The sequence below is a fragment of the Thalia democratica genome, chromosome 2 (assembly GCF_965202585.1).
Source record: "Thalia democratica chromosome 2, ktThaDemo2.hap1.1, whole genome shotgun sequence".
NCBI lineage: Eukaryota > Metazoa > Chordata > Thaliacea > Salpida > Salpidae > Thalia > Thalia democratica.
In genome coordinates this window covers 73,815,133-73,887,221 of record NC_139166.1, presented here as the reverse complement: position 1 = coordinate 73,887,221, position 72,089 = coordinate 73,815,133, and the positions used below count along the sequence as shown (strand labels likewise).

Here is a 72,089-nt window from a genome sequence, read left to right as displayed (position 1 = left end):
GGATTTTTAAACAACTGTAATTGTTATTCAAAGAGAATGTTTAAATTCGTGATTTTTTTTTTTGCAATATATTAGTTCTAGTAAATCATCAAATAAAAAAACGCTTAATGTTATAAAAGTCTTTCTTTGTGCGCTGAATCAAATTCCATTTTTTTTGCCAGAGTTTTTGTGAAACAAAAAGAAAACTTGTTTGTTTAATAAGATCAAAATATTAGTTTCAACGTATGTATAGAACAAAGTTAATTCTATTTACTAAAGTTAAAAAAAATGAGTAAAGTCGAATGATACAAAGATGTTTGTGCCACAGTACAAAATAATGCAGTAAAAGATCAATAAAGTTCATTTGTGCTAAAACAAAAAAAGTAAATTTTGTAAATATTTTTGTTAATTTATAGGAAAAGCACCCAACAAAAATAGTTTTTTAAATTTTGGTTAAAAAAATTCCAAATTGATTTTATAATGTTGTACAAATGATAATGTTAAGTTTTTATTTAAAATGTAAACCACACAGAAAACAAAAACGTTTTAAATAGTTGTTAATCACAATCACTTTTAACTAAAGACTTAACGATAACATAAACAAACTAACAAAAAATATGTTTGATTTTCTTGATGGAAACTTATTGTAGGCACAGAAAAAACCTAAGAAAAAGTACTTTTTATATATTTAGTTTATAGTTTTATAGTTAGTTTTATCAATTTAACTTCTATTAACTATTAATTCAATGAAAATACTTACCTTATTCAAATCTAAGTTTTATCAAAGTAATGACAATAAAAATGTAGCTGCATATCTTAATTTGCAAGGTTAGTTATTAGTTGTTAAAAAATATGAGATTGTTATATAAAAGTTTGAAATCAACTTTTAAAGTATAGATTTACTGCTTTCTCAATAATAAGTTAACTTTTTAAGAAAACTATACTTAAGTTGTAGCAGTAAAAATAAACAGATGTAATAAGCTTAATTGCAAAATGTATTTTACCTATCTATAAATAGTGCTTTGAAGTAAAAGCAACCTTTATTTTACTAGTACAGATTTTACTAGTTTGCTAAAAAGTTTAAAAACTAAATACTAAAGGTAACTTTTTTAAATGAATTAATGAAGTAAAGTATATGATGGTACATATTGTTCAAACTATTTGTGCAGCTAGTTTACCCAGTTTAATGTTGTCCTTTTAACCTAAAAAAACCCGATCAATTTATTAAGTTTAAGTAAATAAAGGCTAAAACTTTGATTTATTTGATAAAGATATTTATTCAATATCTAAAACAGAACTATAGGTATAAACAAGTACAACGATTTAAAACAGAACTTTATCGTACGATGTTTCACCTTCTTTTCACTTATTTTTCCCTTTATTACGCAAGTTATGTATATAAAGTTTTGTAAGCAACCTTGAAAAGAAACTAGGCTTTATATGAACTTGTATTTATTGAAATTTTCTGAAAAAATGTTGAGATCATTATATAGTTACTAACCGTAGAAAGTGCACAAACAGCCTGTAATCAACATAGCGATGAGTAGTACTTTAGAATGTGTGTCGTTCATTAGAAATTCGTGTATTGATGAGGCGAATACCGCCCAGAAGTAAAATCCAACATTCAACACTCCTATTACCTGATAATAAAAACTAATCAAAAAAAATTATAAATATCATAAACAACTTAGTCTAATTATTCTAAAAGTAGTCATTTTATTAATTGCGTTTTGTATAATTTGAACTTTTTATTACCCGATTTACTCCGTAAACTGTTTTTACTTAAGTTACATTGTGAAAAAACTAAAATAATGCACATGAATTGAAAAAAATTAAACAATCAATGTTAAATATGTACAATAGTAATTTTATAATTAATTTTTTTATTAGTAGTATTTAACTAACGACCTTTTGAATTTTAAAACCTAGTGTAGTATTGAAAATTTGCATTTTGGAAACTTAAAACCGCTTAACAAAACAATCGAAGCAAAAGAAAACTTTAAATAATTTTTAGTGCTTTTATAACTATTGTATTCAAGAAAAAGTAGTTTTTTGGTTTTGAAATTATTTGAAATTAAACATTGGTTCGAAACTACATAAAACTTAATTAAGAAATTTTTAGTAATAAATAAAAACCTATCTAGATTACAGTTGAAAAAAGTGTAATTCAAGTAACAAATAGAAACTTACAGATACAAGTATGCAGAATAATATGTAGAAATATCTGAAGCAGGGTGACATGTTAGTTTAAATACGAAAAAAAAAAAAATTGTTCTACGATTAAAAATTTTAACTTTTTGATGTTCTTAAAAAATATAATCTATGTAAACACATTTTCTTATCAGACATCTTATCGATATTTTTCGATAACTTCATAAATGCTTGTATGTTTAATTTTTGATAAAACAAAAAAGTTTCAGTAAAAAAAATATAAATTAAAATGTGGTTGTTGTTATAAGGTTGTTCTTAATTATATCAACTAAAAAAGTTTTAGGACAACAAATTTAAAATGATACAGAGTATATTACAGACTACTAAAACATATAATTTGTTTTTATAACATAAATATTTTGATGAAAAACAAATCTATATATTAATCAATAAATCTAAAAATTTTACTAAAAAATATCTCTTCTTTTCTAGATATCAAAAAAACAAATCATTATTCAACTTTGAATTATTTTTTCGTTAAAATATTGTTTACAAATAAATAAAAAACACGGTTTCTTTGTTCTATGTCAAGTTTCAAATGTGTAGCAAATGTAATTATTCTTCTATAAAACGATTCAAACTTTTATCTCTATATATAAATGCATTATGACTCATTCGAGCAACTGATTGTAACTATGTTATACAATGAGACTTTATTCATTTACAAAACATTAAATATTATTAAGTATTAAATTGTTATATCAACTATAATTTAAGCTTTAATAATTTTTTGATAGGATTTTTTTTTAAATGCTTAATTTTTAAAAACATTCAATTTGAGTTTTTTTTTTTAATTTGTAAAATAAAATCATTTAACTACGCCTACGAAGGTTATAGCTTGTTGTTATAGCATAAACAAAATTATAAAGTTTAAGTTTAAACGCAAATGTTACTTAAATTATTTAAATGTTTAGGTTCAAATTAAAAAGAATACTTTTTATTTTTAAATAAATGGAAACTAAACTTTAGATCGAGTAAATTTTACAATAATTTTTTTTAATGAAACTTCTCAATAAACTTTAATTTAGTTTCGATTGCAAAAGATTTCTAGACAATTTCAAAGTTAGTCAAATACTAATTTTAAAATAAACTTCTAACTATTAAAGCTGTTTTAATGTTAACAACTTTATTTTTTGTAACCAAATAATACAACAAGTTTCAGGTTTTATAACAAAAATTTTCTGCTTTCTAACGATGCTACTACTTACAAAAATTACTACACAAAAATGATTTTAATACTTTAATTTAAAACTATTGATTTGTCTTCAAAGTTGAACTAAGTTATCTGAGAAAAATTAATAAACAATATTTCCAATGAAAATAATTAAAGAATATTTGATAATTTATTTTAACATCTACTGTTTCTATCAAATAAGCTGTAAATATAAATGCACAGAGCGTTTGAAACTAACTGACTATAACTAATAGATTCTAATTAATGATTAAGATAATCAATTTTAACATATTTATTAACAGAATGGTCAATAGATTTTCAAAACAACTAATTTTGAGTTTTATTTACATTATAATTGTTTTAATACTTAATTTTTCCTTCTAATACACTTAATAACAAAACTATCAAAAACTGTTACATCATCATAAAACTTAATTTCTGCCTAGACTAGCTACAATGCATAAACTGAAGGTTCAAAAACTAAGCTAATATTGCATTGTAAAAAAATTACTGTGTTTAACTTTCATAACAAAAATATACAAATACTTATTCTCATATTTTATGTATAACTTTACGAAAAAACAACCAACTGAAAGTAGTTATTTAAACTTTTTAATAATTTTTAAAATTGTTATAACTTACGTTTTGGTCAATTAGATAATAAAACCGTTTATTTAATAACATAAATATTTAGTTTTCTAACTATTTTGAATTTGATTTATTTACAACAATTTAGTTTTAACTTATTTGCAAACATTTATAATTTATTACCGAATAACTAAGTAATAATAATCTTACTTGTGTATAAAACACAGCAAAACAACCAACAGGGAAATAAAATAATGTTTGTATAAGTTTAAACTATCTAAAAGTTTATCTTTTAATTGAGTATTGATTAACTGTATAACTAACTCAAATTATCACTAGTTTGACTTTAGAAACTACTTGAAAAGTTTACTTAGCTTTATTCATTGAAATTTGTTATGTTAAATAAAATTCTTAAGTTTTTTTTACAATTAAATTTTAACTTACTGAAAAATACTTTGGAAATAAATTAAACTTTTAAATTTTAAAACAACATTTGTAACTTTTTTTACTAAACTTATTTGCAAACAACTACGAAATACTTTAATATTAATAAGGCATCAAATACATAAGCTATACAACAAAATTTTTTATTTTTATTTTGAAATTGAACAGCTAAAATGCTGGTGCATAAATTTATAATCTTAAGAATTTAAAGTGATGAATAATACATTCTGTTTTATCTGTGAAGCACTCCTTTTGTCTAGTTTTATAATTTAATGTTGAATACAAAAAAAATCTTATAAAAATAGATTTAAATAAACGAATTTTTTAATCAGCAAATGTTAAATTTTATTAAAGTATTTTCTCCATACGTTTGTTTATAGTATTTTGCATAACTTTTCTCACAAAGCTGTTTCCGTTAAACTTAATAACAATACATCAAACTTGAATAATTGTAAATACTAAGCAGCTACTATATCAATCAAATAAAATACTTTTGTCTTTAAAGCTTGAAAACAACTACATTTTATTCTTTTACGTAAATACCAACAGACATTACAAATTATTAACAAAACACTTGTTTCACTTTAAAACTTGATATTATAGTTTTTTTAAAAACAAGTATATAACTATTGAAACAACTACAAAACAAAGTTATTCACTGCAAAATTTTAAGTACAACTTTCATAATAATGCACTATAAATTCATACAATCTTCAAAAATTCAACTGATGATTAATACACACAGTATTGTTTCAGCTGTTAAGTGGATTTTCAAGTGGCGAAAAATCATAAAGTTTTTAATACGTAATTACGTTTGATTTGAACTTCCTTATTAAGTTTGGTAATTGTTGCAAATTTATTACTTTATTAATAATATAATTAAGCAATTATAAACCCTAAAATTACATTATTAATGCATCTTGTTTTGAATCTGTTTTAACTTTCAAAACATATTTTACACATTTGTATGAAAACTATATACAAAGTAAAACATGTTTTTTTTATATGCAGTTCAATATTAGTTTATTAGTTCTATGTTAGCTTCAGAACAACTTAATAATCAAAACTGTTTTTTTCCAAAAATAAGATATTTTTAAGTATTACGTACAAGTTAAGCAAGTAAAAAATATCTTTTTTTACCAAGAATCTAGCAACGGCCCATATTAACATTTGAAAACGATGACAGTTTAAAAAAAAAACTTTATAACTTGTAAAATTGTTATGGTATCTAAAAGCTGTGGTTTTATAGAAACTGGAAGTTTGTTATGACAAGTAATTTGATTAGAAGCGTAAAAAAATACTATATTCAAAACAATAATGGATGCACAATAATTGGAAGTTTGTGTTGTTAATCATTATAAATACGGTCAAGTTAAAAAAATTTGATTAACTACAATAAAACTGGTTTATCCATTTCTAAGTTTACAGTTGTTTTAGAATAAAAATAAATGTACACCTTTTTTTATAAAAAAAACCCTTAACGTAAACTTAACTTGTGTTAAGTTTTAAAGAACGTCCTTTAGTTTCATAAAAAATGTTAGCTTAATTTATTTCTTACCAAAACAATTACCTTTACCTATTTTTAACTTGTTATAGTCTTTTACTTGTTTAACTAACACTGTACTAGCATGTTTTTTTAGTAAGTAAAATATGTTTTTTGTTCAATACTTTTTAAATTACCTTTAAACTAATTAAATGCTTTATACCATGAGCTAGAGACGTAGTATACTAAATAAATAAAAACATGCAAAATAACTCATAAACATAATTAAAGTTAGCATTTAAAATGATAAAAAGATGCATAATTTAATTAGACAGAACTTTATAGCTAATTTTAAATTATAAAAACTTAACATTATTATAAATCATCTTCAAAATTTAGCGACAATTACTTTTATTATAGTAAACAACTTGGATGTATAAGCAAAAAAAGACAAAAAGCAAAAAAAGACAAAAAGCAAAAATACAGTTTGATTTTTTTCATCGTATCTAAAAACTAATGTTGGGATTCTTGTTAAACTTTTTAAACTTTTAGCATGTTGAGCCAGTTTAGGTTCTCAAAAGGTACAAGTATTTTACTTTATGAAAAATTTCATTAAAAAACTACAACAACTTAATTGAAAAATAAATCAAAAATTAGATACTGTCCTATCAAAACTAATCTTTTACTACTTCAGTTTGAAAAATATAAAAAATTAAGCATAAGAACAGATTTTTTTTATAAAGAATCAAACTTGTTTTTAAATGTTATAAATTGTTTAAATGAAGTATTATTAAATTAAACAAAAAGATAAAGATATCAATAACTAAAAAAAATAGTACTAAATTTTTCAATAATACTAACTAATCATTAGAAATAATTAATAGAAGTCTATTAAACGATACATTATTGATTTTTAAACTATAAGACTTTATTGAAAAAGTACAACCATTGGTTTGATAATTATTAAAATAATTTACTTATTAAGCAAATATTAAAAAAAAATAAACAAAAAAATTAAATATATAAAGCTAACTTGTTTTTACAACAACATTGAATTTTTTTGAACAAAGTACAAAATTCAAATAGAATATGTAAAGTTTAAGTTTTTTTTAATCTTTATGTTAAAATTTTAAATCATAAAGCAAAGAAAGTATTCAAAAAAGTTATCTTGGAAAACTTGTAAACATTCATTTATACTTCATAAGGCAAATACGTAACAAAATTGTAATACAGAGACAAGCTTATTTTGGTAAATTTATTTTTTTGATAAAAAAAAAAACCTTGGGAATAGTTTAGTTGCTTTTTGTTTATTGTCGTTAGTTCAAAACCTGATCTTTTTTTGTATCAACCCTAAACACTTAAATTAGTCGAATTGACTTAAGTTGGATATACTTAATAAAACTTATTTCTAATTAATTTATTTATTTCTCTGTCGTGTTTGGTAGTTTATGTTTCAATACACTATATTGAAATCTTATTTAACAAAATTGAAAATGCATATTTAAGTTAAGTAAAGAAGGTAATTTTCTATTATCAAATATTACATGTTATATTATTAATTATCATACAAATAAGCTAATTTGATGTTATCATATTAAAACATTAAATGTTGGGACTATCTTTTTCTTAAAAAATTGATTCAAAACACTTTGTATACATTTTAAAATTTTTACAACAACGTTTTCAAAAGGTTCATTTGCTAATTTGTTATATAAACTAATCAAGTAGTTAACCATAACTGTAGTGTTAACTAGTTAAGTTTGTAGTTTGTTATTCGTGTTAAGTCTCATACTTGTGAAGTGCTAAGGTAAATGGAAAAAACTTTAATGTGATTAAGTTAATAAAGCACGGATTCAGGAATAAGTTTTATTTGTAAGGATCGCATCTTGTTAGGAGCTGCACCATTAAAATGTATACTTGGATTACGAACGATGCTTCATTTTTGTTTTAAATTCATATTTGCTCGAAGTCACAGCAAGTCAAAAATCGTTGCTATAATACAATATTGGATTATTTTCAAGTTAATTAAACGTTAATCAAGGATGCAGTGGTCATTGCAACTATAAATATAATCTTCATTTTTTTCTTAAACAATAAAATACATCAACAATTTTTCAAACTTATGTAATGATATAATAATAACACATTTTTGAGAAACAAAACAGTTTATTGATACAGAAATACAAAAAAAATCAACTAGCAAACGCAACTGACAACACCCGTTCACAATACACGTCGTTCCAAAACACAAATATTCTTTACTCCTTCAACGGAGGCCCGTTGTACACGCAACACAATTGAGTCCCGTTCTGAACTCCGCCGTGAAACACGTTCAGGTCGTCAGCCAACGCGGGGATGCGGACGTCGTGGGTCAGTTGAAATTTGTCAACTTGCATGTGTCCCTGCAGCTGGGCGGAAATCCGGCCTTTCAGCTGGGCGACCGTCGTGAACCTGTGACAGTTGAACTTTGCGACCACTTGCTCGCCGTCAGCGCACGGGTAGCTGACGTAGAAGTACGTCCAGGAAGGTACTTTCCCTATCGTGAGCACGAAACTGACCCGCGCGATGGTCGTAACTGCCTCGCGCGAAAAGACGTGGTTGTCCGCGTACAAGCGCAACCCGGGTCCCTGGTCCGGAACGTCGGGGTACTCGAAGAGGTTCTGGTCTTGGACGGGTATTCCGCTCCTCCGGCAGACCTCCTGCTTGATTTCGAGAACGTTCGCGGGGTAGTGTTCAACTCCGAACGCGTGCTGCACACCGTCCGTGTCTATGACTACTTGCATGCTAATAAACCTTCGAAAACTGCGAAAATTATGACGTGTAAAATTATTAAGTATTAAATTGTTATATAAACTATAATTTAAGCTTTAATAAAGTTTTGATAAGATTTTTTTAGATAACTTAGTTTATGAAAAATTTCAATTTGAGTTAAAAAAAAGTTTTTAAATAAAATCATTCCACTACGCCTACGAAGGTTATAGCTTGTTGTTATAACATAAACAAGCTTATAAAGTTTAAGTTTAAACGCGAATGTTACTTAAATTATTCAAATGTTTAGGTTCAAATTAAAAAGAATACTTTTTAGTTTTAAAAAAATGGAAACTAAACTTATAGAACGAGTAAATTTTACAATAATAAAAAAATTTTTAATGAAACTTCTCAATAAACTTTAATTTAGTTTCTATTGCAAAAGATTTCTAGAAAATTTCAAAATTAGTCAAATACTAATTTTAAAATAAACTTCTAATAAACTGTTTTAATGTTAACAACTTTATTTTTTGTAACCAAATAATACAACAAGTTTCAGGTTTTATAACAAAAGTTTTCTGCTTTCTAACGATGCTACTACTTACAAAAATTACTGCACAAAAACGATTTGAATACTTTAATTTAAAACTAATTATTTGTCTTCAAAGTTGAACTAAGTTATCTGAGAAAAGTTCATAAATAATATTTCAATTGAAAATAAGTAAAGAATATTTGATAATTTATTTTAACACCTACTGTTTCTATCAAATAAGCTGTAAATATAAATGTCAGAGCGTTTGAAACTAACTGACTATAACTAATAGCGTAATCATAGCTTTATTTGTTTCAATTTTAACATATTTATTAACAAAATGGTCAATAAACTTTCAAAACAACTAATTTTGAGTTTTATTTACATAATAATTCTTTTAATACTTAATTTTTCCTTCTAATACACTAAATAACAAAACTACCAAAAACTGTTACATCATCATAAAACTTAATTTCTGCTTAGACTAGCTACAATGCATAAACTAAAGATTCAAAAACTAAGCTAATATTGCATTGTAAAAAAATTACTGTGTTAAACTTTCATAACAAAAATATTTAGTTTTCTAACTATTTTGAATTTGATTTATTTACAACAAGTTAGTTTTCACTTATTTGCAAACATTTATAGTTTATTACCGATTAACTAAGTAATAATAACCTTACTTTTGTATAAAACACAGCAAATCAAGCAACAGGGAAATAAAATTACGTTTGTATAACTTTAAACTATCTAAAAGTTTATCTTGTAATTGAGTATTGATTAACTGTATAACTAACTTAAGTTATCACTAGTTTAACTTTAGAAACTACTTGAAAAGTTTACTTAGCTTTATTCATTAAAATTTGTTATGTTTAATAAAAATCTTAAGTTTGTTTTTACAATTAAATTTTAACTAACTGAAAAATACTTTTGAAACAAATTAAAATTTTAAAACGTCATTTGTTACTTTTAAACTAAACTTATTTGCAAACAACTACGGAATATTTTAATATTAATAAGGCATCCATTACATAAGCTATAAAACAAAAGCTTTTACTTTTATTTTGAAATTAAACAGCTAAAATGCTAGTGCATAAATTTATAATATAATCTTAAGAATTTTAAGTGATGATTAATACATTCTGTTTTATCTCTGAACTACTCCTTTTGGCCTAGTTTTCTAGTTTTATCTTAAATATAAAATAAAACTTTAAAAAACAGATTTAGACAAAAAGATTTTCTAAACAGCAAATATTAATTTTTATTAAAGTATTTTCTCCATATATTTGTTTACAGTACTTTTCATAACTTTTCTCACAAAATTGTTTCCGTCAAACTAAATAACAATACATCAAACTTGAATAGTTGTAAATATTAAGCAGCTATTATATCAAGCTAATAAAATACTTTTGTCTTTAAAGCTTAAAGACAACTACATTTTATTCTTTTACGTAAATACCAACAAACAGTACAAATTATTAACAAAACACTTGTTACACTTTAAAACTTGATATTATATTTCTTTTTTATAAACAAACGTACAACTATACAAACAATTACAAAACAAAGTTATTCACTGCAAAATTTTAAGTACAACTTTCATAATAATGCACCATAAATTCATACAATCTTTAAAAGTTCAACTGATGATTTTACATACACACAGTATTGTTTCAGCTGTTAAGTGGATTTTCAAGTGGCGAAAAATCATAAAGTTTTTAATACGTAATTACGTTTGATTTAAACTTCCTTATTAAGTTTTCAAATTATTGTTACTTCTTATTTTTTAATAATTCTCTAATTTAGTACTTACATATAAATCCTTAAATGTTATTATTCATAATCATAATTTGAACCCGTTTTAATTTTATCATGCAAATAAGTACTTTTATTTACGTTTTTTGTTATATGCACTTTAAATATAATGCACTTTAAATAATGCACTTTAAAAAAGTATATAATATGCACTTTAATATTAGTTTATTAGATCTTTGTTAGCTTCATAACTACCTACAACTACCTATTAATTTTCCAAAAAATGCAACACTTTTTAACAGTTTGTAAATTAATTTTTTTTTTATTAACGAAGTATCGAACAACGGCACATTTCTCATTTAAAACAAAAACGGTTTAACAATATATATATATTTTTTAAATTGACATAGTAATTGAAAACTATGGTTTTAAGGATGTTGTAAAATATTTTTTAAGTCACTTAAATTAAAATTCTAAAAACTACTAATTTAATTTCAAAACAAAAGAATATGTAATTTTTATTTCTTAAAAAGAATCAAACTTGTTTTAATCAAATAAATGTATTAGAATTTTTTTCAACTGTTTAAACTTAGTTTTTACTTTGTTTAACAAAAATATAAAGAAATCAATAACGAAAGATAACTACTAATTTTTTCAATTATACTGACTAATCATTAGTAATAATTAAAAGAAGTCCATTAAAGAATCCTTAATTGCTTTTAAACTATAAGACTTTATTAAAAAAGCAAAACCATTAGTTTGATAAATTGATAAATAATTTTATTTGTAATGCAAATATTAAAAAAAAAATTTAACAAAAATTGCTTCAATAACTTGAATTAGTCAAGTTGACTTGGATTTACCAAATTAAGCAGGATTTCTATTTAATTATAAACTGACAAGTGAAGCTAAAACTTCATACTTAAATATATTACATTTAAAGTCTTACTAAATTATTAAATCAAAAATGTTTCTAGTAAAATTGTGTAACGGACCAAATTATTTTCTTTTGTCAGATATTAACAAAAATACTATAAATTTATTATTTTAAACATTAAACAAATTAATTTTTATTGCAAGATGAAGTTAAAACACTCTGAACACATTTAAAACTTATTTAAGAAAGCTTAAAATTTCTTATTAAGTTGATTAAAAGAAATAGTTCGGTAGTTATGCTTAATTGTAGCATATAAAAGTTCACAGATAAAGTTGTCTTATAGTGAAGTCTCGTACCTATGAGATACAACGGTTGATAGAGGGAAAAATAGTAGGTAATAAAACTTATAAGAAACTGAGTCAGGAATATTACTTATTAGAAGGATTGCAACTTGCTAGGAGCTGCATCACTCTAGTGTAAAATTTGGTTTAAAATGTTAGAGTCGTGTGCTTCTTTTTGAATACAGGTTTGCACGCAACCAATGCAAGACAAAATTAAGTGCTGTAGATAGTATTATATATCAAGCTTGATTTTTATAAAGTTTAATACATTTCAGGGTGTTGTGGTTGTTGCAACTATAAATATAATCTTTATTTTTTCTTAAATAATAAAATACATCAACAATTTTTCTAACTTATGTAATGATAACGCATTTATGAGAAACAAAATAGTTTATTGATACAGAAATACAAAAACTTCAACTAGCAAATGCAACTGACAACAACCGTTCACGAAACACGTCGTTCCAAAACACAACAATTATTTACTCCTTCAACGGAGGCCCGTTGTACACGCAACACAACTGAGTCCCGTTCTGAACTCCGCCGTGAAACACGTTCAGATCGTCAGCCAACGCGGGGATGCGGATGTCGTGGGTCAGTTGAAATTTGTCAACTTGCATGTGTCCCTGCAGCTGGGCGGAAATCCGGCCCTTGAGTTGGGCGACCGTCGTGAACCTGTGACAATTGAACTTTGCGACCACTTGCTCGCCGTCAGCGCACGGGTAGCTGACGTAGAAGTACGCCCAGGAAGGTACTTTCCCTATGGTGAGCACGAAACTGACCCGCGCGATGGTCGTAACTGCCTCGCGCGAAAAGACGTGGTTGTCCGCGTACAAGCGCAACCCGGGTCCCTGGTCCGGAACGTCGGGATACTCGAAGAGGTTCTGGTCTCGGACGGGTATTCCGCTCCTCCGGCAGACCTCCTGCTTGATTTCGAGAACGTTCGCGGGGTAGTGTTCAACTCCGAACGCGTGCTGCACACCGTCCGTGTCTATGACTACTTGCATGCTAATAAACCTTGGAAAACTGCGAAAATTATGACGTGTAAGATTCTAATTCTACTTGAATAAGGCTTTTTATTGGAGTACTGACGAGGTCTTTGACCAAAACTTAGCTTGAAAATCTTAAAAATTATAAGTACACTATTTCTCCAGTTGGGTAGTTGGGGTCTCTCTTTTGTTTTTTGAAAAACCAAAACATTTACAATAATAGATATATAACTATACATTACTATAATACATGTAAGATTTGCAACAAGTATCGTAAATATTAAGAAAAAAAGAATCATTACATCTTGTTTTATCTGACCAGAATAACACTGAAGAAAAGTTTTTGATACTAAGAAAACTGCTAAAATTTATATTTCTATTTTTTTTAAATTTACTAAAAAATTCTTTAAAACAGACAGTACAAAAAACGTATCAGACTTCTTTTATTTATAAAAGATAAGTTTCGATTGAAAACATAATTAATTATGTACATTATACTATATTGTTATTTCTCACAATATTTTTTTTTAAATTTGAGCTATAGTTTAAAAGCTAAATATGTTTTTGAACTTTTAATACATTGCATAAACAACCATTTACATTATACTTTATTTAGTTGATAATTTTTTAAACTGAAGATTTATTATTAGATTATGAAAAGATGAACTAATTCTTTTCTTAAAGTAAAAACATAATGTTTCTGTATATATTTTTTTAATCTGTATGATAGAGCAGAATTTCTTTAAAAATATTTCTTTCAGTTTACATTCACACGTATATATTGATTTTTCTAAATTTAATGCTTTTAACTGCACTATGATTATTATCTTAAATGATAAAGTACTTAAAATTATTTGATCAGTTATTACGTTGTAATAGTTTGTTGAAAACCTAGTAAAACGAAAGTGTCGTTTATCAAAATTGATTTTAATGCTGTTTGCAATGTTTAAGCTGTTTATACAAAAAATATTATCACATATAAATATTACTAGGTACGAATTATAAACAAGATTAAAAAAAAACAAAGGATCAATCTCAGCTATACTAATGCGAATATTTTTAAAACAGTAGCAGTAAAATTAATATTCTTAATTTGCATTAAATTTAAGTAAAAACTGATAAATTTAATGAGACAGAATGTTAAAGTTAACTTTAAAATATAAAATTTAGAGTTAGTTTAAAATCATATTTAAGTTATGGGTAGAATTTCAATTTTATATCAAACACCTTGGTTTTTTCAATTTTTAAGTACAGGGTAAAAACAATGCAATAATGTATATACTTTGATTTTTTTCTTGGTATGTAAAAAACAATGTTGAGATTATGATTTCAAACTAACTTTTAAAATTTTGGCATGTTGAGGTTCACAAAAATTAAAAGTATTTTACCTTTATGAAAAACTTCGTTAAAAAACTACAACAAAATAAATAAAAAAAAAACAAAAAGTAGATACTGTCCTAATAGTTATAAAAACTAAAAAAATTGACTCTAACAAAACAAATTTATTTTTTAAAGAAGAATCAAACTTGTTGTTATTAAAAGTTGTTTCAAAATTTATCTATAATTGTTCAAAATAAAAGTTATTATTTTATTAAAAGAATAAAAAATAAAGAAATCGATACTTAAAAAACAATATTAACTTATTCTTAAATTACAAGTAAAATCATTAGAAATAATCAAAAGAAGTTCATTAAAGAATATATTATTACTTTTGAAACTACAAGGTTTTATTAAAACATCATAACAATTTGTTTGATAAATTAGTAAATAATTATACTTATTACGCGAATATTTCTAAAAAAATACACAAAAAATTAAACATATAAAACTATTAGTTTTCACAACAACATTGACTTCGTATTTAAAAAAGGACAAGATTAATAGTAGTTTTCAAAATAGTATTCCTAATCCTTAATTAATATTTTGACATTTATATTACAATTTACAGTAATAATCTAAGTTTTAACATGCTTAGTAGATCTTGAAAACCTAAACTAAAGTTTTTACAAAAACTTTGAGTCTAGTCATATTTTAGTTATATTTCCTGGTAGCCTGGGTGCAATTCATAAAAGCTTAAGTGTATAGAAAAAACAATCTCAAATTCGACGTAATGAAAAATAATTTTTAAAATAAAAACTAAATTTTTAAAAATCAAAGCTATACAAAAGTTGCTCGCGGTTAAAGTTATTTAAAACATTTGTAGTAACCAACAAATACTTTAGACGTCGGTTGCATTTTGCCGACGCTTGCTCTAATATTTATTGTACTTATGTTTCTTGTTAACTTTGATTTAGTTTTAACAAATTAAATTCTTACAGAAACTAAAGTACTTGTACTTACTATTTTCTAAAGTTTGTCTTAATTTTATACATATGTTTATAACAGAATTTAAAACAGTGTTCTAAAATTTACTGTAGTTGGTTCATCTTGAAGCCTAAATTAAGGTTTTCCACATTTATAGCTTTCAAAACAAAAGCTTTCGTACTTTGTTTCTAAATAGCGTGGCTGCATCACTTGCAAGCTAATATATATATAAGAACTTACAATAATAAAAACTCTTGGACAAGACTTTAAGCTGTATCCGTAGAGCATGACACGACAACCGAAAGTTGTTTTTGTACACCTGTATCAGGTACCTAGATCAAACTTTTTAAGCGCGTTTTTGTCTTTCAACAAAAATGATAACATAGTTTAAGGTTTACCAGAAGTGTTACAATGGAAACTGATCTTTAAATAAATTAAAACTTTACTAAACAGAAAAAATCATAACTGCTTTACTTTTTCTGTATTTACATCCACGTTTAAATATAGAACAGATTTCTTAATAATACGTAACGTAGTTAGTATGTATTACAAACCTAAAGTAGAATTGTAACAAGTTGAACTTTACAAAACATTTTTTTTTGTTTTCCTATATCATTGCTAGATTAACATACACATTAGTTTTCATAATCGAATTTATAAAATAACTCTAAGATTTGTATTAGTCTTTATGGAAACTTAAGTTAAACCTGTAACTAATTTTTAACTTCACATAACAAAAATTTGTATTTTTGTTTAGTTGTTTTTATTTAGAAACGCTAATACTTATAGTAGAACTAAAAACAACACGTTTAGATTTACATTTGTCAGTAGATCTCGCAAACCTAAATGAATGTTTTATCAACAAGTTCTACAAAAAAGTATGTATATATCTTTATTTACTTATACATTTATACTTATCACAAACGGTTCAATAATATGCTTTGATTTACTTAGTCTAAAAATTTTGAGCCTAAATAAAACTTTAAGAAAAGAAAATTTCTTGTATACACATTTCAAACATATATTAAAAAAAAACTTTTTATTCGTTGTACTATTATATATTATATGTAGTTCTTAACATATTCAAAAGTTTTACTAAACCATTTAATCATTTCATTAAAAAGAAAACCTTATATTTACATTAACATGTTCAACACTAGCTGATTTTTTTTCTTTCTTAACTTTATCTTGTCTTTATGCCAATCCGTTTAGGGAACATAAAAAAAATTTTAAGCAAAATCTTTATAACCTTTTCTTCTTATTTACTGTCCTCAGCTAAAATGAACAAACACATTTAGTTCAAACCAGTGCTGCTCATGCCAAGAAGCGTAACTATAATCAAACAAAAATATATTTATTCTTTCAAGACTTTCTTATGCAAATTAAGTTTTGTAATAATAGATATGTTATCTCTCCTCTATTAGATGAGATCTCTTTATTTTTTCTTAAAATCTAAACATGTAATATCAACCAAAAATGTAAAAAAAAAACAACTACGACACTATATTTTTCCAGAATTTTTATTTTGCAAGAATGAGAATTTTCGCACCTTGTTTTAAGTTCTTTTGTTGATGTGACATTGTTTGCTGAGTCAGCATAAAAAAACATAAAAAATTATGTTTTAATTAGTTTTTAATATGTTTGAGTAAGGTGGGTTAGGGTTAAGGGTATAAATAAAATTATTGTAGGTAATGTGGGTATAAATATAAAAAAAAATAAAAAAAAAACTTTTTAATTGATGATTCAGCAAAAAATAGGAAACAACTTTGCTTTAAAATCGGACACCCTTATTTATCTAAGTTGTGTTTAGTATGTTTAACAGTTTCTATTTTGATATATTTACAAGTTAAAATAAATTTTTTAAAGCATTTGAAGTGAGAACTTTTTAAGAAGCTGTTATATTTGTAAAGTGAGCAGTTTATTTTACAAAATTACTTTGATGTGTGTAAGCCACCGGTAATGGGTTATCGAATTAAGTTATATGTTTAAACGTTATTAAAAAAACAGAAATAGCTAATGTTTGTTGTATTTAATAAAATTTGCGTAAATTTACTTATAAGTCTTTGATTTGAGTTGTTTAGATAAAACTTTTAAAAACTGTTTCATTTTTTATGCATAAAGTTACTAGTAAGCCCTGGAATTGTAACTGTTTGAAGTTTTTCAACTGTAAAGACATTTTAGTCTAACATTGAATTTTTTATACAAATTGTTAAAATTTAACTAAAATAAAATTAATAAAAACAACCAATAATGAAAATATACAAGAAAAATAAATTTAAGTTTTTTTAAACAATACAAGTTTATTCAATCTAGTTTCAAAGATTTGAAAATTATATATAAGTTTATGCCTCTATCTATGCAGGTTACCATATAATTAGATTACTGTTGTAATTTTTGTCACCGCTGTGAAAATTTGTTTTTGATTTGAGCTTTATGCTTAGCAATTTTAATTGTTCAGGTTTGAGCCTTGTGAGTGCTTTTCAAATGGCTTATCACCATAGGTTTTTGTTTTTTTAAAATAGAGTTATTACTTGTTTTATTTTTGGGTAATTGGAAGTTAGATATTAATGGGACAGCAGGGTTGGAAAGACCTGGTCTCCAGGGAAAACTGCAATTTAACAATTAAGACTAAAAAAACTGAAAAAACTTGGAGTTTTGGAAATTTTGAAAAAAACCTGGAATTTTGGACAAAAATTACTAAAAAAACTAGAATTTTTTTTTAAACAACTTTTACCTGTTAGGTAGTGAAATTTTAATTTGACACCAATAATCTACATGTAACAGGGTTGCAAAAAAACCTTGAAATCTGGAAAACCTAAAATAACCTGAAAAAACCTGGAATTTGACAATTTAGGCTAAAAAAACTGGAAAAACCTGGATTTTTTAACAATTTTAACATGTCAAGTAGTAAAGTATTGATTTGAGCCAAAAAATATATTATAAAGTTAATTTTTTTATCAAAAACCACATTTAAAGTATCATTCAAGGATCTTTTCAATGTTTTAATGTTATGTACCACAGTTTCTTACATTAAAATTAACTTTAAACTAAAAATAGACTTAAAAATAGCAAAATAAATGATGTAACACACTTGCTATTGCCCAGAAAACATTTATTGTTGCAAAGGGTAGAGAGTGATTAATATTTTTTTACCATTAAAAAAATTAAATTATAATATTGAATACTGTTTTTAGTGGAAATAAATCAGTGTTCACGCTTCCTCCAACATTGATAATCATTTAAAAAAGGTCAAGCAAAAAAGGTATAACATATGTAATTTCCCAATTTATCATTAACACTTAGCTGTCCAATAAAAAGAAAATATTTGCAAATGTTTGATTGATTGCCAACTAAATCCATTTTTGGTTAATCATTAGTAAAATTTCCATACCATCAGGTACTCAGACCAACTCAGACTAGTTTAAATTTTTTTAACTTTTTTCAAAACTCAGACTGACATTTTGAGTCAAAAGAAGTGTGGCCTTATGGTGTAGGGGACCTAATTATGGCCTTAAAAGTCTTTGACTTGAGTCAAGATCAAAATGCAGTTGTCTAATACACAATACAAAAAAATCAGTACTTAATTTTCCCTATTCAGCAACAAAATGAGCAAAAGTCGAGAAAGCAAGTTACATTATATAAATTTTTGCCCCAAAAAAATTATTAAAATTTTGGTATACAAAAATTAATAGAAACATGCTATCTTTCTAAATGAAAAAGAAACCCATAGTCTTTTGTCATTTGAAATACACTTCCTAGGTTAAAATCTTTGTATTAAAAGATACAGAGTGTGGGAAAATCTTTAAGCTCAAATCTCCAAGCAAGCATTGAATAAAAGCAGTGAATAAATAAAAATTCAGGTATGTTTTTGAAGACTTTAAAAAATTAGAATTGTTAAGATTAAAAAGAAGAGTATTTTTGGTCATAGTTTTATTGTGTAAAGTATTTTATTATACAAAGAATTAAAATATTGAATTTAAAATAGAAAATGATAAAAGGATACTTGAGGAAATCACTTTTTTGTGTCATATTTCATATGAATTATTAAGCTACCAGTTACTTTAAACTGTTTGATAAACTATAAAACAATATAAGAAATAAATATTTGAGAGTTTCATTAGTACCTTATGGCGAGTACAAACTTTACAGCTGAAAGTATGACTGTTTCATTACGAGTATATCTTTAACAGCTTTTGAGTAGTCTTTAATTTATTTTTTCTGTTTATATTGTTACAATTTATTTTTTACTAGATTTATTTATACTAGATTTAAAAAAATTAAATTTAAATTTTTAAGCAAGAAAAAAAGTTGTTCCAACAAAGTTTGAAAGTTAAAACAAAAAGTAAAATTTTATAGGGAACATTTCCCTCAAATTTTAAGTCTCTAGCTCAAATAATAGCATAATATTTTTTAAATATTTTTGTTGAGTTTTTATTTTTAAGTTTCTCATAAAATTGACAAAGAATAAATGACCCATAAAAAAGTACTTTTAAAACCCTTAAAGTAATTTATCAAAAACCAGTGGCAACCCTGCTCAAAAATATTTTAAATTATAAAAATCTAAAAAATCAGACTTAAAACCTTGATGTTTTAAGCTTAAGCCAATGATAATTTTTGTAAAAAGTGTTGGTCCCATTATGGTCTTAACAACAAAACAGGTAGAAAGTCAAAACATTGAAATAACATAAAATCTTGTGGTTTTGTCTTCCTTAGATTTTTTTTTTCATTAGTGCTGGATCAATTCGATCATATGTACAACCGTTTAAAATTTATTTTAATGAATTTTGAGTGACTAAAAACAGTAGTTGTCCAAGAAATCACAAGACTTTTGATATATTATCTAGTTATCAGGGTTGTCAAAAATCTTTGAAGCCTTGAAAAACCTGGAATCATATGGAGTTTGAAAGTTTAGGAAAAAAAACCTGGAAAATTTGGAGTTAAAGAATTAACTTAGAAAACCTGGATTTTTGATTTTTGGGTAAGCCATGTTTTTAGAAGTTAATCTTATTTATAGAGTTTATTTAAGCTTCAAGATGCTTTTTATTGTTTTAAAAAATTCAAATAATTTTTTGAGATATGACCAGTCAAAGTTGAACTGCCTAATAGGTTCCCTACGAGAAGAGAAAACTAAAACAGCAAAAAATGACTATTTTATTTAAAATCTATTTAAAAAAACTTTTGCAGTCTTATCTTTATACAAAAGCAAAAAAAAACTTTACCTTGGACTTAAAATTTTTTTAGTAATTTCTTTTTTGAAGTCCAAAGTAAAGTTTTTTTTTGTTTTTGTATAAAGAAAGACTGCGAAAGTTTGAAGAAGATTGCTTGAAAAATGTAGGAAAAGATAGATTTTAAATAAAATAGTCTTTTTTTCCTGTTTTAGTTTAAAAGTTTGTGGTCCATACGTTTATATTGGAAACTTTTTACAAAAAATAAACTATCTCAAAAGTTGAATGATATTTTTGAATTCTCTTAAAACTGGCTTGTGTTTGTACTTAAAGCTTTCATATAAAAGCCAAAGTTAATTTCTGTAAAAAAAAGTTTTGGACCCCCCTATGGACTTAATTTGTATAAGATTTAAGAAATTAATTCTTTTTAAAGGATTTAAAAAAACTGAAAATAACTCAAGACAGTTTTTTGACTCAAAAAGTGCCAACCCTGTTGTTATGGTATTTTTAGGTATTAAGCATAGTTAAAAGTAATTATATCAGTTTTTGGCTCAACATTTCTCATATATATTTAGCTTAACTCAGGCTAGCTTGATGTAACCTAAGCTAGTTTTTAGTCACTTAAGCTAGCTTTTTTGCCCCAAAAAATTGCAAGCCTTTAAGAATTCCAAAATTTGAAATCACACAATTTGAGATAATGGTGAAGCTCAAATTCCCAAGCAAGTATATATTAACGCTGTTACAAAAAACAATCAACAGTTCAATTGAGTGATTAGTGCCACTAAAGCAGGGTTGCCACTCGGTCAGGAAAAGTCAGGAAATCAGGAAAAGTCAGGAAAAATTTTAAAAAATGACAAAAGTCAGGAAAAGTCAGGAAATTTGATAAAATAAAAAAAAGTCAGATTTTGTCAGTTTAAATTTACAAAATTCCTTGTTTCCAAAGCCTTTAAATGGTAAAAATTAATAAAAAGTCCTTTAAAGTCAGAAAAAAATTCCAAAATTTTCCTAGAAAATTACAAAAGTATTTAATTTTATTTCCAATGCCTTCGTCTGGTATAAATTAGTAAAATATCCATTAAAAAACTGCAAAGATTTTCTATTAACATATTGAACAAGCAGATTTTCTGAGCTTTTTAGTATTGATGATCTGTAGCAAGGACACCTCCATAGTGAAACTGCGATATATACAAAAAGTTTATCTAGCATAATTTTAGATTCAAAAAGTTTTTTTTTAAAGTAAATAATTGAGTTCTTTATAACTAAGCAGTTAGTTTAGTTTTTTATGTAACATGTTTATGTGTATACTTTACCTCTTTATAATTTTTTCAAAGTTGTTTAAATTTATAAAATAAATTATAAGAGAGGTATATGCCAAGATTAAGTTTACTTGTATTTTTTGTAGAGTAACTTAAGTTTTTAAAGTAAATAAGAGTATATTTATTTGTTACAAATTTTATACTAAATGATAAGAGGAAATATTTTATAAATGAAAGTAAAAATAAATGAGTGCTAAAAGAAAAGAAATGAAGCTTACAAGTTGTGGCTTGAATAGAGAAAAGATTCTTTTCAACAAGTGTAGGGCAGCAGATGAGAGCGATTTAAATAAAAAGAGGCAAATGATTTTAACTGCCAAGAAAATGAAGCGGAATGCAGTTCAGATAAAGGAAACCATATCTTCATTAGATGAAGAGGTTGAAGTGCTAATAAAAAATGGAAAAAATAAATTTTAGTTCATACATTTAAAAAAACTGTATTTGATTAAGTTGTTTATTGTTTTAATGTTTTAACTGTAAAAGTTCGTAATTGTTTTAAGGTTTGAGTTGTGAAAGTTCCTTATTGATTTAAGGTTTTAATTGTTAAAGTTCCTTATATGCTGTTTCGTTTATTTAGATACATTTATGCTAGGAAATTCTAAAAAGTTGTGTTCTTTATTGTTTTAATGTTTTAACTGTAAAAATTTGTTATTGTTTTAAGATTTTAGTTGTAAAAGATCGTTATTAATTCAAGGTTTTAATTGTAGAAGCTCCTTATATATCGTTTGTTTATCTAGATATGTTTATGCTAGGAATGCTAAAAATTTGTGCCTTTTTTCAGACAAGCTGTGTTTTAAGCTAATAATACAACTATTTTGCTTATAGAGCTGTTTATTACAAACATCAATCATTCACAGATGGTTTAAGTGATGTACTGGAAGTTTGATGATAGAATTCAGCAAAAACACTGTTGTTTTTAACCTGTATTAAAATTAGATTGGAAGCTTTATATAGTTTCAAGTGTTAGATTATGTATTTTAGAATAAGTTTTATTTAACAGTTTGATTTAGAAAAGTCAGGAAAATTTTTGTAAAAAGTCAGGAAAAAGTCAGGAAAAGTCAGGAAATTTTTCTCAGCTTGATCAGTGGCAACCATGCTAAAGTGAATTCTCAACCAGCTTCTGCAATTTTAAATGAACAAATATTGAACAAAAAACAAAGTACTATAACAACAATTAGAAAGCAAAACTACTAAGAAAAAGTATGTAAAAAAAGTTATCAATAAAATTTAAAGAATTGTAAACCATTATTTATATTAAATAAAAGTTATTTAATTCTCTTCTTAGCACAACACATTTATCACTGTAGTTTGATTTCAAATCCAAAAACTTTAAGTATGTTTCAAGTAAAGTTTACATGTGTTTTATGTTGTATCTGTTAGATTTTGATAAAAGTGTGATTTTGATTGCTGTATCTTTGTCTCGTATATGATACAAAGGCTTAGGGGGTTTAATATATTTTCATTTACAATTAGTATTGGCTTTTATAAAAGCTTACAGTATAAGCTACAAGATACTATTTATTAAAAAACCCATTAATAATTGGTTTATTACCAATTTAACAAAAAAACAAATCATATGAAACATAAATTTCTCATAGCAAATTTTTACAGAATTTTGAAAAATTTGCTAAATCTCTAACTCCTCTTTCAGTTTGAAAGCAATTTTTGCTTCAAATTCTAAGAAAATTTTTTTTTAAATATTATGAATAACATGTGGGAATTAAATTTTTAAATAAATAATTAATATTATGTAATGACTAAAGTATCAAAAGCATTCACCTTTTTTGTTTTTTGTTGTTAAAAAAAAGTAAGAATTTTTTTTTTCTTACAAGAGTTTGTTATTTACTTAAGATTAGTTTGAGAAAATTTTTAATGCCCAAAAACAAAAAGATAAGATACAATTTAGTAAAAGCTCAATTAAAAAAAAAAACAGGCTTACTCAGTTTTGTTTAAACTGCTTTTGCAAAACTTGGGCTAGTTTGGAATTTTTCTGAAATATTAGGCTAGTTTTTGTCTAGATTTTTTTATGTGTTCATATCAAGTCCTTTTCTAAATACTTTAGCTTTATAGGTTTTAAGCTAGACTAACTTAAATTTTTGAGTGTCTAGTTCAAATTGTTTTTGTTTTAATTTGTTTTAAACTCAAGCTAATTCATGCTAGCCTGATATATTTCAAGACAGTTTTTAGTCACTTAAGCAGACATCACTTGGCAACCATGTGATAATCACACATGTGAATTTATTTTCACAGCTGTTGTAGAATAGAGTATCTTAAATTTTATAATTGAATCTGAAGTAGTTAGAATATATTTTTTCACTCCATTTAATTAAGCTTATCTTTAAGTATTTATGACACATTTTGTTATTTAAACAAATATTTTATGTAGTAAATTGCAATAGTTCCTTCCTCAGGAAAAATTAAACAAGCTTGTTTGTTATCATAATTAGTACTTACTTCAAAATTTTGTAAACTTAAAGTATATGCATGCATTTAAAATTCCCATAGACTTTGTGTATAGTACATATAAAATGAACAACAATTTTAAAGAAATAAAAACCAGCAAACATTATTCAACCAGACACTATATGTAGTTTAGTTTTAACACTTGATAATTGTTGATTTTATTTATACAGACATTGTATGTATTGTAATGTCACAAGTGATTGCCAGGGCCATTTATGATAATTTTGCTGAAGAAAGTGATGAATTGGAATTTAGCAAAGGTAAAGAAAAGTATTTGTAACTTTTTTAGAAATACACGTTGTATAAGTAAATTAAAAACCTTAAAAAAATATATATAAAAAAAAAGTTATATTTTATTTTCAAGAAGACAGTATCAGAATTGTTGAAAAAGACTTTTAAAGTATTTTATTTTAGGTGATTAAATAAGTATATTGCTGCTATAAGGAAAATAAATCATTGATATAAAATTTAATATGTTCATGCAGGAGACATAGTAAATGTTATTGAAAAAGATCATGACGGTTGCGAAGGATGGTGGATGTGCGAGTTTGAAGGAAGGAGAGGAATCGCACCTGGAAACAGACTAGAAATTATTGAAGTTGAAGAAGAAGATAACTTTGATACTTACGATGTTCCCAGGTTTTTTGTACATCAATCTATATATTCTATTAAATAATTTATTAAATATTTTCTCAAACTGCTTGTAGTAATTAATTATATCTCTTAAAGTTTAACGGCTTGTTTTCATACTTGTGATATTCCAAGTTTCTGGTTTTAATTATAAAGATTACTTTATGTAATGCACACATATAACAACGTACACTATATTATTAATTTGAATTTTATGAATTAGTTTCCTTTATGTGCTTTTGTTCTAAAATCTAGAAAGTTGAGTTATAGATATTTTACTATAATTATGTGCTTACTTGATACTTCTGTAACTAAGTATGAACTTTGAGTTTTCTGTCATTGTTGATAAACATTGAATAAATTGAAAAAATGATTAATTATTAATTATTGGTTATTTAAATTATTAAGATTCTAACGTAGAAAATTTGGTATGTTAAGTATAATTATTTTTTACGTTTTATTCATTTAACATCATTGGTACTAATCATTTAACACTTGTATTATTCAAAACCGTTCTGTAGATATTTTTGACAAGATAGATAATTAAGATATGATCTAACATATATTTTATGTTCATGACATCATTCTATATTTGCATTTTATCAGATCCCGCCAGAAGCTTCTAGCAAAGATAATGGGCGAAGAGGAGGAATACGACGTTCCGAGGAGCATCCCTGGCACCTCAACAAACAATCTCACCATGGGTAGTTACCCTTCTGATATAAGGAGTGTGCACGATCTCAGCTCAGAGATGGACACCTACGACATTCCAAGGTAAGTTTTGTATAAAAAAGCTTTGAATTACTTGATTTTTTATTAGTTTATATTGTTGTGCTACTTTTGGATATACTTATGATGAAAGCATTTAATTTTTATAGAGTAATAGCACTCCAAGGTTGTATGAAAGTATTATAAGTGTGATTAAGTTTAGAATGTATTGATTTTACAGATTTATACTTATGGTAAAGATTTGTTTAGTTTTTGACTTTTTTGTAGTGAAATTTCGAGGTACATTAATTATATTTAATTTTTTTAGAACTCTAGATATATAACAGCAATCTAACTAACTGAATGCTGAATTCTTATTTAAATGTCATACATTTTAAGTTTTTTCTTCAACACTCGTTTTTTCACTTACCAGCAAACTATACTGCATATCTACGTTTTGTCACCTCATCAGCTGTAGACCTGAGGTGAAACTTTGGTGTGAAAATATTCAAAATGATTTTTACTATACAAGCTTTATTTTAATTAATTACAGTTGATAATATGTGCTGACCGTCTTTATGTATTGTAGCAAAACCTCTTATATGCATATATTTTATAAAACTATTCAAAACATAAATTTAAATGTTTGTTAACAAAAGATCTTAGTGCAACAAGTTTATTGTAATATATAATAAAAACAAATTATACAGTACTTATTTTATTATACCGACATATGTTTCTGTGTTTTAACGGACAAACCCACTTCAACTGGGTTATGAATGAAAGAACTCAAGTTGTTTTTATTTTAATTTACAAAGTTATTCTCAACAGGGCGAGCAACTTCAGCCTGCTGAAGGAGGAGGACGTGTACGACACTCCCCGCTCCTTCGCCGGTTCCAAGACGGACTGCTTGGAGGAGGAGCAGGTATACAACACGCCCAAGAGCTTGCTGCAGAGCTACGACCCGATACGGGTGGACGATGTTGACGCCGTGTACGACGTGCCCATGAACAGGTCCAATGCGGATCAGGAAGCTCTCTACGACGTCCCCGCCAACAGGAAGGTTAATATAAAGTTTTGATTAACATGCATAACTTACTATTGTAATATTTATTGCTGTAGTTTTTATAAAGTTTTTCATAGATCCAGTTATGCATTAGTCTTCTGCTTTAAATATAACTTAAAATATAATTATATTATAAAATGTAAGAGTTTAGTGTTCTACATATTACATTTCAGCAAACAGAAAAGTTTATTAAGTTTAAAATTAGTTAAGTTGTGCATACCAATTTTCCTCATAGTTACGTTATTTTTTTGTTTCAAAATTTAACAGCTGGATAGAGAGTATTAAATAAAATTCATATTATGCAATAATTATGAATGTTATACTATCAAAATCCACCCAGTCAAAATCAACCCGCGTTCAAAATCCACCCGAATTTTTTTACATTTTCTTTATTATTAATTTATTTAATATATTTTTTGCATTTTTTTGTTTATTTTTTATTTATTTTTTATTTATTTTTCACTATCGCTGTTACCCCTAACCCTTACTCTCGATCAGTTAGAGGTTCTCAAATTTGACTGGATGGATTTTGATCGATTGGATTTTTAACGTGTCACATTATAATAACTTAAGTAATTTCATAAAATTTTTTTTATTCAGGTGTTTTTTTTTTTGAAGTTTAACAACATCTTAAACTGAAATTAAACTTTTGAGGTTGCAATAACACACGTTGTTCTTAAGGTATAAACTATCGTTTAATTTAATATTGAAGGTCAAATCGACGGACATGCTTGATATGAGCCAGGACATATACGACGTGCCTAGGTCCCTGCTAAACAACAACAGCATCGCCAACTCCTCGCCCCAACTGGACGAGGCTGAAGACGTTGTATACGATGTTCCAATGTCATCAAGAATGCAGAATTACAACACTACTTCAAGGTTAATGTTGCGGATAATAAGTTTAATTAAAAATATTCGTAAATAATTTATAGTAACTACTTTTTCATAACTGCACATTTGAGTAACGCTTTGTAATACTTATTATGATACGGATTTTCAAATTTTCTTATTATGATACGGATTAAACTAAACGGAATTTAAAAATTTTAGAACTTTCAAAACTTATTTTTAGCAAGGTACACAGCGGATTTAAAAAACACTTGGTAATAATGGTTACTTTAAAAATTAGAAATAATTATTTTTTATAATTTTTTTTGCTTTTAAATGTAAAAATTATTAACCTTAATTTCATTAAAGGTACACACATGATCGTAGCGGCTTGCACAGCCTCAGAAGAATGAAGAAACAGTTCAACGAGAGCACGAGGAGAAACGACCGACCGAAAGAAATCCCGAGAAAAATTGAAGCGAAAAAGATATCTTTGGCAGCAGACGAACAGGAAATATACGACGTTCCATCTTCCATGATCAAGCCGGCAATCAACGTTCAGAGCGCCACTTTAGATAGACACAACACTTTAGATAGACACAACACTTTAGATAGACACAACACTCTGAACAGCCAGAATACTTTGAATAGTCAGAATACTCTAAGTAGACATAACACTCTGAATAGTCAGAACACCCTGAATAGCCAAGGCAGTCCTTACAATCAAAATGCTGTAACCAGCCAAATCACTGAAGGTAGTCAAGTCACTCTGAACACTCAAAACAGCCAAAACACTTTAAGTACTCAAAATAGCCAAAGCACTGTGAGCAGCAATCAAAATGCTGAGAAGACGCAAGAGGATGACGTTGTTGACGGCCTCATCAGCAACCTGACGATAGGCAGCGACAACGGCAGCAGTCTGACCAACAAGAGCTTGCAACACGTTCATCAGGAACTCAAGAGGAGTTCCGTGGCTTCCAGGTCGTCGATAATAACCGATCTTTCGAACGAGTACACGGCCGAATTAGACCTGACTAGGGACGCAGCGTTGAAAAAGTTGTTGGAGCTGAAGAACAATGTTGAAGAAAGCGTCTCATATTTGTTGACCTTTGTGCATGAGAACTGGCGCAAGGTGGTTTTATTATTAGTTTTAATTATATTTACAATAATAGTAATAACAATATTATACTTAAATTTTTCAAAAAAAAATTGCAACTATGTTTTTCTCAAAAAGGTTTTCAGCGCTTTAAATAAAAATATTATAACTATTGAATCAAAAAACAAAAACTATAGTTTAAATAATACTAACAAATGAAGGTGGAGAATGTAGCTAAGAACATCATCAAGATAAAAAGGGCGTTCAAGAACATCATACCCGAAGTGAAAAGTTTCCTGGAGTTCAGTTTGGGAGCCCACTCCAACTCAATGGCCAAGTTGCCGGATTCCGATGAGAAAAGAGCTCCATTGCATGTTCAGGAAGGATTCAGGAGGTACTTAAAAATAGATTAAAGTTAAGATACGAGTTATTGCTTTTTATTCTCCAAGTATGAAGTTACTATTGTTTCTTGGGCTAGTTTGTATGTCTTAAATTAGGGGTGGGCAACGTACAGCCCGCGGGCCGGACCCGGCCCGCAGAGTGAAAATGACTGGCCCCCAATTGTTTTTTTAAATTTAATGGGATCTAGCCCACAAATGAAAATGACCGGCCCGCAAGCAAAGTGAAAGGCCCGCAAAGGGTCAATATTACAATAAAACTTTTTTTTACTTTTACAAACCAAAATTGTAAGAATTTGACTTTAGAAATTGCTAAAAAATGACTTTATAAATTAATGTGTATTAATAAACACACCATTTTATCCTAATATTTTGTGTTGTTCTAACTTAGTTGGAATATCATTTAGTCAAATTACCCCAAGCAAAGTTTTTTTTAAGTACGATATTTTACATACGTACCTTTTCAATTTCAATGTCAATTCTAGTTATAGGCATTATTTAAACATCTGACACGTCTCAATCTACATCTTAAGTTGACAGACTTAAGAAAGTTTTGTGAATTTTAAAAATTCAAAAAACCGACCGGATCTGGATTTCGACTTAAAATTAGTATCCAGTCGGATTCGGATTTAAAAAGTAATTTTTTGGCTGGATCCGGTAAATCATTAATTCGAAATGCTCCGGCCCGCAAAAGACTTAATTCTTTTCGGATCTGGCCCGTTGGTTGAAAAACGTTGCCCACCCCTACCTTAAATGTTAGGGTTTTAGTATGAAACTTTATACCTTATTCTTTATTAGATTTTAAACATGTTTCTTAGTTTTTATGTGAAACATCAAATCTGCATAGTTAAACTTTTCTAAAAAACATCTTCTTTTCCATAACATTTACTTTTAAACATTACATGAATTCACTTAGTTTTAATTTTAACTAATCACATTTTCTCAGGTACCTCAAACCGCTGCAGGAGGACTTCAAGATGCTGGAGAAGGCGTTGGGAGAATTGGACGAAAACAAGTGGCAGATGAACGACATAATAACGAGCGGTAACAAGGACCATCACCAGGGAGAAATGGACTCTATTGGTTTGTATTATATATTTGTTTGTATTTTAGCTGTGTTTCTCTTCAATTATTTAACTGTACTTAATTGGACGCGATGTTCTTTGATACTAAAAATATTATACAACTTTTAAACCAAAGTTAAGAAAATGGTCAAAAATAATCTTTTGTTTGTTAAGGAAATTTTAGTTTAGTACGTCAATTTTTATGACATTCAAAATTTTAGTGCATAAAAATATTTTATACTGCACAAATCAAATAACTTGTTTAAAATCTCCACATAAAATATCAGTGAAACTTCAAGTACATCGAGTTCCACAGTTTAACGAATCAATCACCACACAGGTTCGTTCGTGATGACTTCGAGGGCGGTGAGCGACGACGTTGGTCAGATGGCGATCTACATTCACACTCACGCGCAGTATTTGTTCCACCATCAAGTAAGCGGTAACAATGAAGACTCCAAGTCGGTTAATAATGAGGTTGCGACTAACGAGAAAGACGAAGAAAATGTCAGGGAGAGGCAGGCGAGGCCGCTGCCCATGATACCCGCCAACAGTGTTGAAACCAATGAGGAGAATGTCGACCCTGAAGAGAACGAATGGCTTGAGGACTACGACTACGTGGCTTTGAACAACGAGATTATCGAAGACCAAGAGTCGGTTGATATGAGCAGCTCAAAGACTTCTATGCACAGGTAAGAGCGCGTAATATTAAAAGCAAATGACATAAAATTTGTTTTATTAACATAACTTTTTTTTACGTAAATACCTATTTGTTATTCAGACAATAACTTATTTTCGTTCAGAAGCTTTAAAATTGTGTATATATATATAAGCACACTATTTAATACAGTTTCAAGAAAAATGCTAAATTTTTACAGGGAGTCGAAACTGAAAGAGCTTGTGTCTTCATCTGAGAGGAGTGTAGAAAGATTCGAGTTGAACGAGGAGTCTGCAACAAGGATCGTGAAGATGGAAATTGATATCGAGGGGTTGATGACCGGGTTGTCGACTTCCATAAGGAACGTTTTTGATCTTGTGGACTGCGGGCTGGCTCAGAAAGACGTCATTGGACTGGTGAATTTTTGTTTTTGTACAGAGAGTATATATTATACTTTTTAAATATACGGCAAGGTAGTAAATATATCAGACCCTTTTAGAGTATATACTTAAAATCTATTTTTTAACCTTTTACGTGGGGATTCATGTAAAATTGATATGTACATAAAAAATATAAAAACAAGTACTTATATAAAACAGTCATCGACTGTTTTTTATCCTGCAATTTTATAAGTACCAATACAGAACAAGTAGTATTGAAAAGCATTGAAATATAACAACAACTTTTAGGTGAAACAAGTGATCTTGTCGGCGCACCAGATAGTCCTCATATGTGAGTGCGTGAAGAGAAAGCTGCAGAACAAAATGGCCATTTCAACCCTGCAAGTACCGTGCCTGAAAATGTGCGACGTTCTGAAGAGGGTGGTCCGGTCCACCAAGGACTTGAGCCTGAGGTGGCCGTGCAAGATGGCCCTGCAGGAACTGGAAGAACGATTGGTTGACATAGCGACGGTTGGGGTTGAGGTCAGGGACGTTCTGTACAGGATTGTCCCTTGAAAACTGTTGCCATGGGGACAATCTGAAAACTGTTGTTAAGTGACACTCATAGTGAATAAGAGTTATGAAGTTATTTTTTTTATATTCCCGTTTTAAAATGACATACGCTATAACTTACCTTGAAAACTTTATGCATGAATTGACTTTTAAATTTATGTAAATTGTAAAGAGGTATACATGCCTTATATACACATGTTATGGAATTGTTAAGATATGCATGTCTTATGTTATGCTGTATTTATTACTTAATTGGTTTAAACATAAACATTTTTTACCTTTCAAATGTATTTCATATGAATTATGCTTGGATTGGTTTGTATGCCTTAGATGTTTGAGTTTCATATATAGCATTATACCTTATTCTCTGTTGAACTTTAATCATGTGTCTTTTTAATTACATCACATTTTTTAGTTTCCATTAAATGAACTTTTCTAAAAACATTCTAATAACAATAATCCATAACATTCAGTTAAAAGCGTAACACCTCCTTTTGTATAGCATTCTTTTTATCTCAACAAGATTTCACACACCTAATGGTTTATCAACAACCTTCATTATGTTTTCACATTTCAAAATAATTGTTCATATATGCTCGTACAAGATAACATACAAACTGTAAAGGTGTTGAGAAACTGTATTTTTCCAAAATTTATGACCCACTGCTACATAATCAGGTGCTTTCGATTATTGTCACTTTTTATTTTCTTTTGTAAACAGATTTCAGTTTTTTCTATCCGAGTACCCATCAGTAACTACTAGAAAGTATGTATTAAAAGTTACGGTTTATTTAAACATGAAAATCTTCTTACCAGTTGTGCACAAACTTAAATAAGTGATAAATAAATACAATAAATGATGCAATGGTTAACAAAAATATTTTGATTTGCACATTCAGGTAATAACACTTTTAACTTTTTCTTTATGAATACTCCAAAATTTTTAGAACATTATCTTAAACTAAGATTACTACTGGATAGTATAATTTCTTCAAAGCTTGCAGACTAATAGGTTATGTTTCTTTTCTATACCATAAAAAGTAAAGTTTTTTATAAACAGTTTTTGTTTCCAACTCCACACTGCTTTATGGCTGATCAATTGCCACTGAATAAAGATAAAACTATCTCAGTAGTATTTATTAAATAAAAACTAACAGGGATTTTATCAGAATACTAACTTAGTTTTTACTAACATTCTCTTAAAATATCTTTGCTTTTAACATTATTTCTTAAATACATTGAGTATAGAAAAGTTCCCAAAAAGTATAATTTTAAATTTTCTTCAAGTAAAGTATGACCATGTTGGTTTTTAAAGTTTTCTTAACAAAACCATTTTTCTTACGTGTACAACTAGTTTAAAATGCACTTGTTAAACCTCAATTTGAGTAACTGCATTATTATGTTAATTTAACAATAAAACTAGTATTAATGCACTTTTTTGAAATATTAAATTATTTTTTATACCTTTAGTATGATTTTTCAAAGTTATTTTGATCAAAAAAAAATTTCTTCATCTGTAAAGTTTGAATTACTTTAAAAATGTTGTTATACTTAATTATTGTGAGTTTTTGATTTCGAATGGTACTATCAATATAAACACAAATTCATTAATAATATTTTTATTTTTACCTATTTAGCATGGTTTGAACTTATTTTGTGTATACAATTAAACTTTTTTTTTTAATTTTAACTGCCAATAAGGCTGGAATCAGATACGTGTTTGTCTAATTGAATTTCTTGACGTTTACAGTTTTTTTTATTGTTCACAGCAAACTAAATGAAGTATCAGTTTTATAAAATATTTTCTAACGCATAGTTTATTCATTATTTTAAAAACTTGATTTACTTTAAAATACCGTCCTGTTTAACCACTGAGTAAATATTGAATTTCGTATTAATAGTGTTTAAAAAAAAGTGTTTAAATTAATTACATAACTTGCATTTATCCAATTAATTTCTAATAAAGTGTGTTGTTTTTATCCAGTTTTGTTTTTCAGTTTTTATCTATATATAAATTAGCAAAATAAAAATGTCTAACGACCATCAAACTAACGTTTTGAAGAAGTTGCTGAAAATTCCCACCAAGCAGGACAGTGGTAATTTAATTGTTATATAAGTATATAAAATTACTAAATATTAGAACAAGTAGTTTTGTATAAATATATTTGAATTCCAAGGTACAGTAGGTAACAACATTTAAAAAAAGTCAATAACCAACATAACCGTCTGTAAAAGTTTGAGAATTTAAGAAAAAAAAACTTTTGATCAATTCTATTACTTAGATTTAGCATTATATCTACTGAATTTATAAATTTTATGACTATCAGTTTTTGTGCACTTGAACAAAACAACTTATTTGTTTTGTACAAGTTAAATATTATCTGAAAAGTATTAAAAAAACAGAAGAATCTACTTCAAGTCAACGAAATGGATTGATTGACAACGAATTAGAAAGTCTTCAACCCAGTGAGCCTGTTAGTTAAAACTACGTTTAAATTTTGTCACAAAAATCACTTGAATATTTTATTTTGACCATGTTTCTGCAAGTCCGTAAGTGTAAATAAGATATTCTTTTAACAACTTGATTGGGCATTAGTTAGTTACAAAGAGTTTTAATTTTATATTAAAACGTTTTAATGTGTACATTCATGCATATAGTAATTTTTTATCTGTCTAATTCACTGTCGTCTGATGAACTACCCTATTTCATAGGATATGAAACAATAAAAAATAAATAATTTTTATAAATAAACCAACTTATATTACTAAATAAAACTTTAAAGCTTTTGAGTAATGACTGTTTTAAATTATTAAATAGTAATTAGGTTTTATATATTTTTGCACATTTTACTTAATCTTGTAATAGCAAATTACTTAATTAAAAAAGAAACTTATTAGGTGCAAGCATCAGTTATACAAGTTCGACAGTCTTTTGTATTTTAAAATTATATAAGTATTTAAATAATTATTTATCTATATCATGCGAACATTGTATAGAAATAAATTCCGATCTATCAGGTACAAACAAGCCTCACTTTATTTCAATTAAATATTTAACTTATATTATCATTTAAATTTATCATTTTCATTAATTGTTCTGGTTATATTTAACTTTTAATTTACCAGCAACTCACTTGGTATATGTTCAAAAGATTTTATTTAACATACTTTGTTTTGTTTTCTTCCAACAACAGACACCTGGATATTATTTCAGTAACTTTTTGGAAGATCGCCTCTGTGACCAAGTTGATGAAGTTGGTTAAGTTATTCTTCAAGCTTACTGTTTAACAAGGCTTTTATTAAATACTTGGAATAATGTATTATATAAAATACATGAAAAATTTTTTTTTAAATGTATTTAGTCAAACAAACACTAGTTCAAATGCCACGATTGTTTTACAATATTAAAACTTTGAAACTTATGTAGTATAGCTGCAAGCAAAACGAGTCTTTGATTAAGAGCTTGGAATTATAAACTCACCGTAATTGACATTTAGCCTTGTACTTTTAAAAATTACATTAGAACAAAATACTATTTAAACGATAAAAAAATACAACACTTTTTTCTATACTATTTAATAACCACAGGCTTATGGAAGCTTGCGTTTGAACGACCTTCACACAAACGGTTTCAGTGATGTTCTTCAAGACGATGAAGACCGTCAAGTTATGTTAGTTTAATTTTTTTAATATATTTTTAATAAGTTATTCCAAAGTTTTTCATTAAAAGCTTGACATGCTACAAAACTAAATGTTTTTAAGTGTAGCATGTTTTAAGATGTAATATTTAAGCAAAAGTTTGCAGTAACTTCGATTTTTTAAAGACTAAATTAATTAGTTGTTATTTGCACACAATAAATTTTGTATCCATACTTAAAAGCTTTATTTTATTAACATAATAAAATAAAGTATTTTTTATAAGGTCAAATCGTCTAAAATCTAAACCTTGTAAGACTAAACTTTCAATATAAATACTGTGTCTTCATAATACTTTTTATACTACTTTTACATATTTAGATATAAATAAAGATTCTGTATATTAGCATCACAAAATAAATACTTTTATGGCGTCACAGTTTTGCAAATACTTAAAAAATAGGTAAACTCGTTTACAATAATTAAAAAAAACATTAAACATTAAAATATCAATTTTCTAACTCTTACTAGTCTTTATCATGATCTATACAGTTTCACATTTTAACAGTGAAAATAAAGTTTATAATTGTTATCATTACGAAATAAATGTTATTATGACGTCACAGCGACCTGTGCAAGCACGAGGACAGCGAGTGCATAAAGCTCGACAAAAGAGAAATTGTTCTGAAGACGATTCCGAAAAGTCAGTTGCCAGACGACACCATGGCTAGCAGCAAGGTTGGATATTGAAATTAATTGTTTTTGTAAAAGTATGTTTTTTTATAAGTTTGATTTTAATTTAGTATTTAGTAATAAACATGTCAGTATAGTACCATGGCTAGCAGCAAGGTTGGATATTGAAATTAATTGTTTTTTATAAAAACGTGTTTAATTCAATGTTAATCTTATATATGAGATAAATTAAGCTTTAAAATATTTATTTTGGACGGACATAACAATTCATTGTTATTTGTGAAGACAGGTTTTATTTTTTTGTTTCACTTAATATTTATTTAATATTGAAAAATAAATTAGCATGTGTTTAATGTTGGTACGTAAATATATATTGTTGTTGTATGTACAGTAAGAATATTATAGTTTTAAGTATCTCAAATCTTCCCTTGGTTGTGTGTTGTTCTTCGTGATTTTTGTTGTCTTTATCAAAATCGTTTTAAATAAAAAAGTTTATTTTTTAACAAAAAAATCTACAAATTTATAAGTATTCATAATTTTGCCTAAAGTACTTTCAAATTCTTCTTTAGTAGAAAATTAGAACTAACTGCCTACTGAAGAAGAATTTGAAAGTACTTTAGGCAATATAACGAATTTTTATAAATTTGTAGATTTTTTTGTTAAATAAAAAAACTTTTTTATTTAAAACGATTGTTGTATGTAGAGATATGTTTTGTTAATTTTGTTAACTCAATGTTGATTTAGTAATTAAAAAAAGCCAGTTAATGCACGAGCATTGAGGTTTTAAAAAGTTGAATCGTTAAGTGTAAAATTACGTTAAATATGGTTAAAAGCTACCTGTATCAAGAATCAGGCATTTGCATGTAAAATTTATTAAGCAATAAACGGTAATTTACCAAGTGTTTAATGTAAAACAATTAAATACATATTTAACAACGGTTCTCACACATGCTTTAATAAACACATGTGTTTCATTTATAGTTAATTTTAATGTAACAACTAATGATTTTTTAATTGAAAATTAACTAGCGTAGTGTAAAATAAGTTTCTATCTGCAAAATTATGTTGATTTTTGGAAAAGCACATCCGTGCTAACTTCAAACCTACGCAAATCAACATCGGCTTGTTTTCATATCAAGTTTTAGTGCTTCACAGAAAAAAAAAACCTTGTTTAAACTCTACAATCCAACATGCGATTTTCTGCGAGCACATTAAAACTTTCAAGTTGAATCAGAAATATAAATAATTCAAAGTTAATTCAGCAAGTATTTTTTTGCAGATAATGACAAAGAGCGTAGTGAGCTGCAAATACGATGCAGAGTACCACCCCGGACAAGTAATCGCAAAAACGAAGAACTTGTTCGCTTGGGGCATAAGTTTGTTGTTTTATAATACTAAATATCAGTATAAGTGATAGAAATAAAAAAAATATAGAAATAAACAAACTTTATAAACTCAAAACTTAGTAATTTTAATTGTTTTCCACACATATTATTTTCACGCAGAATTGTTTAAAAAACACCATTATATACTTTTTATATATAAACGTCATTTAAACACCAATAGCTGTTTTGTTTGTTGTCTGTAGACTTACAAAACAAAACATTGCAAGCATTAAGGGCATAGGGGGGGGGGGTCCACCTTGATTTTTACAAGTAGATCTTATTTTATAGAGTTTTATCTGAGCTATCAGACATTTTTAACCGCTTAAAACAATTCAAAGTATTATTTAAGATATGAGCAATCAAAGTCGGTGACCTCAATAGGTTCCTAATAGAAGGCACAAACTAAAAATGCGAAAAAAGACCATTTTACTAAAAATATATCTCCTCCTTAATTTTTTAAGCAAATTTCTTCAAATTTTCACAGAAAGTGTATTATTAAATATTAAAGAGATTGAATGCAGAAATTTTTTTAATTTTGAAAAATAAATTTTTATTGAAAAAAAACCACTTATTTTTTTGTTTTTTTTATCTAAATTATTATTTTTAACATTTTCAAAATTTTAACATTCAAAGTCTTCTAAATTACAAAAGGAACGTTTCCTGAAAGTTTGAGGTCTCTAGCTCAAAAAATGAAGGAGGAGATAGGCTTTTAGTGATTTTTAAAAATTTCGAGAAAACTAACGTTAAAAAATTTGCGGTCCATACGTTTGTATCGGAAACTTTTTTTTTAAATTACAATATCTCAAAAGTTAAATAAGATTTTTTAATTCTATAAAAACTGGCTTGTAGTTTGTACTAAAAGCTTTCATTTAAGATACAATGTTATTTTTAGTAAAAAAAAAATGTGGGACCCCCCTACGCCCTTAAATATCTAAAATTTTGTTTTAACATTATGGTTAGCAGCAAGGTTGGCATATAAAAACATGTTGTTGAAGTAAATATATATTTTGTTGAGGAGTTCAATTCAATAGTGATTTGCCGATTGTTTCTCAACACGCAGTAAACCTTGCAACTTTTTTTAAACTGTCTTCCCACACAAAAAATCTTTTATTTTTAATTGTCAATAAAAATTTCTAAAAAACAACCTGTTTTTGAAAGAACAATAAATAAAACAAAAATCCTTTTTGCTTTTGTCTCTTACCCGCACAGATAATAGTAATTTTCACGCAGACAGCACCTCGTACAGCAAGCCGTGCGTCAGAGTGTGCCTCAAGTCCAACATGAGCGACCGGCAGCTTGTGCGGGTGCCCGGTATCCATGACAACGCCAACGACGTCAGCTTCCTTAGCGACCAGTGCGACGTGCTGGCGGTGGTGGACAGAAAAGGGAATTTCTCCGTTTACTACTTCGAAGTATCGGGTGGTGAGGGCGACAGCGACCGATTGAAGTTTGTTTTTGTTAGAAAAAAATATTAAGTTCAATAAATAACATGTGTGTTAAGTTTTTAAGTAAAATAATGTTTGTTTAATAATAAATGTTTGTGTAACAATAATTAAAAAATTATACAAATTTTTATATAACAATAAATGAAACAAACTATATAATATGTGTTTGTTTATGTAGACTATATTGTATCAGGTTTTATGTAATTAAAAAAATTTTTTGTTGATGCCACACTCTCAAGATAACTAAGGATGTTTTGAAGTTTTTGAAAATCTCAGGCTGACTCGAGACAGTTTTTTTTCATGAAAAACTCAGGATTGTTTTAGATTTTCTAAATAACCTCAGGACATAATTTTTTGGATGTTTAATGTAATTTAGTTTCAGTTTTTTGTTAATTTAATACCAATTTTGTTGAAATACTTGACTTTTGTAAAAGTTATAAAAACACACGATAACTCAGGACAGTGTCGCAGTGAGGGGGAGTTTGTTTAAAAAATAAGTAAAAAATATATTTTAAGAACTGCTGAGATTCGTGAAACTTACAAATTAAATTTTGGAAGTACCAAATTTAAATAAAAAATTGTAAAGCAGTTTCTTCTAGTACACTCAAAATATGATTTTGCATTTTATTATTGTTTCAAAATCTTAGCTTACCAAGCCTCAAAGTAAAGATTAAACTCAATACCACAAAAAAAAACTAAACATTTAAAACATTCACCAGGAAAAACCTTCTCTTCTACATTCCATCACCCTCAACCGCCTCAGACCAAGGTGAATCCCCCGAACAACAACCCGTATACCGAGTGTGTTGGGCGGCGGGGATGGAAGTTATGACGGGTAGCGAGGGAAGTTTGAAGGAGATGCTTCAGAACAGTGTGGAAGAAGTGAAGGACTTCCTTGTAACACTTTACTACGGAAACACCGTTCGTACCTTTTGTTATGTTTATAAAGTGCCATTATTAGCTATATTTTTATGATTATTTATAATTTAGTTTTACCTATTTCTTATTGTATCCTGAAAGACTTCCTCGTAACACTTTACTACGGAAATACTGTTCGTTATAAATACTAATTTTGATTTTTATTGATTATTTTTAGTACCATTCTTAGCTGATATTTTTTAGTTAATATGAAAAGTTTAATGTCGTTTTATTTTTACATAGTTGTAATCTGCTAAAATTTAAAAATAGCATGAATAGATTTAATACATCATAGCTTTCTAATAAAAAAAAGTTTAATACAAACACGCTTAAAGATGGTAATATATTTTAAATTTATTTATAATCAAAGGTGGAAATATGGAATGTTGCCAACATGATAAAGAAGTACGATTTGTTGAGCGAAAATGAAGAAAACAAAACCATTGAAAGATGCAATTTAGATAATAGCAAGGAAGTTCTCATCACATACAACGTCGATCATGTTAGTTTTGTTAGATAAATCCTTTATTTTGGATCAGGACATTTAAAAATTAAATCAGACTTCGAAATACACTTAAGTAGTTGTTTATTTTTCAAATACAGTTACATTTTAATTTAAAAAGTTTTCAGATTCAACCAATATATTAACACATTTATTTTGTTTATTGTTGCATTTATTTTTATCGAATTAACACCATTTATTGTTAATAAAAGACTTAAAACGTTAAGTCTTTGTAATGAAATTAGTTTAATTTATAAATTTTGTAATAATATATATGTTGTTTCTATATATTAGATGTTAAAACATCAAATAATAACATGTTGTTTGTTTATGTTATTGGAAGTGACGTATTACAATAATAAAATAAGTAAACTAATAAATAACAGTAACATAATTCTAAAGTTTATTTATACAGGGTTATTAAGTATAATTTATTCAACAATTGTCAATTCAAGCTAACGCCGTTTCACCTAGAAAGTTCTGTATACACGGAGTTGCCACAAAACCTGGAATTCGACAGTTTAGGCTAAAAAATCTGGAAAAACCTAGAGTGTATAACAATATTTACATATTAAGTAGTAAAATTTTGAATTGACACAAAAAGTCTATCACATGGATAATTTTTTTTATCATTGTCACTTTTTTATTAAAAAACACATTTAAAGTAGCTTTATAGTATCTTTTGAATGTTTTTATACTACTTAACACAGTTTTTATTTTAAAACTTAACTTTTTATTAAAAATGTAACTAAAAATGTGTACTTTCAAAAATCTAAAAGAAATTCAGAAAACCTGTAAGAAATTGCTCAAAAACCAATGGTAATATAGCTGAGCCAACACTTTATAACATTGATGGTACATAAATAAAACTTTTTGTATAAATATGCAGGAAGTGACGGACTGCAAGTTGTCACCGAACGGAGCCATGTTGTGCGTCAGCCAATCAGAAGGTTCCGTTTCGTTCGTCAAAATTGATCTCAAGTTTGAAGACAACACTGAAGAAAACTCAGTGTTAGTTTGATTTTTTTGTCTGTTTTTAGTTAACGATGTTTTTATATAGTTTATTTCAATGTTTTTCTTTAATCAAATTGAAAAATACAAGTTAAAATCCAAGACATTACAAATTTTTTAGAATGTTTTATGCAAGGACATTTAAATTATTAATACTATGTTATAAAATCCAATAGTTAGCAATATTTATAAACCTTACCTTTGTTTATATTACATATTTAGCTATTTTTTTAAACTTTAGTTTATTTAATATATCTTATGCAATTTTCTAAATTCAGACTTTTAACAGCTTATCTAAACTGCAGCACTTTTTACTTTATTGAAGTTTTCACTGAACATGTTTCGATTGCAGTTTCTTTAAATATTTTCAATTTTTTCTGTATTCTACAGACTTCAGCATCTGTCGGTATCAGATCAGCCCATTTCAAAATTGCACTTCTTCAACGACCTGTCAGGCAATGAGTATGTTTGTTTGTTAATTTACTAAATATTGTTGAATACATAAAAACTCTTGCTAGTTTACTTGTAGTAATTTTTCAATATTTATCTAATTTAATCTTAACATGCTAAACAATAAGGACTAGATTAGGGTATTTATTAATATTTCTTCTTATTTTACTGTATTAAAACTTAGCTAGACTCCAATTTATAGTAACAATTTTTAAAAATCAAATAAACAAAGATACAAATTATTTATAATGCAATAATAATTTATCTTTGTGTCATAAAACTCTTCTTTATAACAAAATAGTTTTTTCAAACTTACATAATTTGTTAATTTTGATAGTTGTTATTAATAAATACTAATGCAACTTAATTTGTTGTTTATTCAGAGAATTTTTATTTAACAGAGACACTTACTGGACCCACTTGCTGGTTGGTAGCAATAAAAACAGAGAAATTAGAATATTTGAAACCACCCAAGACTGGAAATGCTTGCAGGTTTTTTAAATTAGTTAGACTATTATCAAGTATTGTAGAGTTTTTTCTTAACAGGTTTTAATTAATTTTTCACTATGGATTTAAAGTTATTTTAGTTATGCTTATAAAGTATTAGTTTTCATAACTAATGAAAGTTACATGTTTATTTAAAAATATATATTAATATTATATATTATATTTTTTAATAATTTATTTTAACTAATTTTATATTAAATTTAAAAAAAAAATTATATTTTTTTATTTCTTCAGAAAAACAAAATTGATTTTAAAACTAAATTAAAAGCTTGGTTCATTAATTAGTATACTCTTTTTTAATTAATTATCAATTTAGAATTAAAATAGTCAGATTATATCTTAAATCGATATTTAACAAATAATAGTTAAGAAAAAGTAGTATATAAGAATTGACTAATAGACTTTATTTTAACTTAGTTTAACGCTCAACCTAACTTAGTGTATATTATCATAATATTTACTTATAATATTTGGTGCATGTATTTACAGACAATAAAGTTCGATGCACCTGTTGAAAACCCCGATGAATTGCCTGAACTCAAATTAGCTGTTTCACCCAATTTCGATTTCATAGTTGTTTCTGATGTTACTAGAAATGTTAGTATGTTTTAAAATATTTAAAAAAATAGTTTATTGTTATTTATTGTTGAAACTAAGAGCTTATAAGTGGCAATGAAACGAAAATTTTACTAACTATTTTTGATTTTATTGTCGTTTATGATGAAAATACTTGTCTAAATTAATCACCAAAGTTATGACTACCTTTAAATTTGCTATTAAAGACTAAGCTTTGATTTAAGAGTTAGTGAAGTTTTGTAAAAAATAGCAACTTTTAAATGACCTTATTAATCTTAGAGGTGTAAATTTTATTGAAATTATTTAATTAATAAAAAAAATCAACTCAAACAGATAATATACGTGTTCCGAATGCTGGTGAACTTGGATTTGAACACTGTGTACTTTCAAAACATGTCTTACTACAAGCTCACGAAACCAGTCATGTTCCTCGACTTCATAAGCTCCAAGTTGAAGAACGAGAATGTGCAGTCCAGTGGTCAGGACTCGTCAGGTAAATTGAAGTTATTAAATTAGTTGGTTGTATGTTTGTAAGGTAAATTTTTTACTTGAAAATTTCTTACCATTCATGTATTTAGCTTTATGTAAGGACTCGTCAGGTAAATTGAAGTTATTAATTTAGTTGGTTATATGTCTGTAAGTGATTTTTTTATTTAAACATTATTTACTATCAATGTGTTTCGCTTTATGTAAAGGTTATAGTTGAAAAATATCTAAATACTGAGTTTTAGTTTGATTATGATATCAGTTTTTGGAATGGGGAAACTATATATTTTTTTCAGCTGTTGTATTACTTTATCATAAGTTAGTTTAAAGTTTCTCTATTATTTTTATGATATGATTCATGATTTTCTTTATGATAAAAAAAAAACTTATATTAAGATGTAAGACTTTCAGTTTCACGGTATCAATTAAAACACATTGCCTGTACAACAAGCATATTTTTTGAAATATTTATTTACATGTGTTAACTTATACATATGTAACAAAAAACTAACCCGTGTGTTTTTGTATTTTTTGTTGAAGCAGAAAATAACGTAAATCGTCAAACACCAGATTATTCGAGCGATGAAGAAATGTACGTGGAAGGAATCACCGATAAAAATTACCAGCTGAAATTTTACGCGCTGCAGCCCGGGTTTGTTTGTTATTAAAACTTAATTTGAATTATGTTCCGTAATTGGATTTTTACAATGTACCGTAAAATAGTATGAAAAAATGCTAATACGAATATTGTAAAGAAGTTGTTTTTCACATTTAATGTAATTTTTTGCATTGCAGCTAAAAGAAGTTTCTGAGATGATTATATAACACAAGTAAATAAATCTATTGCATCATTTGTATACTAATAAGTAAAATTTTATATAAATACTGTTATTAAATAAACTTAATGTTTTTCAGTCAAATATTGGAAATGAAGACGGCTTACACAGAACCTGCAAACTTTCCCGAAATTTCTGGAAATTTTAACTACAACGAATTGGATGGTTCGCCGACTCACCAAGTTACTGTGAATAAATAGTTGTTGATTAGTATGAAATGAAATAATTTTTATAACAAAGTTCTTTAAATTTACAAAATAACAAACAAAAAATGTTTTTTTTATGCGACTTGTAAGATTTATAAATTTAAATTAAACTGCAAAAAGTATCAAAGCATCTAACCAATTTTTCAAACAAATTATTTCACTAATTATAAAAATACTTTCTACTTAAGAAATATTTGTACAAAAAGGTTAGCAACTACGACGGAGGTTACCATGACAACCATCACATAGTCCACCACGAAGATTCGCCCCAGAGTCCCTCGTCTCCACAGCAACCTGGGTTGGGATTTTCCCCCAACCAGAAGTTTTCAAGGTATATAAATCACCTAGATTGAATAAAAAAAAATGGTTGTAAATTGTTCTTAAGAGCAAATTTAGAAACATTTAAAGTATATACAAATGAGAATTGTTATAAAATTTAGTTATTTGTTAATATTAGTTATTTGATATTTTTTCTTTTCTGATTCTTAATCGAATAAATTTAACTAAAGTTTTGTTTTATTACGAAATTTTTTAGTTCTAAAAACCAACAGGGGTTATTCTAAGTATATAAGTATACTAAATAAACTGTAAGTTTTTAGGTATCAATTATTAGAATAAATAAAATAAATTTCTAGGTATAAATTATTGAAATATATTAAACACATTTTCAGGTATTCCGACCCTGACAGGGATTCGGCTCCCGAAGAAGAAGAAAATTCAAACGATGGAACTATGTCTAGTGATGAAATTTACGTGAGTTTTTATTCACAAAATATAAGAAATTGTGTTTGTTTGTTTTAAAATGGAATTGCGAATCGTTTACAAGGGTTAAAATTAATTTTGAAAACACAATATAAGTGTAGTGTAACATTGCAAGTAGTAAAATCAAGGGTTATTTTCGGTGCTTAATTATGTTTAGGTGTTTAAATGGAAATTAAGAGTATAAAGTTGTTTAATAAATATATATTATATATTATTATATTGTTTACTACGGAAGCTATGCATCTAAAGATTAAAAATAGTATTTGTTGGTCAGGTTGAGGGTATAGGTTTATTCATCAAAGTCTTAAGTTTTTTTTCTAATAATGTATGCAGGTACATTTAATGATGAAGAAAAACTCTTTAGGTTTACATACTTAATTAACAATGTAAAATCTGAAACAATAAAAAGTATAAGTATAAACACACATATTTACTATGAACACTGATATATAAGGCTATGATCTGTTGCTCAATTAGCTACAAATGTGGATTTTATAGAAAAATATAAAGTTATCAGATTTTATGTTTTCTATGCATAAAGTTCAATATGTATCATAATTTTGTACTGCGTAAGTAGTTTAATTTTTACAGATTAAAAAAATCCTTTAATAACCTTTCACTAAATCTCTAGTTATGTTTTAATCATTATTACTTTACATCGGGATTCATATGAACATTCGTTAAAAGTACTTAGATAATTTTAAGCTGTTATTATTAAATTACTTAACAAATCAATCACCAGAACCCTGTGGAAAATTGTCATGGCAACCTTCAGAATATGGCGGGTTCATCTGGGGACCAAGCAGATGTTTCCGATTCAACAACCCCTGAAATGCCTAGCAACGAAGAGGTTTCAACTTTTAAAATAAATACTTGTTGAATTTACATTCTAAGCATAATTTACTCACATTTTGTGATTTACAATCTAAATTGTTAAAAATATATCCATGTGCTGAAAATTGTTATTTATAAAACAATCAAGATAGGCATATATATATATATAAAACACATGATCATGAATATGACATGGATCAGTTCAAAATAAGAGTTTTTTAAAATAAAATTGAAAACGCAATCAACTGTTGGTTGAATAAACCACCATTTACTTTTTGTAATAAATTAATATTTTTTTCTAAATACAATTAATAATTATAAATATATTATTAAAATAAAAATTAATATTTTTATGAAACTTATATTTATTCAAGAACAAGTTCAGTTACCAAGCCAAGTTGCAGCAAGTCACACCTCCCAGCTTTCTTGCCAACAACAGCAACAAGGAACAGTTGCCTGGCAACAACACCTCCCGTCAGCTCTTCCCACCCCAGCATGACGACGATGACGTCATACTGGTGGGCGATGTCACCGCCGAGCTGCAGAAGGTTTCCATGGAAACTGTGAGTTTGGGAGGGGAAACACCTCAGCTGGTCGACAAGAAGATGAGTTTCAAGCAGTCTCCAATGTCGGCTTTCTGTGAGTTTAATTTTATTTTTGATGGACAGTTTGTTGATGGTTATAAGTGATTATATTTACGTGATAGGTTTACGTGATTAAATTTGACCTTTAGTTCAGCTCGAATTAAGCTGCATCGTAAACTTTCTTTATATTTTTAAAGAAAGCCCCCACAAAAAGATGAAAATGATTGATAAAAGTATAAAAACAGTATTGACAAAATCTGCTTTAATGCTTCCCTATATAATTTATATAATTTAATTTATTTTTTGTTTTTTTTTCAGCTGAAGTGAGCAGCACCACCAGCAGCGTTCACGGCGGCAAAGTTTTCGGCAAGCAGCCGCTCAACTGGTTCACCAGCGACAATCACCATGACAACCAGCAGCACCATGACAACCAGCAGCACGACGACCAGCAGCCTGGCAACAGCGGCAGCTGCGTGCTTGGCAACCAACCCGGCAGCAGCCCTGACGACGAGTCGGACGAGGAAAAACCTGAAACTTACATCTACGACACGAACATCAAGGTGGACGAGCCGAATAAGCAGCAGAACAAGTCGTTGATCGACATTCTGAAAATAGCCGGGTTCAACAGCAGAAGGGGAATTCCGGGTAACAGTCCTGCGAACGAAAGTCAGCAGGCAGGGACTTCGAACGACGCTGCCGTGCATAATAACAATGAGGCCAATGTTGTGAGTTTTTGTTATTGTTTTTTGAAAACAAGCTTTTAAATGTATGTCGTTTTAAACACAACTATTTTACAAGAGAGATTAAATTTTAAACAAAATAAATGCAAATAAATTTATATATAGATAAGCCAATAGTTATACAGTTGTTATTTTCATTTGGTTTTTCTGCCCAAATGAGATTTTGTTAAATACTTTGAAACACAAGTATACACAAACAAAAATAATTAAAAAATTAAAACAATTCCACTTCTTAACAGCACCCTCAAGCGCCGAATCACCGGGTTTCCCCCGACTTGATACCTTCCTCCCACCAGCAACAATCACTTTCTCATCAGGTGGACCTCGTCACTTCGCAGCCGGCACAGATTATGACGTCACAAGCGGTCGACCTCCACCCCAATCAGTTTAGGGAAAATCCCATAAATGAAAATGAGGAAGCTGAAGAAAATATTTTCAACGATTGTGAGTATTCTTATGTTTTCAAAATATTTGTACGCAAATGACTAAAACTTAAGATTAACAACTAAAAATTTAAATATTTTTTTACAAAAATAATTTTTATTTTGATTATCAAGGTTATCAACTTACTTGTTAAAATTATATTAACCAATAAATTTTGATATGTATAAACATAATTTTAAAACAAGATTTTTTAAATATTTTTCAAGATTATAAACTTGAAGTTTTACAATTAATTTTCAGTCGCGGCGCCTTCCAACGCGCCTACCGCTCAAGCTAATTTGGTCCAATCAGCGTCGAGCACGAGATCAAACGACCAATCACAGGAGAGGATAAAATATGAAAACGCTCCCGACCTGACGTCCAAAATGGTTTCAGCCGCTGCGAAGTTTGTTTTGTTTCTGGGCTGTAAGAGAATAAAATAGAGCTTTTTAGTATTATTTAATTGTTTTTTTGTGTATCTGTTATATAATTTACACTAAAGTAAAAATTCCAGAAGTAATATTAACGAAAAGTTGTTTGAAACAGTTTCAAACTTTGAAGTAGTATATTTTGTTCTTAGTTAATAACTTATATATATTGTTAAAAATGTCCCTGAAACTGCTAAAAGTTTTTAAACCGTTTAGATTACATGACGCTTTAAATTTATAATGGGTTTAACCTTTGTACTTTAATATAAACGAAACAACTAAATTATGCTCAGAGCCAAACCTCATACCGCACCTCAAGTTTCAGAAGTGGTGAATACCCGCGAAAGAAACGTCTCAACTTCGTCCACACACGCCACTGCGGGGTCCAACTACAACCCTGCAAATGTCAACTACATGGAAGATGTCAATAGTGCTCCGTCAGCGCTCAGATCCAGGTGAGAGAGTTGTAATAGATATTAAGTTATAATAAGGTAATTGTTAGTACATAATAGATAAGGTAATTGTCGATCAAAGAGCGTATAAAAAGGTAAAAGATCGATACTTTTATGTGTTTCAAAAAAAGTTCAGACAAGTCAATTATATTTGATCTAAACAGCATATTACTAATTTTACCCTTAAGTTTAAATTGTTTGATTTGAACACGCTTGATAAACCTCCGTGGAATTCATCATATAATGTTCCATAAAACATCACAATTTCTAATCACAACATAACAGTACTCTGAGCCACATTGCGAGCGCGGATCGTTTGAGCCAATCGCACGACAGCAACCTCCACCAATCACAACAAGGCGTTGACGAAGAAGTGCAAGTTGAAGCCGATGACAACCAGGTACGTTTTGTGAACAAGTATAATATTTTTGCTATGACTTTCTTCGTGGTGAATTTCATGAATGTACTTATAATAAGGCTGTGTTATAAACATTATGTTTTGCCAATAGACTGTTTGTTATTTAATCTTGTTGTTGAGTTGAAATATAATAATAAAGTAAAAGAGTTGAAAATTTTGAACTTAAAACTCACTAGTTTTAAACGCTATCTGTTCACGTAAAACAAAAAATAAAACTTTTAAACAAACAAATTTTTCAACAAAGTCCTTTAAATTCAACGTAAACGCGCAGAACATGGCAGCAACTTTTTACTTTTTGTTACTTTTTCTCACATTTGAAAGTAAACAGAATAATGAAATGGTATTAAATAATAAACTTGTAGCTCACGAACGCAAAAGTTTATCCGTTTTTTAAAACATAAAAAAAAAACTTTCAAAGTAAAACAAAGTCAACTAAAAAAATCACCAAAAAACGCGCCAACCATCGCAGCAACCGTCCACAAGCGATTGCAGCAACGCGGCGATGCTGCAGACGATGCGGCAGTTCCAAGAGACGATGCTGCACATGCAGCAGGAGTTGATGGAGGTGAGGAAGGACTTGAACGAGCTGAGGATCCAGGGGCAGGTGCAGCGGGACATGTGCCGCAGGATAGACGACCTCGGCAAGAACCTGCAGAGGCAAGGTTCGGGGATTGAGTTGAATATGATAATTTCTTTTTATTAAACTAATGTTTTTGTTTTTGGATTATTTCTTAATGTAGTCCAACCATTACTTTAGAAAAGTTGTTTTAAGAATTGAAGTTTGCTAAGTTATACTCTATATACCAGGGTTTTCCAAACCCATTTCTTTAAAAGCCCTAATGTATTGGCGATTATCCTTTAGGGATGATTTTTACTCACTTTGAAAAACTCTATAATGTTTGAATTTGAGATCCATGAGTGTTACAACCCACTATACGGTTTCCATAACAACCAACACCCTCATAAACAGACGCGCAAACGCAGCAGATGTTCAAGCAGATGGACCAGCTGACCAGGACGTGCCACCACGAAAACACCAAGCTGTTCAACCGGAGCCAGCAGCAGGCCAATCAGATGATGAGCCACGCGATGTCGGCCAATCAGATGCCTCGGGTGTCGGAGTACCAGGTGAAGCAGGTGATCGAGCAGGGGGTGGTGAAGGAGATCAACCAGAAGTGCATACCGAGTTCGTTGCTTGCATAAAATTATTATTTTTAAGTTTTTTACAAGATTTTATATTTTTTCCAGTTTTCACCACTCGTTTATTTCTTTTTGATATTTTTTATTTCTTCAAATCAAAATAAAATAAATGAAAAGATTAACCTTTTAAAAGCTCAAAATGTTTTGGCGTTTAAAGGTGTTTTCATTTATCTTCGCAATGTATTTGCATTTGGTTGTGATTTTAAATGTTTTCTTTGTTTCGAATATTCGGAACAAAAATTTCAAGCTTCATGTTTAAACTGTTATAAAAAATTTGATAATCAATAAAATTAGGACTAATTTTGCAGTGAAACGCAATTAACTAAAAGTAACAACCAAAGCACAAGATAATTAAGGGAGTTACTTAAAGTTATTAAAAACTTGTGACTTGAATAATTTTGAAGTGAAAAACATTTGAACAACGCTAATAAACTGAACACAATATAGCCAAGTTAGTTATCACACATTATATCATATAACATTTAACACAGAGATCAACTCGGTAATGGAGCAATCGATGCAGAAGGTGTTGGGCTTGGTTCGACAAAAGTTGGATCACGGAGACCAAAATATCCAGCGCTTCATTCAGAACCATGTGGAGAGCAAGGTTTAATATTTGTGTTAAATGTTTTACTTGTATTAAACAAGGAAAAGAAGACAGAAAATATCAAGTTGTAAGTATTCAACATTAAACGCTTCTAAAGTGAACACTAATTTAATTTTTGATGCAAATACTATGCTTAAAATTTGTTGCCAACAAAAACATCGGCGAAAATCAGCGGAGCAGAAGCCTGGTATGCCGTGAGAACAAGCCCGAGTTTAACATAGTTGTTGGGTGATTGTTTTGGATGTCAAACTTTGATGTTTGATACTTGAAGTTTAAAAAAAAAAAACTTTTGCTTCTTATTTTTTTGTTTTTACATCTAATTTGCATTCCTTACATGTATTTTTTTTGCAACTCTAATTATTTCAAACTAAGAGTCTCTTAACATCCAACCCTTTAAAAGTAAACATTATTTGTTCCACTATTTTTCTTAGCTCTATTTTTCCACCGAGGTTTTTTAAAACAATGTTTTGATGAGAATAAACTAAAATATAATTTTATTGAAATCAAAGCACCTAAAAGCTTATCTAAAATACCCAAAGACACCCAATCTTTAGTCATACTTATCTGAACCATAACGCTGTCAAACCTAAAACTCCTTACCCCATTTTTCCCCTCCTTCTCTCGAGTCCTTTTGTTGATGTAACGGAAATCCCCCAATATTTGATGAGTCAGCATGAAAAAATATAAAAATTGATGTTTTAAATTAGTTTTTAATATGTATGGGTAGGGTTGGTTAGGGTTAAGGGTACAAATATTAAAAAAAAAATTTTTAATTGATGATTCAGCAAACATTAGGGGAAACACCTTTAAAATTGAACCCTTAAAATCAATTTTTTAGGAGATGACGCAGAAGATGACGAGCTTGTTCGGCAACGAGGTTCTGGGGTTCATGAAGAAGGTCTTGCCGGGCATGATGCACCAGTGCGTGCAGGAGCCCGTGCAGCACACAGTCGACCAGATGTACCTCAGGTACTCGCAGCTGTTCAGCGAGGGCTACAACACAACCGGTTGGTGGAATTTGATTATTATATTTATATGAAGTAAACACCCAGTGAAGAATATAATTATTGTTTTAATGATGATTATTGTTAATTAATTTATATATGTTTTAATTAATATTAAAGTATAGTCAGCTGTTCAGCGAGGGAATTCTACCAACACGACCGGTTGGTAGAATTTGTTTTTTTTAAATTTATTTCTTGTATGAAGTTAACATTTATAACTAATAATTAAGGGCATAGGGGGGTCCCACATTTTTTTTTTACTAAAAATAACATTGTACCTTAAATGAAAGCTTGTAGTACAAATTACAATCCAGTTTTTATAGAGTTAAAAAATATTATTCAACTTTTGAGATATTGTAATTTTTATAAAAAGTTTCCGATACAAACGTATAGGACCGCAAGTTTTTTAACGTCAGTTTTTTCGAAAATTTAAAAAATCACTAAAAACCTATCTCCTCCTTCAGTTTTTGAGCTAGAGACCTCAAACTTTCAGGAAATGTCCCTTTTGTAATTTAGAAGACTTTGAATGTTGGAATTTTGAAAATATTGAAAAATAAAAATTTCAGATAAAAAAAAAGTGGTTTTTTTTTAATAAAAATTTTATTTTTAAAAATTTAAAAAATTCCTGCATTCAATCTTTTTAAAACTTAATAATACACTTTCTGTTAAAATTTGAATAAGATTGCTTAAGAAATGAAGGAGGAGATAGATTTTTAGTGAAATGGTCTTTTTTCGCATTTTTAGTTTGCGCCTTCCATAGGGAACCTATTGAGGTCACCGACTTTGATCGCTCATATGTCAAAAAATACTTTGAATTTTTTCAAGCGGTTAAAAATGTCTGATAGCTCAGATAAAACTCAATAAAATAAGATCAACCTGTAAAAATCAAGATGGACCCCCTATGCCCTTAAAACATTATTTAACTTAACTGTTTGGTAGAATTTGTAATTTGTTTATTATATTTATGGGAAGTAAAGACCCAGTGAAGAATATAATACGACTAGTTTATAGAATTAATTCTACTATCATGTTATGAGTTATGATAAATTACTTTTAAGTTTATTTATTTGAAGTATTCGCAACTGTTAAGTATGTTACAACTTGTTGGTAGAATTTAACTGTTATGTATATATTAGGGTTGCTACTTAACCGGGAATTTGGGAAAAATCTGGAATTTAGGAAATTTTGAAAAAAAAATCCTGGAAAAACCTTGAATTTTGAACAAAAATCACTGAAAAACCTGGAAAAACTATAAATTTAACAATTTTCACATGTTCGTTTCAAAATTTCGATTTGACACAAAAAATCTGTCATATAAACAATTTTTTTTTGTTATTATCAACAAGTTTTTTTATTAAAAAACATATTTAAAGTAGCTTTACAGTATCTTTTCAATGTTTTTATTCTATTTAACACAGTTTTTTACCTTAAGTTTAACTTTAAACTTTAGACCCGAAATGTGTAGTTTTAAAACCTGGAACATTTTTTGAAAAAACGAGTGGCAACCCTGATATATGAACTAAAGAACCTGTGAAGAATAAAATACAACTAGTTGGCATAATTAATTGTGTTAACATATTTTAGAGTTAGGATTAATTATTTTAAAGTTTATTTATTTGAAGTATTCGCAACTGTTCAGTAAAGGGTACAATACAGCTGGTTGGTTGACTTGATTGTTTTTAAACTCTAATTATCACATGAATAATTTGCAATTGTTTAATGATGGACGTAGTACATTAAATTGATATTATTAGTTATTTTATTCATAACACATTTTTACATTTGTACATTTTTTTTTATAAAGTACTAACAGTTGCTCAGTAAAGGGTTTGATTCATCTAGTTGGCGTAACTTTAAACTGCTTGTTAGATTCAAAGTTCCAAATGTGTTTTCAGAATAAAATTTGTTTTAATTTTTTAAGTAATTTTATTACATCTTACCTTATAAAGTTTTCATTGGTAAAAAAAGTTCTTTGCCAAGCAGTGTACTTAAAAATATGTTTCATATCCAGATATGAAGAAAACTATTTTTAATATAAATAATAGCTTAGATTAAAAAATTAATTGATATCAAATTTTTAGTAAACGAACAAACTGCAAACACGATGAAGATTTTGTTGCAGCCTTTTGAAGAAGTAAACAAAAATTTGAATGAGCTAAATAATAATGTTATTACGTTGCACCAGAACAATGAAGAACTCAAAAACTACGTAAAAGAATGGTTTGTTTTGTTGATGATGATATAACATACTTCATTTGTTTTGTTGTTAATAAATTTGTGTTTAAGGTTCTTTTGGAAACCCTTGCATTTAAAACGAGAATGGTCAGTTTTATTGGTAGTTTTGGATTAAGTTTTTACTTCATGTGTGTGTGTTGTAATTTTTTATTTTCTGACGGGTGTTAACATGGTTACAAGGGACTTGTGGGTGAAAATTTAGGTGTAATTGTGTTACGGTGGTGTTTAGTTTTATTTTAACTGCTGTATAATTGTGAAAAGGTTCTCAATAAATGTCTCAATCTTATCATTCTTCACAAATTTGTATGATGATTTTTTCTGAATATGTAAACTTTTAATAGTAAGGAATTAATACTTTTTTTGGTGTTTGTAGGTTTTGATGCTGATATTTTGTATATATTTTTTAATTTAAAGTATTCTTAAGGACTTCAGTTAAAAAACTATGAATAGCTTTTAAAACATGTTAAAAACTTGGAAAAACCATGTAAAGTAGTGAAGTTTCAACTCGACACAAAAATCTATTGAATAGATTAAAATGTTTTGTCATCATCAAAAGTTTCTTTTATTAAAAACTATATTTAAAGTAGCTTTACAGTATGTTTTCAATATTGTTTTAATAAACAGTTTTTTACTTTAAACTACAAATAGACCAAAAAACGTGTAAATTTAAAAACCTGGAAGATATTCAGAAAACCTGGAAGAAATTTATAAATAACCAGTGGTCACCCTGCTACTACGCTAACGAAGTTGAAGCTGTTAATAAACACAACATATATAAAGATGATAATTAATAATAACACACAGTGTGAACGAAGCATTGAAGGACCATCTCGGCAACCTGCAAGGCAACATGCTCCAACCACCCAATCAGGACAACTCAATTGACTCGAAGATCGACAGTGCTTTGAAGAGGGGAAATGTAGATCAGGCGTTGGGCATTGTTAGTTTAGTTATCAACTTTGTTTGAATCATGATTAGTTTTTTATGTTATCTTGTATCTTAAATTGTACCAAGAGTTTGTAATCTATTCAATGTTACTTTTGTTGCTGTTGCCATCCAAATACGTCTGTTACGAAGCAGACGATTGAATAAAAATAATTTAAATAGTTGTTTATAAAAATATACTTCATAATATCATGTTCGCAAGCACTAAAACAGCATAAAATATTAACAGAGACATATTCGTTTTAACTAGAATTTTAAATCTCCTAATATTCCACCACAATATTAATCTATTAAATACTTTACCTTAGTTTATGAAAAAAATCTCCCATATTATGTAATGAGTTTTTTCTTCAAAAAATAAACCTAATAAAAAATTAACAAAAAATCCCCTAATACAGGCGCTGAATGCAGAAAACTTGGAAGTTGTGATGAGGACATGCCAGATGGGCGTGGGCTGTGACGTCATAACCGCCAATCCGTGCCCGCTGAGGCAGAACACGCTGTTCGCTATGATCCAGCAGCTAGCCACCGACCTCTCCACTCAAACCGAACTCAAACTAGAGTTTGTTTTCATAAATAAAAATTATCAACCGTAAACAAATAAGTTTATCTATAAAAAATATTGTGTTGTTACTCACGACTCTGCTTGGTCTTTTATTGTGATCGTTAATAAAACCGTAATTTATTCTTTTTTGTAACTAAATTATTAATCTTCAACATACTTGTCGAAATACAACGTCTTTTTCCCAGTGTATAAAAAGACTGCTAAAAGATAAAATATTACTATAGATAAGTAGTAGAAAACCATATATATTGATTAACCAGATAATAAACTTTATAATTTCACACAACCTAAACTGAGCTAACGGCGTTTCAACGCTATATAATTTTATGTTGATACAACTGACGACTTTTCACTACCTCATATTTACATCATAATACAACTAACGACGTTACAAATCTCTATAACGACATTTTTACTATCCAACAGCTTGCTACTGGCGTGCGTGAAGCAGGTGGACCAGCAGGGCCAGTACTCCACCCACATCCCCAAGCTGTTCAGCGACCTGTCGGCCGACCTGACGCAGGCCATGTGCCAGCCGCGAGTGCAGGAGCTCATCAGGCAGCCGGGCGGCAAGGTGCTGGAGAAGCTGATCAACTTGCAGCGATTGAGCAGGTGAGTTGTGAGAAATTGCTGACTTTTTCGTACTTCTAACAGTTTTTAGGACTGTGTTTTTTGTTTTTGAGAGTTGTCTTGATACAGCAATGTCCTGTTTTAATGGTAAATATGAAATTTAAACATTTTAAAATTCTGCTGTTAATTTTAAATTAATAAATTATGTCAGTGCTGTGTAGTTTTCTTACTAATTAAAAATTTTTTGAATTAGGTGTATTTATTGATTTCGTGACAAGGTAATTAACTTTTACTTATTGATACTAATTACAATCTATCTTCAAAGGGTTTATGTATCATAATCTTTTTTTTGTGTTTATTCCAAGTGGAACAGATAATAAATTGGGAAGAAAATTGAAGGAGTTGCTGATGAAAAGAGACTTAGGTATGCTAAAATAAACAAATAAAAAATTTTGTAGGTAAGCCCTGAGCAAGTTTGATCAGATTAGGAAAGTCATAATTATGTATGGATACGATGGAAATTGGCTATTTTGTTTGGGCTAAATGTGAATAGTTATGCTGATTTTCAACAAAAAACTTGTCAAATATATTTTTCAATTTTTCGATTTTTTGAAACTACCGAACTTTTGTACTATTTGAAATATTATCATTTTTTGAACAGGTACATTTTTTCATCATTAGTTTTTGTTTGGTGTTGCTAGTACAATTAAATAAATTAAACTGATATGACTAATTTAATCTTGTGTAAAATGTTTAATTACCTGACTTTTTTGTTGTTGATATATTTGCAACTTATAGTCGTTTATTAAAAGTATATATGTTTTGTAAAGTTATAAAATTGTTAATAATGTTTTATATCTATAAAGTTCTTAACTTAACATGGTGTATTTAAAACTGTTTAACCTGTAAAATGCTGTTAATTAAAAGTTTTTGTTAAGTGATCTTTTCTGTTTATTTTTTTCATTCTTTATAAGAATTTAAGAAAAAAACTAGGATATTAAATATAATTACATACATATGTTTTTATTTGAAATAAATTAGTAAAGTTTTGTATTTAATAAAAGTTACTTTGATTTTTTAACTATTTTCCTGCTATTTCTAATGAATTTTAGTCCTACTTTTTTCCATTTAAAACTTCTATGTTAGTAAAAACGAATAATTCAATTATTTTTTAGTTGATATATTACAAATCGTTGTTCTTTGTATTTTGCACATTGAGTATTTTATTTCATTAGTGTTTTTCATCAACATTTTCTTTATAGAGTTATAAAATTTACAGAAAAACTAAAACAGTTGAATTTAAAAGTACTTTATACTTAACTGGTCCATATAAAATTTCAATAAATTTAAACTAGCTATACATCGGATAACTTCAAGTATTTTCTCATATATTATTAAATATTTCCTTATAAGCGGTTGAATGCAGTGTGTATATGTATATCGCGTTGCTTTATAATTCTCAGTCAATTTTACCTCTGATGTAGATAGTTGTTCTTAAACAATAAAGTTAAAAATTATTTCAAGTGTTGTGTTATATTTATTTAAAAGTTTTACACTTAAGACAATTTTGTAAAATATTTTCAAAATAGTTTGTAAATGAGAATATTTATGAGATTAAAAAATTATTCAGATTAAAGGTAATAAACTTAAAACTACTTATTTTTTCTGAAAATGTTTGTAATAAGTTAGTTGAATTAATCTTATTATATTGAACAAGTTACTAAAAATAATCTAATATTATCAAAACATTAACTGTGCTGTGTTTAGAGTAATTTTTAATTTAAAGAGTTGGAATGTGGACTCTCAAATTTGAAGTATATCTTTTATGAAATGACATTTTAAAAACACATTATCAAGTACTTGCAAAGAGTAACCTTATTATATGTTACTTAACCCCGTTCGTATTGGAATATTGAAATTTTAGTTATTTTAATCATCAATAAAACTATGTAGTTTCCAATATTGGTATCCAAAATTTTGTTTTGAGTCAATAAGTCAAGATCTCTAGGTAATTTAAAGTTTTAGTTTTTATGAATTGTAAAAGTGACCGTACAGAATAGTGAAACTTAAAAATAAGTTATTTATCAAAATTTACTCCGTTGCTTTTAATTTAGGTAAATTTCAATTTGTACCAGAAAAAAAAATTCAATCCATAAAATTAATTAAAAGTAATCTTAAAACAAAACACATGAAGTGAGACATGTTATTTTTTTATTTAAGTATACTAACTTTTTGTGCGTCATCATAAATTGCACAAAAGTGTAGTAAATCAAACTCGAAGACAAAATCTTTAATATTTTACTTCCACAATAAAATATAGTTGAAACAATTAAATGGACTATAGGTACTACTCAAAAAAGGCAACACGTGATAAAAGATATCTTAATATGCTGAAATTATTTTCAGTTCTACACTTTTGTCTTGAACTTTAAATTTATGCTTTTTATACTTATTTGCATTACTGTTAAAAAATAATAAGTCTAAAGGAAAAACAAATCACATTAATTTCAAAGATTGGTTTAGGTATGTATAAAAGTAATACTTATACATAAATAAAAAAAAATACAGCTTCTAATTTATATACTGTGTTTTTAGTTCCTCAAGTAAGTTAAGTTGAGTAAAATAAAATAGTTATTAATTAACTTTTAAATCAAGATATAGAGCAGTTAATTTGTTTTGGGTGTTTTGTATCTAAGTTAAAGTGCATTGTACAGTGTTTAAAAAAATTACCTTTTGTAAATACAAGCAAGTACCGTGCTCATAAAATTTGTGATAAAAAAAAAAAGATGTTGTAGTCCTCTAAATTTTATCTACTTACTTTTATGTTGTTATTCCTTATTTACTTACAAGAAAACTCTATACATAAGACAATCAAATAACAATAACATTATGCTTTTTAAACATATGCACATTAAACAAGACAGAGTGCACACTTGTTCAATAAAATTCTGATCACACTCGTCGAGTTTTGGATTACTTAAATAGAAATTTCCATTACGTAACTAAAATTAAAAAACCTAATTGTAAACGTACAGCAACGACGAAAATCCTTGTTACTTGCAAGTTGCCTGATTGACTCTAAGCGTATCGCCGCACAACTACTCAACCATGACATTTAAGTTCAAACAAACCTTTGTGTACTGGTTATGGTTGTAATACAAGTGAGAACTCTTAAACTTTGGCAACACTGCAAGTATTTTAAGTACCGTATCTATGTATCTTAACTTACACTAGATATTACGGAAAATTTTTGAAAATTTGAGGATAAGTTATAATTTTTTAAATGTGTCATATTATTGATAACATAAGTTTTTATCATAGTAATTAGCTGTAAGATAATTGTATAGCTAAGTCAATATGAGAAAAAGTTAAAGTTTTATAAGATAGACTTGTACAATATTTCTCGCTATTTTTATAGATATATCTTTGGTTAATAATGAACAAAAAAGTTATATAAATAAATAAAATATTTATATTAACTTAAAAATAAAAAAGGTGTATTCAACATAATAATAACACAAACAATTTCTTAAACCTTATGATAATAAGTTAAAATATAAAAAAACTATCAAATTCACTTTTAAAATATACCACATATTACTACTTACTAACATTACTTATTTATAAGTATTTTATCAATCAGTAACAACTGTACAAAAATTACAATAACCGGTAATAATTATAACTTATTTAATTGTAATTTCTAAATTTTGAAATAAGTATCCAAATGTTGTTGTAAATTTGTAAAATGTTTAGTTTAAGAGAATCTATTTTGTTAATAAGAGCCTAGTAAATTTATTTTAGACTGCTAAAAAACTTAAATAAATTCAAACTTTAAAAGTTAATCAAACTTTCAATTAGATTAAAAATAAACAACAAATAAGTTTGAACAAGTGTAACTAATAATTTATAACAAATTACAATGAATTTAAATCTAAAATAAGCAATAATTTTTTTAAGCAACAGCAAAAATGTAAAACTAAGCCATCAGTAAGTAAATTGAACATAAGCAATATATTCTCTTACACTAACTGAATTATGATAGTTGTAAAATTAATAAACAAGACTTTCTTTAAACACTGCTACTATAAACACTAGCATGTGAATTTAAGGGATCGTACGTTTTTGTTTTAGTTTCGTATAATATTTGCAATTTCTACTTTATTATATGTTTTTCAAGCATATGAAAAGTTTTGTAATATAATTTTTTTTGCCAATTAAAAGCTGTAAGTTTGAGTATTTTACAGTTTATATCATACACAGCTGTATGAGTTTTGTTTGTTTAAACTTCTAGAACTAATTTGTTCGATAATAAAATACTATTTTAATTGTAAAACTAAAGTATAACAAATTTTAAAAATACTTTACTTCAATTAATTGAATCAATAAAAAAAAAACACCAACAAGTTCAGTTTTATTTGCATTGTAAAAAATGTGTTTTTATTTTTTACACATAATTTGTACTTTAAATTCTAGAACTTCCCAGATTCATTAGTAAAAACATTCGATTCAAAAACGTCACAAAGTTTCCAGACACACTTGCTACAACCAACCATGATGAAGTTTCCGGCTGGCATCAGACTCACAATAGCTGCGCACCAGCAGTTCATTGAAGACGAAACTGAACGCATGCAGCAACTAAGAACTTCTGAAAAAAATCTCAATGATTACTTGCAAACGCGCGATGAGGGCATGGGGATGGAATACAAGTGGAGGGTGCTGGCTGGTATGATAAGCGACGCGCGAAACACACTCGCTGTGATCAAGGGTTTGATTGTGGCGATGGAGCTTTTTGCAAACTCGCCCAATGAATTGAACCAAAATCCTCAGGCGGTTTCGGAAATATCGGATAGGATCACATTTTTGTGTGGTAGACTGGATAATGATATCGAATGCATGAGAAATGTCAGACTGAACAGATATAGAAGATTTATAACTGTGTTTTTGGTTCCAAGAAAAACATTCATATAAAGTGAACATTTAATCAGTGTATATATATTGAATCGTCTTTTTCTGTTGTTTTTTATAAGTTATGTCTTTTATAACTCTTGCTTTTGAATTTTCTGTAATAACTCACTAATTCAAGATAGTTGTCCATTACTAATTTTTTGTAACAGTTTATTTTGTTTGATTATTACAAATATGTACTAAATATAACAGTAAAAAATAAATTAAATAATAAATTTTAGTGCTTTAGTTGTATTCATAAGAAGCGTGCTAACAGTTTGAGTAATTGAATTAAAGTGTATTGTCAACTAGTTTACTACTACAGTAAAAACAAGTTTATTGATATTTAAGTTTTTGACTGAGTTGACATTAAATTTATTTAAATTTAAATTTTTCAAAGCAACAAGAAGGTTCTTATTCATTTTATTTATGTAGTTAAAATTTTCATGTCTTTTGTTAAACTTTGTTAAATGTAATGGCTTTAAAAGTTCTGTAAATGTGAAAATTATTTCTACTTTTTTAAAATTTATCTAATTTTCAGACGTCAACGAGTAAATGTAATTAGAAAAATTTGTTATTATATTAACTTTATTCGGTGTATAATGTTCAATTTAGCAGATTACTTTTTAAGCATAACTTATACATAAAAAAACTAAACTAAATAAAAATTAATTGCATCGTTCATAACTTATTAATGTATTTTTGATAGTTTTAAGTCTCAGAAAATTAAAATAAAAAACACGCTCAGTAAATAAAGCAATGCCTTTTTACAAATATGTTTTACTCTGTTATTTGTTTCTTAACCAGTTTTTACTCTCTGCATTTGTTATATAGCATCAAACCTTATTTTCATTAAAAGTTCAAACTACTTAAAATTGAAAGTCTAAATTAGGTTGAAAAATTTTCGGTTAAGTTTTATTGACTTCTTCTGTTTAAACTTAATTGCTTTAAATTAGGGTTTCCTGAAGTGGGTCATGTGGGCCCAAAAAAATCAAATGTACACTAGAGATTATTAGAAAAACTTGAAACTTAGACTATATATAATGGAGTTCATAATGAAATCAAAAAAAAAAAGATATTTGTCGTATTTAAGGGTAGTTTTGAAACTTATACTACACCAGTGTGGGCAATAAACCGCATTGAGGGTTGAAAAAAGACACAAGTTGTTTTAAAATATCTATAAAGCATTGAAAATGTTGATGTAATAAACGAAAGATCTTTGTGTATGTTTTTTTTGTATTTGTTAAATAATTGAGAAAGCTTTTTCATATGGTATTTAAACCAGTTTCATTACCTGTAAAATACAACTTTCAAACTATAAAATCTCAACTATAAAAAAAGCAGACTACCTCCAAACAATTCATTTTAAAAAGATTGAAAAGATTTATCTGTGTTATAAGAAACTTAGTTGTTAAAATGTTATTTCAAAATAAATTTTCAAACTGTTTTAAGATACAACTTTTCTTAAGTTTTTTATACCTTAAGAGTTAAAATGATATATTGATATTTAATTTTAATTATAGTTTATTCTAAATTACGTTTTATAATAACTTTTTGAATAAGAGCAAAAACTAAAACAGATAAATCTTATAACCTTAATAGTTTATAAAAGACTTCAAAAATTAATCTAATATTGATATTTCTTAAAACAAAGCTGAGATGAAAGCAGTGATTAAGTTTTTGAGTTTTAAGTTCATGATTTCACAGTACTTTTTTTATTCAGCAAATTTGATAATAATAATAATAATAATACAATAAACTTCTGAAACATTATGATTATACGTTAAAATATAGAAAAGGTATCAAATTCACTTTTAAAATAAACTACATATTACTACTTACTAACATTACTTATATATAAGTATTTTTCAGTCAGTAACAACTGTACAACAAATTACAATAACCGGTTATAATTATAACTTATTTAATTGTAATTTCTAAATTTTGAAATAAGTATCCAAATGTTGTTGTAAATTTGTAAAATGTTTAGTTTGTTAATAAGAGCCTAGTAAATTTATTTTAGACTGCTGAAAAACTAATAAATTTTATAAAATCTTAAATAAATTCAAACTTTAAAAGTTAATCAAACTTGCAATTAGATTAAAGGTAAACAATAAATAAGTTTGAACAAGTGTAACAAATTACAATGAGTTTAAATCTAAAATAAGAAATATTTTTTTAAGCAACAGCAAAAATACAAAACTCAGCCATCAGTAAGTAAGTTGAACATAAGCAATGTATTCTCTTACACTAACTGAGATATGATAGTTGTAAAATTAATAAACAAGACTTTCTTTAAACACTGCTACTATGAAAACTAGCATATGAATTTCAAGGGATAGTACGTTTTTGTTTTAGTTTCGTGTAATATATGCAATTTCTACTTTATTATATGTTTTTTGAAGCATATGAAAAGTTTTGTAGTAGAATTTTTTTGCCAATTAAAAGCTGTAAGTTTGAGTATTTTACAGTTTATATCATACACAGCTTTATGAGTTTTGTTTGTTTAAACTTCTAGAACTAACTTGTTGGATAATGAAATACTAATATAATTGTAAAACTAATGTATAACAAATTTTAAAAATACTTTATTTCAATTAATTGAAACAATAAAAAAAAAAACCAACAAGTTCAGTTGTAGACCTCCAGGGCCTGAGGTAGGAACTACCTTTAATTAGGGGAAGTCCCCTTTTTTGTGCTAAACGCTTAGCGCGTTTAGCTCTCAAGGTTTTTACTGAATTTACCTTACTCATCAGGTTTAACTTGGTAATTAATAAGTATGTAATAGACTTAATATATATATATAATTTCTTTAATGAAGTGAGTTTATTAAAAACGTGATGTTAATGTGAAAATTAGGAAGTAGAAATAATAAAGCAGCTAATAAATCAGTTGAATAAAACTGCGAATATAAACACAATAAATAAACACAAAGTTCTACAAGTAGAAATGTTCTTAAAGTGTTTAAAATCTTAAATACTAAAATAGGTCTTACTATTAAATCAGAGTTTTAAATTGTTATGTGCTTCTTGCACGATTTTATGACTGAACTAAGCAAATATAATACAATAATGCAAATAAACATCAAGATCTTATAAAATGAAAATAATAAAAAAGTTCTTATAATCAATTAATGTGCCTCTCGCACGGTCTTATGGCTTAACTGAGCACATTACCATACAGTTATACAAATAAAGATAAAGTTCTTATAAAATGACAATCATAACAAAGTTCTTAAATTCAATCAGTGTCTTAAGTTCTTAAAATTAGTGTGCTTTTTGCACGATCTTATGGCTAACTGAGCCAAAAACAAAAATAACGAACAACATATCGAGCTGCGCGTAGTGCGCAAGCTAGGGCCTAATGAGCAATTTCTTATCGTTATCTTGAAATAAGTACACAATTTCGGCTGACTATAGCGCCAACTGGCGGAAAAGTATAAAACAACGAAATCAAGAATTGAATTCGTTACACAGTTTTATTTGCATTGTATAAAATGTGTTTTTAGTTTTTACACATAATTTGCAATTTAAATTCTAGAAGTTCCCAACTTCGTTAGTAAAAATATTCGATTCAAAAACGTCACAAAGTTTCCAGACAAACTTGCTACAACCAACCATGCTGATGTTTCCGGCTGGCATCAGACTCACAATAGCTGCGCACCAGCAGTTTGTTGAAGAGGACACAGAACGTATGTGGCTACTAAGAAGTTCTGAAAAAAATCTCAATGATTACTTGCAAACGCGCGATGAAGGCATGAGAATGGAATACAAGTGGAGGGTGCTGGCTGGTATGATAAGCGACGCGCGAAACACACTCGCTGTGATCAAGGGTTTGATTGTGGCGATGGAGCTTTTTGCAAGCTCGCCCAATGAATTGAACGAAAATCCTCAGGCGGTTTCGGAGATATCGGATAGAATCACATTTTTGTGTGGTAGACTGGATGATGAGATTAAACAGGTCTGGATAATTTTATAATTTTACTTTCTGTTTAAAAAGATATAACTATAAAGTTAACAATTAATCAGCGTATAATATGAATCGTCTTTTTCTGTGTTTTTTTTTCATAAACTGTATGTTGTGGTCTTGCTTTTGAATTTTTGTAACTACTCACTAACTAAACTTAGTTATCTGTTATTAATTTTATGTAACAGTTTATTTCGTTTGATAATTATAAATACATAAAAAATAAAACAGTAAAAAAAAACAATTAAATATTATATTTTCATTTAGTTGTATAAGAACCATGTAGCAGTTTAAGTAATGAAATTGACGTATATTGTCAGACAATGTACTATTAAAGTAAAAGCAAGTAACTATTGCTTTTTAGGTTTTCGACCAAGGTGAAGTTATTTTTTTTAAAAAGTAACGTAGTTTTTATTCGCCTTTTTAAATATTTAAAATTTTCGTTTATTTTGTTTAGTGTAACAGGTTTGCAAGGTCTGTTGTAAATGTAAAACATGTTGCTACTCTTTGTAAGCTATCTAGTTTCCAGCCGTCAAATAATATATTAAGAAAACTTAGTTTTTATGTTTATTCGTATTCTGCGTATAATGTTAAATTTAGCAAATTGTTTTTTAACCCTAAATAGTGCACAAAAAATACTAAACTAAATGAAAACTAATTTTACCGTTCATAAGTTATCAGTGTGTATTTAAATAACTTGGAGTTCCAATAAATCTAGGAATTTTTTTTTTTTCAGTAAGTATAGCCATGCCTTTACAAACTTGTTTGACTCTTTTATTTGTGTTTTTACTTGATTAGTTTTACTCACTGCATTTGTTGTATAGCAACAAGCCTTAATTTCATAAAATTTTAGAAAGACTTAATTTTATAAGTTTAAATTAATTAAGCTTTAAGCATAAATTATCTTATAAAAACAATCACTCTGGTTAGTTTTTTGAATTTCTGTTTAAACTTGATTCCTTTAGATCAGGGTTTCCTAGAGTGGATCGTATGACCCGGAAACTTCAAACTTACACTAGAGATTATTGGAAAAAAATTAAACTTACACTAGATATATTGCAGTTTATGATGAACAGCAAAAAAGAAAAGAAAACGTATTAGGGTGGTTTTTTGAGAAATCTAATTGGATGGTGTCATTGATTTGTTAGTTTCTACAAAGGGGCCTTATAAAAAAAGTTTTGGAAACCCTGGGTTAGACGTTTTAAACAAAGATTCAAAGAAACTGTTACCAAATGCTTTTTTAACTTAACAATAAAAAAAAAAGAACTCATACTACCAATCCAAAAAAAAGCCTTTTATCTCAATTCATTTTAAAATATTCGGAAAGAGCTAACAGCTATAAAACGACTAGATTAAGAGTAATTCACTAATGTTGTAATACTAATAATTAAATTAAACTAAATTCAATTGAAATGATTTGAAACAATCTTTAATTATGTAAAAAAAAAAGATAAATCAGGTTTATTTACTTAAAACGACATTTTTGCAAGTTTGAATTATACTTTGTGATAATTACTACATTGATTAGTTTCTGAACTTTTATGTTACTAACTATTAGAAAATTTATATTTTTTATGTTTTGTGTAAAATTTTTATGTTTTGTTTCTACCTTTTTCAAACGTGTTTTTTTAAGATAAAGAGTCGAATTATGCTATACTTAATTGAAGTGCTTAAAACAGTAATAAGTAGATCCAAAAACTTATCATCTTTTCTGTTTTTAAATTATTCATTCTACTGAAAATCACTTATAACTTTTCAGGTTTATTTGCATCGAAAATGTTTATACGGGAACGGGTCTAAATTGCACGAAGGCAAAATTTCATGAGGTTACTAAATTGCACGAGAGGACTAAATTGCACGAGAACAAAATTGCACGATTGCACAAAATTGCGTGAGAGAGCAAAATTGCACGAAGACGATTTTGCATCAAAGATCAGTTTTTCATGAGTTATTTTTTTGCACTAAAGTAAAAATAACAGAAAAAAAAATAATTAAAAAAAAATAAGTTACTGACCGAGGGTAAGGGTTAAGGGTAACAGTGGTAGTAAAAATTAAAAAAAAACAAATAGTCAAAAATAAAATTTTTAAAAATAAAAACAAAAGAAATAAAAGCTAAAAAAAACTTACCGACCGAAAGTAAGTGTTAAGGGTCACAGTGATAGTAAAAGATGAAATTTAAAAATAGCACTTGTGCAATTTTTCCCCTCGTGCAATTTTGTAGGCTCGTGCGAATTTGGCAGCTACTCATTTGTACAACTTGGTAAAAAACAAAAAATAAAAATTAGTTTTATAATTAAGTTTTACTTCTTTTAACAGTAATTGCCTGGTTTCTTTGAATGATACTTTTAGAAAGTTTTCTGTTTTGCATAAGCATTATAGATTTTACTTAGCAAATGCAAATTTTAACGTTTAAAAACCAAAGGAATAAAAGTAAACCAAATAAATAACAGTTTTTAAACTAAGCTTATATTCTCATTAAATCTATTTCAACCTGACAAAAAACTTTAATAAACTCTTAAGTTAAGAAAATAAAAAGTTTAGGCCAACAATTTTGGTAAATAAATCTTTTTCTACATTAATAAAAAACTATAAAAGTTTTAAAGTAATACGAAAAAAGTAAATCACTTATCCTATTATTATTTTTTTAATTTCAAAGTAATCAAAATAAAATGTAAAAATATACGTCTAAATACGTTCATTCTTGTTATTAGTACTCTCAAATAAGTTATTTGATATTGATTTGAATTTAACAAAATAAATTTGTTTTAAACAGACAAAGATTTTTTTAAATTTATTTATAAATATGACAGGCATCAAAACAAACGACAAAGATCGAACTACTTAAAAAACAATATTTAAAGAATGAAAAATTTTTTGCCCTGTAGTATACAAATTAAATCCTCTTACTATACGCAACTAAAATTTAAATTTTATGGTTAAAAAAAATCAGCCTCACAAGTCGAATCTGACTGTAAACAAAAATATTCAGCTTCGATTAGTTTCTACTTCGAACGTTTTGAATAAAACGCATCAGCTAATAATCACAATTAGCGAAATCTGTGTGTAATTTAGATTTTTAATGTGAAATGGTGAGCTGTAAGTATACAAGTTGTATGTTTGTTAAAATGTTGAAATAACTTACTAGATTGAATGTTAACTTAAATGAAAACTTAAGTCATCTCTTTTGTCTATGATGTTATAAATAAAGTCTAAGGTTTTCATAATTAGACTTTAAAAGAATTAAAACTAATCTTGAAAAAATGTGTAAGTTAGTACAAATAAGTTTGAATCAATAGTTTAAGATAAAACAGATAATTTCATATATACAGTTGACTTGAATGTGGACTTGTGTCATGTCAACAGAAGAATTTTAAACTGCAAAATCAAACAGTCGAACTTATACTTTGTACAGAACCATTTGTTTTAAAAAAAACAATACTTATCTGATTTCGATAAAATAGGTTTCAGAAAAGTTTTTTTTTTATCTTTGATCAAACGTGAAGTGAAATGTATAGAGTAAAGGAATTCTTATTTTAATGCTCAATTTTTAATGTCTTTTAGTACTTTAACCTTAACCAGTTTGATCAAGTATGAATAATAACAGTTTCATAATAACTTTTCTTTTACAACAGCAAGTAATTATCTGTAAAAAGAGTGTAAAGAGTCCTTTGACTTAATAAGTTAGTTATATAATACCTATTTATTAAATAAACTAAATGCAAATGTTTTCTATTTTGTACAAAAGTAATGCACAGTAGTTAACTAAAGTGTCATTTTTTTATAGCTTAGATATTCTTTATCAATATTTTTTATTCCTAAGTTTCTTTTATAGATTTTTATTTGTAAATGTTATATTTCAGTGTAACATTTAAAATAACATAGTAATAAAAAATAAGGAATTTTTTATTTTTGTTTTGATACATTTTAATTTTTTAGAAGTTTACTTTGCTCTTTAAATTAGTTTCTATGCACACCAACTTAAAATGATGCTCATGTTTTAAACCACTTTTTATTTAATACTTTAGTTAGTTTAAGTTTAGTTTATGCATAATTTTGTAACATTGTTGTTTTTATATGTAATATATAAATTTGTACAGACACATTTGAAACAATATATATGACATAAATTAAAATAGTTTTTGTTAGGTATACATTTTCATTTTTCAAACATTGTTTTTGTCAAACTTTGTTAATTTTTATGCCTTGCATATCAATACACACAATTGCTGTTTTTTGGAGCTACCTATTTAATATAAACTAGATTTATGGATGGTAAATTTATTAAGTTTGTACATTGTTAATCAAAATAGTTCAAATTCAAGCAAATAAACAACTAAACATTGCTACACACACAGACTATCACTGTTTGAAGACTTCAAATCTCAGGCCAACTAAGTAATTTTTTAAGATTTTGGCTAGAATTGCATTTTGTATACAAAATATCAGGAATGTTTTTGTTGACTCAAGCTAACTTTTTTTACTTAAAAGAATGGCAAATTAATTTTATGATGTATGTTTTGCTCAATCCACATGGTTAGTTTAAGTTATAATATATGTTAAATTTTAAGTCTTTCAACTAATATAATTCAAAATATTATTTACATTATTGTGTACATTTAAGTGTGAACAATCAGTGTTGCCAAAAAAAAAAAAAAGAATCCCGGAAAAGCTCTGAATTTGAAAATTTATGTTAAAATTCTGGAAAAAAACTTGAATTTTTGAAAAAACCCGGAATTTCAAACAATTTTTACATGTAAAGTAATGAAATTTCGATTTGACAAAAAAAATTACCGAATAAATATTGTTTTATTAAAAAATAAAATAAAGTAACTTAACAGTATTTTTTAAGACGTTTTTTTGACTTTTTTTAATACTAAAAATAAAAGAAGAAATTGTACTTTCAAAAACTTTGGATTGCTGCATTGCATCTTTACTTGTAAAATTTCACCGATTGTTATGCTTCGCGTTGGAACTAAACCAAGAAATTCTACTAAACTGTGAAAGATAGTAAAAACATCTCTAATAAAAATTCTCAGATGAGCAATAGTTTTTCTATCAGTGCTCTCATGTTAACAGATTGACTAAAGTCCTAATTTGATTTATGCGACTTTATAACCTTAGTGCATTTCCTAAACACAACTTCTTGTTGTCATTGAAGGATTAAACAAAGTTTTTCGTTATCACTAACATAAGTTCTTTAAAAAGTTTTCAATTATAAACGTTATCTCATTTTAAGTAAGAAATTTTGCTATTTTATATTTTGCCTTAACAATTTTTTCTGATTATTCTGTAGTTACTGAAGATAATCATGTGCTTGTTGGAACTGAATTTGGTGATTTGTTTTTTTATCGTTTCTAGCAATAACTCCTAACGTTTTTTTGTTCTTGTAGCTCGTCTTATATTTTACAATTAATTCTTTTAAATGCAATATTCTTATTGCAGATAAAGAATTGCTATAATGCTTAATAAAAAATAAGTTTTTCTACCTAGCTAATAACTCAATAAAGTTTTATACTTTTGTTTAATTTGTTTAACAAACTTAATTGTCAATTCCAGCTAACTTAATAACGTTCGTTATTTCTTTATGTTGTGAACTTTATTTTATCTGGGTTGCAACACAAACAGGCTATTTTAAAAGCTTGAAAACTCAGGTGTGTTAAACTTTAATTTCAAACACTTTAAAGAAATCTTCCAATTCTCAGAACAGTTTTTATGACTGTAGTGTAGTTTACGAATTGTAATTTTTTCTTGTTTTCTTAAAATTTGTGTACTTTTTGATAATGATGATATTTTAACTAGATTTTTAAGCTTGATTAACAACTTTTTATTAGCTTTTCAACTTTAAATAAACTTAGGCTGGTTTGATACAACTCAGACATTTTTGCATTTTAAGTGGCAACCATGTAAAAGACTAATTACTAATAAGATATTTTATTAAAGTATTCGAGAGTTAATTATGTTAAAGAATTAGTTTTCTGGAATACAAACATGTATTAATTTTATTAAGTTAACTATCTACTAATTTTTTTAATAAGTTTAAATTACTTAACACGCAAAAACTTTTTTTGAAGTAAGTATTGTTAGAAATATGAAAAAAGAGTTGATAATATAATAAATGTATAAACGTAACCCATAAATTGTGTTTCAAGTTAGGTTGTAAGTAAAGTTACAAAAGTATTAAGTTTAACTTATTAAGCGCTTATGAAAGTACATAGTTTATTAACACTTAAATATATTAGTCAATGTAAATTCTAATCTAACAAATATTAGTTTAAATAGGCATTCTATGCATAGCTAAAAGTCATTTAAAATAATAAGGTGAATAAAAGTATAACTTTTATCAAATGTCACTAAAACTGCGGCCCGCGACGACTTTGGAAACTTGAAATTTGGCCCGCAACTATAAACTGCCTGCCGACCCCTGTTCTAAGCTAAAACCCAAGATAAATACTTAGCTTATTAGAATTAATTTGAAGAATAAAAGATTATTTTATGCTAAAACAATTTTCGAAGATACTGTTTAGTTTATTTGTCATCCTTATGTATAATTTTTTTAGTTGGTTTGCACAATTAGAATTAAATTAATAAAAATTGTCTCTAGTCTTGCTTATATTTTAAACCAACTAAAGTTCAAAAAATTCTGAACAAGCATAAAACAGAATTAAATTCATAAAACAATATTTAGATAACAATTTAAGATGATGTTGGTAAGGCATTTAGGTTTTTGATCACTAGTGATGAAATATTCAAAATGATTTGACAGTTATGTAAAAAATTTTCTAATAAGTTGATGATTTCTTACTTCTTACAGGAACCAGAATAAAGCAAGGTTTTATATTTTGTGCCTATGATAATTGTTTACGTATTTCAAGTATGTGACAATTGTTCACAATGAACTACATTTTAAACATTTTAAAAGTTCTTTAGCATAACTTTTACTATATCATAACAGTTTTGTATTCAATTGTCAAAGTGAGGAAATAAAGCC

The 72,089-nt window shown here is 27.4% G+C and overlaps 2 protein-coding genes across 3 annotated transcripts; both read left to right on the top strand.

Annotated features, from left to right (window-relative positions):
- Nucleotides 1-24,540: 24,540 nt before the first annotated feature.
- On the top strand, nucleotides 24,541-33,767 carry LOC145849721 (uncharacterized). Its single transcript, XM_082954753.1, has 11 exons — nucleotides 24,541-24,626; nucleotides 24,852-25,005; nucleotides 25,603-25,770; nucleotides 26,536-26,767; nucleotides 27,483-27,652; nucleotides 27,971-28,733; nucleotides 28,919-29,091; nucleotides 30,042-30,178; nucleotides 30,500-30,851; nucleotides 31,038-31,233; nucleotides 31,507-33,767. Exons 1-11 carry the CDS (start codon nucleotides 24,554-24,556, stop codon nucleotides 31,771-31,773), a joined length of 2,685 nt encoding a protein of 894 aa, XP_082810879.1. The 5' UTR covers nucleotides 24,541-24,553; the 3' UTR covers nucleotides 31,774-33,767.
- LOC145849719 (uncharacterized) lies at nucleotides 33,766-57,645 on the top strand. 2 transcript variants are annotated; one of them, XM_082954752.1, is made up of 33 exons: nucleotides 33,766-33,866; nucleotides 34,174-34,244; nucleotides 35,359-35,441; nucleotides 36,033-36,144; nucleotides 37,379-37,475; nucleotides 38,715-38,931; nucleotides 39,649-39,850; nucleotides 40,218-40,349; nucleotides 41,239-41,360; nucleotides 41,751-41,822; nucleotides 42,212-42,302; nucleotides 42,807-42,914; nucleotides 43,227-43,386; nucleotides 43,950-44,031; nucleotides 44,295-44,403; nucleotides 44,628-44,752; nucleotides 45,093-45,174; nucleotides 45,926-46,033; nucleotides 46,392-46,656; nucleotides 46,920-47,326; nucleotides 47,581-47,785; nucleotides 48,026-48,170; nucleotides 48,486-48,647; nucleotides 48,930-49,044; nucleotides 49,532-49,724; nucleotides 50,033-50,248; nucleotides 50,754-50,869; nucleotides 51,720-51,876; nucleotides 53,955-54,093; nucleotides 54,913-55,048; nucleotides 55,452-55,615; nucleotides 56,045-56,230; nucleotides 56,647-57,645. In XM_082954752.1, exons 1-33 carry the CDS (start codon nucleotides 33,800-33,802, stop codon nucleotides 56,648-56,650), a joined length of 4,650 nt encoding a protein of 1,549 aa, XP_082810878.1. In that variant the 5' UTR covers nucleotides 33,766-33,799; the 3' UTR covers nucleotides 56,651-57,645. The 2 variants fall into 2 exon arrangements, with proteins under 2 accessions (XP_082810878.1, XP_082810877.1); XM_082954751.1 differs by having other exon boundaries at nucleotides 51,708-51,876.
- The last annotated feature ends 14,444 nt before the right edge of the window (nucleotides 57,646-72,089 follow it).

Excerpts from the sequence above, each read along its gene's own strand:
- LOC145849719 (XM_082954751.1), top strand. The coding sequence starts at position 33,800 with ATGTCTAACGACCATCAAACTAACGTTTTGAAGAAGTTGCTGAAAATT. Across the intron at positions 39,851-40,217 it reads CACTTTACTACGGAAACACC|GTGGAAATATGGAATGTTGC; the intron begins GTTCGTACCTTT and ends TTATAATCAAAG. Across the intron at positions 44,404-44,627 it reads CGCCGACTCACCAAGTTACT|GTTAGCAACTACGACGGAGG; the intron begins GTGAATAAATAG and ends TTGTACAAAAAG.
- LOC145849721 (XM_082954753.1), top strand. The coding sequence starts at position 24,554 with ATGTCACAAGTGATTGCCAGGGCCATTTATGATAATTTTGCTGAAGAA. Across the intron at positions 25,771-26,535 it reads GACACCTACGACATTCCAAG|GGCGAGCAACTTCAGCCTGC; the intron begins GTAAGTTTTGTA and ends TATTCTCAACAG. Across the intron at positions 30,852-31,037 it reads TCAAAGACTTCTATGCACAG|GGAGTCGAAACTGAAAGAGC; the intron begins GTAAGAGCGCGT and ends AAATTTTTACAG.